This window comes from Hemitrygon akajei, unplaced genomic scaffold (assembly GCF_048418815.1).
Source record: "Hemitrygon akajei unplaced genomic scaffold, sHemAka1.3 Scf000045, whole genome shotgun sequence".
NCBI lineage: Eukaryota > Metazoa > Chordata > Chondrichthyes > Myliobatiformes > Dasyatidae > Hemitrygon > Hemitrygon akajei.
Genome location: NW_027331931.1, coordinates 7,510,364 through 7,581,790, shown reverse-complemented (window position 1 = coordinate 7,581,790; position 71,427 = coordinate 7,510,364). Strand labels below are relative to the sequence as shown.

Genomic DNA, 71,427 nt, shown 5'->3' with positions numbered 1-71,427 from the left:
TTCCTGAAGCGAGATGGGCAGATGAGGGATTAGGGCAGATGCACGACAGCGTGAGGAATTGACTGGTCTTGCACCTCGGTAGACGGATGAAAGGCCCAGACTGATTTCCAGGCGCCCCGCCCCATCCGGTAAAATACACGGCGCAGCGGCGACCTCTGCTGGCCAAGGCTGGGACTGCCGCCCGTGTTCACACGCTCCCTCTGAAAGAATCAAAATCAGGTTTATTATCACCGGCATGTTAACTTAGCAGCAGCAGTTCAATATAGAAGAAAATAATAATAATAAATAACTAGTTCAATTACAGTATACATATATCGAATAGATTAAAATCCTGCAAAAAAAACCCAGAAATACCATATATTTTTAAAAAGTGAGGCAGTGTCCAAGGGCTCAATGTCCATTTGGGAATCTGATGGCAGAGGGGAAGAAGCTGTTCCGGAATCGCTGAGTGTGTGCGTTCAGGCTTCTTTATCTCCTCTCTGATAGTAACACTGAGAAAGGAGCATGCCCTGGGTGCTGGGGGTCCTTAATAATGGACGCTGCCTTTCTGAGACACCGCTCCTTGAAGATGTCCTGGGTACTTTGTAGGCTAGTGTCCAAGATGGAGCTCTTCACTGCACTCACTGATTTACGACCCTCCGCTCCATCTCTGCCCGCCTCCTCCTCTCTATCGTTTCACCCCAAGTCCCTTAAATCCCACTTCCTCCGTCATCACTCACTTTTTTCAGACCCTCCCCTCCCTCTCCCTGCCCCCCCCACCCCCTCACCTCATCTCCCTCAAATCGCACCTCGTCCCTCCACTCCACTCACATTTCCGACTCTCCCATCCCTCGACGACCCCCTATTCCTCTCTATCCACCTTACCCCATCTTCCCCAAATCTCCTCCTCCCTCCACTGTACTCACTCATTTCTGACTCTGCCTTCCCTCTCCATCCCCCTCTTCCTCCCAATCCCTCTCAGCCCATCTCTCTCAAATCCCACCTCCTCCGTCTTCCCCCACTGTTTACTCATTTCCGACTCTTCCCTTTCTCTTCCTGTCACCCCTTCCTCTCTATCTCCCTCACCTCATCTCCCTCAAATCCCGCTCTCCTCATCCTTCCCCCAACTCCTTACTCACTTCGCACTCTCCGCTTCCCTCCCCCTGAAACCCCTCAGCGTCCCCATCTCCGTCACTCCGTTGAAGTATAACTTACGGAAGTTCAGAATTAAGTTAAATTAGCAGTACAAAAAAAAAGCGTGGATCTGTTCACGGGTTCAGAAATCGGACGGCGGAGGGGAAGAGGCTGTTCCTGAATCACCGAGTGTGTGCCTTCAGGCTTCTGTACCTCCTCCCTGATGGTAGCAATGATAAGAGGGCATGTCCTGTGAGATGGGGGTCCTTAATGAAGGGCGCCAGCTTTTAACGATGTCCCGGGCGCTGGAGAGAGTACCGCCCCCTGGTGGAGCGGGCTGGGTTGCAGCTCCCTGCGGCTTTTCCCGATCCTGTGCAGTGGAGCCCCCCTCCATTTCGGTCCGCGATGCTCTCCACCTTACCGGTTTTCCCCTTCCTGAAGCGAGATGGGCAGATGAGGGATTAGGGCAGATGCACGACAGCGTGAGGAATTGTCTGGTCTTGTACCTCGGTAGACGGATTAAAACCCAGACTGATTTCCAGGCGCCCCGCCCCATCCGGTAAAATACACGGCGCAGCGGCGACCTCTGCTGGCCAAGGCTGGGACTGCCGCCAGTGTTCACACGCTCCCTCTGTCAGAATCAGAATCAGGTTTATTATCACCGGCATGTTAACTTAGCAGCAGCCGTTCAATATAGAAGAAATAAATAATGATAAATAATCAATTCAATTGCAGTATACGCATATTGAATAGATTAATATCGTGCAAAACAACCGGAAACACTATATATTTTAAAAAGTGATGTAGTGTCCAAGGGCTCGAAGTCCATTTAGGAATCGGGTGGCAGAGGGGAAGAAGCTGTTCCTGAATCACTGAGTGTGTGCGGTCAGGCTTCGGTACCTCCTACCTGATGGTAACAGTGAGAAAAGGGCATACCCTGGGTGCTGGAGGGTCCTTAATAATGGACGCTGCCTTTCTGAGACACCACTCCCTGAAGATGTCCTGGGTACTTTGTAGGCTAGTACCCGAGATGGAGCTGAATAGATTTACAACCCTCTGCAGCTTTTTTTCCTGTGCAGTAGCCCCTCCACCCCAGACAGTGATGCAGACCGTCAGAATGCTCTCCACAGTTTATCTAAAGAAGTTTTGTGCATTTGTTGACATGCCAAATTTCTTCAAACTCTTTATAAAGTATAGCCACTGTCTTGCCTTCTTTAAAACTGCATCGATACGTTGGGACCAGGTTAGATCCTCCGAGATCTTGACACCCAGGAACTCGATGCTGCTCACGCTCTCCACTTCTGATCCCTCTATGAGGATTGGTATGTGTTCCTTCATCTTACCCTTCCTGAAGTCCACAATCAGCTCTTTCGTCTTACTGACGTTGAGTGCCAGGTTGTTGCTGCGGCACCACTCCACTAGTTGGCATATCTCACTCCTGTATGCCCTCTCGTCACCAGCTGAGATTCCACAAACAATAATTGTATTATCTGCAAATTTGTTGATGGTATTTGAGCTCTGCCTAGCCGCACAGTCAAGGGTATAGAGAGAGTAGAGCAGTGGGCTAAGCACACACCCCTGAGGTGCGCCAGTGTTGATCGACAGCGAGGAGGAGATGTTATCACCGATCCACACAGATTGTGAACGTCCGGTTAGGAAGTCGGGGATCCAATTGCAGAGGGATGTACAGAGGCCCAGGTTCTGCAACTTCTCCATCAGGATGGTGTTGAACACTGAGCTATAGACGACGAACCCGCCCTGTTGCTGTTGGAATGGGTTAAAAATTGTCCCACGTTCCTCTCCCAGTGGAAGGGAAATATAGAAATCGGAGGTGCGGAGGGCCTCGTGCCGGATCCCCTAAAGGTTAACTCGCAGGGTTGAGTCGGTGGCGGTGAAGGCAAATGGAATATGAACGTTCGTTTCCAGAGCACTGGAATATAAGGCAAGGGTGTGATCACAGACAAGGGAAACCCAGACACAGACATGTTGGAAATCCAAAGAAACACGCAGTCAAAATGCCGGAGGGACTCAGCAGGCCAGGCAGCATCCCTGGGAGAGAGGAGACAGTCGATGTCTTTGGTGCCGAGACCTTACATCGGGACTGCGTGGGGAGGGAGCTTTCAGAGTTAGAAGGTGTGGGGTGCGGTGAGGAAGAATTGGCAGGTGATTGGTGAACCCGGGAGAGGGTGAAGTAAAGAGCTGGGAAGTTGATTGGTGAAAGAAATACAGGGCTGGAGTTGGGCTGATCCGATTGGTGAAAGAAATACAGGGCTGGAGTTGGGGTGATCTGATTGGTGAAAGAAATACAGGGCTGGAGTTGGGGTGATCTGATTGGTGAAAGAAATACAGGGCTGGAGTTGGGGTGATCTGATTGGTGAAAGAGATTAAGGAGATGGTTAAGGAGAAATCTGCTTGGTGAAAGAGATAAAGGGCTGGAGAAGTGGGGATCTGATTGGTGAAAGAGATAAAGGGCAGGAGAAGGGGGGATCTGATTGGTGAAAGAGATAAAGGGCAGGAGAAGGGGGGATCTGATTGCTGAAAGAGATTAAGGAGATGGTTAAGGGGAAATCAGATTGGTGAAAGAGATAAAGGGCTGGAGAAGGGGGATCTGATTGGTGAAAGAGATAAAGGGCTGGAGAAGGGGGGATCTGATTTGTGAAAGAGATAAAGGGCTGGAGAAGGGGGATCTGATTGGTGAAAGAGATAAAGGGCTGGAGAAGGGGGATCTGATTGGTGAAAGAGATTAAGGAGCTGGTTCAGGGGAAATCAGATTGGTGAAAGAGATAAAGGGCTGGAGAAGGGGGATCTGATTGGTGAAAGAGATAAAGGGCAGGAAAAGGGGGGATCTGATTGCTGAAAGAGATTAAGGAGATGGTTAAGGGGAAATCAGATTGGTGAAAGAGATAAAGGGCTGGAGAAGGGGGATCTGATTGGTGAAAGAGATTAAGGAGCTGGTTCAAGGGAAATCAGATTGGTGAAAGAGATAAAGGGCAGGAGAAGGGGGGATCTGATTGGTGAAAGAGATTAAGGAGATGGTTAAGGGGAAATCAGATTGGTGAAAGAGATAAAGGGCTGGAGAAGGGGGATCTGATCGGCGAAAGAGATAAAGGACTGGAGAAGGGGGGATCTGATTGGTGAAAGAGATAAAGGGCTGGAGAAGGGGGGATCTGATTGGTGAAAGGTAAAGTGCTGGAGAAGGGGGGATCTGATTGGTGAAAGATAAAGGGCAGGAGAAGGGGGGATCTGATTGGTGAAAGAGATAAAGGGCAGGAGAAGGGGGGATCTGATTGGTGAAAGAGATTAAGGAGATGGTTAAGGGGAAATCAGATTGGTGAAAGAGATAAAGGGCTGGAGAAGGGGGATCTGATTGGCGAAATAGATAAAGGGCTGGAGAAGGGGGATCTGATTGGCGAAAGAAATACAGGTCTGGAGAAGGGGGGATCTGATTGGTGAAAGACATAAAGGGCAGGAGAAGGGGGGATCTGATTGGTGAAAGAAATACAGGGCTGGAGTTGGGGTGATCTGATTGGTGAAAGAGATAAAGGGCAGGAGAATGGGGGATCTGATTGCTGAAAGAGATTAAGGAGATGGTTAAGGGGAAATCAGATTGGTGAAAGAGATAAAGGGCAGGAGAAGGGGGGATCTGATTGGTGAAAGAGATACAGGACTGGAGAAGGGGGTGATCGGATTGGTGAAAGAGATTAAGGAGATGGTTAAGGGGAAATCTGCTTGGTGAAAGAGATAAAGGGCTGGAGAAGGGGGGATCTGATTGGTGAAAGAGATAAAGGGCAGGAGAAGGGGGGATCTGATTGGTGAAAGAGATAAAGGGCAGGAGAAGGGGGGATCTGATTGCTGAAAGAGATTAAGGAGATGGTTAAGGGGAAATCAGATTGGATAAAGGGCTGGAGAAGGGGGGATCTGATTGGTGAAAGAGATAAAGGGTTGGAGAAGGGGGGATCTGATTGGTGAAAGAGATAAAGGACTGGAGAAGGGGGGATCTGATTGGTGAAAGAGATAAAGGGCTGGAGAAGGGGGGATCTGATTGGTGAACGATAAAGGGCTGGAGAAGGGGGGATCTGATTGGTGAAAGATAAAGGGCTGGAGAAGGGGGGATCTGATTGGTGAAAGAGATAAAGGGCAGGAGAAGAGGGGATCTGATTGGTGAAAGAGATAAAGGGCTGGAGAAGGGGGATCTGATTGGTGAAAGAGATTAAGGAGATGGTTAAGGGGAAATCAGATTGGTGAAAGAGATAAAGGGCTGGAGAAGGGGGATCTGATTGGTGAAAGAGATTAAGGAGATGGTTAAGGGGAAATCAGATTGGTGAAAGAGATAAAGGGCTGGAGAAGGGGGATCTGATTGGTGAAAGAGATTAAAGAGATGGTTAAGGGGAAATCAGATTGGTGAAAGAGATAAAGGGTTGGAGAATGGGGGATCTGATTGGTGAAAGAGATAAAGGGCCGGAGAAGGGGGGATCTGATTGGTGAAAGAGATAAAGGGCAGGAGAAGGGGGGATCTGATTGGTGAAAGAGATAAAGGGCAGGAGAAGGGGGGATCTGATTGGTGAAAGAGATTAAGGAGATGGTTAAGGGGAAATCAGATTGGTGAAAGAGATAAAGGGCTGGAGAAGGGGGATCTGATTGGCGAAAGAAATACAGGTCTGGAGAAGGGGGGATCTGATTGCTGAAAGAGATTAAGGAGATGGTTAAGGGGAAATCAGATTGGTGAAAGAGATAAAGGACTGGAGAAGGGGGGATCTGATTGGTGAAAGAGATAAAGGACTGGAGAAGGAGGGATCTGATTGGTGAAAGAGATAAAGGAGCTGGTTCAAGGGAAATCAGATTGGTGAAAGAGATAAAGGGCAGGAGAAGGGGGGATCTGATTGGTGAAAGAGATTAAGGAGATGGTTAAGGGGAAATCAGATTGGTGAAAGAGATAAAGGGCTGGAGAAGGGGGATCTGATCGGCGAAAGAGATAAAGGACTGGAGAAGGGGGGATCTGATTGGTGAAAGAGATAAAGGGCTGGAGAAGGGGGGATCTGATTGGTGAAAGGTAAAGTGCTGGAGAAGGGGGGATCTGATTGGTGAAAGATAAAGGGCAGGAGAAGGGGGGATCTGATTGGTGAAAGAGATAAAGGGCAGGAGAAGGGGGGATCTGATTGGTGAAAGAGATTAAGGAGATGGTTAAGGGGAAATCAGATTGGTGAAAGAGATAAAGGGCTGGAGAAGGGGGATCTGATTGGCGAAATAGATAAAGGGCTGGAGAAGGGGGATCTGATTGGCGAAAGAAATACAGGTCTGGAGAAGGGGGGATCTGATTGGTGAAAGACATAAAGGGCAGGAGAAGGGGGGATCTGATTGGTGAAAGAAATACAGGGCTGGAGTTGGGGTGATCTGATTGGTGAAAGAGATAAAGGGCAGGAGAATGGGGGATCTGATTGCTGAAAGAGATTAAGGAGATGGTTAAGGGGAAATCAGATTGGTGAAAGAGATAAAGGGCAGGAGAAGGGGGGATCTGATTGGTGAAAGAGATACAGGACTGGAGAAGGGGGTGATCGGATTGGTGAAAGAGATTAAGGAGATGGTTAAGGGGAAATCTGCTTGGTGAAAGAGATAAAGGGCTGGAGAAGGGGGGATCTGATTGGTGAAAGAGATAAAGGGCAGGAGAAGGGGGGATCTGATTGGTGAAAGAGATAAAGGGCAGGAGAAGGGGGGATCTGATTGCTGAAAGAGATTAAGGAGATGGTTAAGGGGAAATCAGATTGGATAAAGGGCTGGAGAAGGGGGGATCTGATTGGTGAAAGAGATAAAGGGTTGGAGAAGGGGGGATCTGATTGGTGAAAGAGATAAAGGACTGGAGAAGGGGGGATCTGATTGGTGAAAGAGATAAAGGGCTGGAGAAGGGGGGATCTGATTGGTGAACGATAAAGGGCTGGAGAAGGGGGGATCTGATTGGTGAAAGATAAAGGGCTGGAGAAGGGGGGATCTGATTGGTGAAAGAGATAAAGGGCAGGAGAAGAGGGGATCTGATTGGTGAAAGAGATAAAGGGCTGGAGAAGGGGGATCTGATTGGTGAAAGAGATTAAGGAGATGGTTAAGGGGAAATCAGATTGGTGAAAGAGATAAAGGGCTGGAGAAGGGGGATCTGATTGGTGAAAGAGATTAAGGAGATGGTTAAGGGGAAATCAGATTGGTGAAAGAGATAAAGGGCTGGAGAAGGGGGATCTGATTGGTGAAAGAGATTAAAGAGATGGTTAAGGGGAAATCAGATTGGTGAAAGAGATAAAGGGTTGGAGAATGGGGGATCTGATTGGTGAAAGAGATAAAGGGCCGGAGAAGGGGGGATCTGATTGGTGAAAGAGATAAAGGGCAGGAGAAGGGGGGATCTGATTGGTGAAAGAGATAAAGGGCAGGAGAAGGGGGGATCTGATTGGTGAAAGAGATTAAGGAGATGGTTAAGGGGAAATCAGATTGGTGAAAGAGATAAAGGGCTGGAGAAGGGGGATCTGATTGGCGAAAGAAATACAGGTCTGGAGAAGGGGGGATCTGATTGCTGAAAGAGATTAAGGAGATGGTTAAGGGGAAATCAGATTGGTGAAAGAGATAAAGGACTGGAGAAGGGGGGATCTGATTGGTGAAAGAGATAAAGGACTGGAGAAGGAGGGATCTGATTGGTGAAAGAGATAAAGGGCTGGAGAAGGGGGGATCTGATTGGTGAAAGGTAAAGTGCTGGAGAAGGGGGGATCTGATTGGTGAAAGATAAAGGGATGGAGAAGGGGGGATCTGATTGGCGAAAGAAATACAGGACTGGAGAAGGGGGTGATCGGATTGGAGAAAGAGATTAAGGAGATGGTTAAGGGGAAATCTGATTGGTGAAAGAGATAAAGGGCTGGAGAAGGGGGGATCTGATTGGTGAAAGAGATAAAGGGCTGGAGAAGGGGGGATCTGATTGGTGAAAGAGATAAAGGGCTGGAGAATGGTGGATCTGATTGGTGAAAGAGATAAAGGGCAGGAGAAGGGGGGATCTGATTGGTGAAAGAGATAAAGGGCTGGAGAAGGGGGGATCTGATTGGTCGAAGAGATAAAGGGCAGGAGAAGGGGGAATCTGATTGGTGAAAGAGATAAAGGGCTGGAGAAGGGGGGGATCTGATTGGTGAAAGAAATAAAGGACTGGAGAAGGGGGTGATCTGATTGGTGAAAGAGATAAAGGGCTGGAGAAGGGGGATCTGATTGGTGAAAGAGATAAAGGGCTGGAGAAGGGGGGATCTGATTGGTGAAAGAGATTAAGGGCTGGAGAAGGGGGATCTGATTGATGAAAGTGATAAAGGGCAGGAGAAGCGGGATCTGATTGGTGAAAGAAATACAGGGCTGGAGTTGGGGTGATCTGATTGGTGAAAGTGATTAAGGAGCTGGTTAAGGGGAAATATGCTTGGTGAAAGAGATAAAGGGCTGGAGAAGGGGGGATCTGATTGGCGAAATTGATTAAGGGCTGGAGAAGGGGGGATCTGATTGGTGAAAGAGATAAAGGGCTGGAGAAGGGGGGATCTGATTGGTGAAAGAGATAAAGGGCTGGAGAAGGGGGGATCTGATTGATGAAAGAGATAAAGGACTGGAGAAGGGGGGATCTGATTGGCGAAATAGATAAAGGGCTGGAGAAGGGGGGATCTGATTGGCGAAATAGATAAAGGGCTGGAGAAGGGGGGATCTGATTGGCGAAAGAAATACAGGACTGGAGAAGGGGGTGATCTGATTGCTGAAAGAGATTAAGGAGATGGTTAAGGGGAAATCAGATTGGTGAAAGAGATAAAGGGTTGGAGAAGCGGGGATCTGATTGGTGAAAGAGATAAAGGACTGGAGAAGGGCGAATCTGATTGGCGAAATAGATAAAGGGCTGGAGAAGGGGGTGATCGGATTGGTGAAAGAGTTTAAGGAGATGGTTAAGGGGAAATCTGATTGGTGAAAGAGATAAAGGGCTGGAGAAGGGGGGATCTGATTGGTGAAAGAGATAAAGGGCTGGAGTAGGGGGGATCTGATTGGCGAAATAGATAAAGGGCTGGAGAAGGGGGTGATTGTATTGTTGAAAGAGTTTAAGGAGATGGTTAAGGGGAAATCTGATTGGTGAAAGAGATAAAGGGCTGGAGAAGGGGGGATCTGATTGGTGAAAGAGATAAAGGGCTGGAGAAGGGGGTGATCTGATTGGTGAAAGAGATTAAGGAGATGGTTAAGGGGGAATGTGATTGGTGAAGGAGATAAAGGGCTGGAGAAGGGGGGATCTGATTGGTGAAAGAGATAAAGGGCTGGAGAAGGGGGGATCTGATTGGTGAAAGGTAAAGTGCTGGAGAAGGGGGGATCTGATTGGTGAAAGATAAAGGGCTGGAGAAGGGGGGATCTGATTGGCGAAAGAAATACAGGACTGGAGAAGGGGGTGATCGGATTGGTGAAAGAGATTAAGGAGATTGTTAAGGGGAAATCTGATTGGTGAAAGAGATAAAGGGCTGGAGAAGGGGGGATCTGATTGGTGAAAGAGATAAAGGGCTGGAGAATGGGGGATCTGATTGGTGAAAGATATAAAGGGCAGGAGAAGGGGGGATCGGATTGGTGAAAGAGATAAAGGGCAGGAGAAGGGGGGATCTGATTGGTGAAAGAGATTAAGGAGATGGATAAGGGGGAATCTGATTGGTGAAAGAGATAAAGGGCTGGAGAAGGGGGGATCTGATTGGTGAAAGAAATACAGGACTGGAGAAGGGGGTGATCTGATTGGTGAAAGAGATAAAGGGCTGGAGAAGGGGGATCTGATTGGTGAAAGAGATAAAGGGCTGGAGAAGGGGGAATCTGATTGGCGAAAAAGAGATAAAGGGCTGGGGAAGGGGGGATCTGATTGGCGAAATAGATAAAGGGCTGGAGAAGGGGGTGATCGGATTGGTGAAAGAGTTTAAGGAGATGGTTAAGGGGAAATCTGATTGGTGAAAGAGATAAAGGGCTGGAGAAGGGGGGATCTGATTGGTGAAAGAGATAAAGGGCTGGAGAAGGGGGGATCTGATTGGTGAAAGAGATAAAGTGCTGGAGAAGGGGGGATCTGATTGGAGAAAGATAAAGGGCTGGAGAATGGGGGATCTGATTGGCGAAAGAAATACAGGACTGGAGAAAGGGGTGATCGGATTGGTGAAAGAGATTAAGGAGATGGTTAAGGGGAAATCTGATTGGTGAAAGAGATAAAGGGCTGGAGAAGGGGGGATCTGATTGGTGAAAGAGATAAAGGGCTGGAGAAGTGGGGATCTGATTGGTGAAAGAGATAAAGGGCTGGAGAATGGGGGATCTGATTTGTGAAAGAGATAAAGGGCAGGAGAAGGGGGGATCTGATTGGTGAAAGAGATAAAGGGCAGGAGAAGGGGGGATCTGATTGGTGAAAGAGATTAAGGAGATGGTTAAGGGGGAATCTGATTGGTGAAAGAGATAAAGGGCTGGAGAAGGGGGGATCTGATTGGTGAAAGAAATACAGGACTGGAGAAGGGGGTGATCTGATTGGTGAAAGAGATAAAGGGCTGGAGAAGGGGGATCTGATTGGTGAAAGAGACAAAGGGCTGGAGAAGGGGGAATCTGATTGGCGAAAGAAATACAGGGCTGGAGTTGGGGTGATCTGATTGGTGAAAGAGATTAAGGAGCTGGTTAAGGGGAAATCTGCTTGGTGAAAGAGATAAAGGGCTGGAGAAGGGGGGATCTGATTGATGAAAGAGACAAAGGACTGGAGAAGGGGGGATCTGATTGGCGAAATAGATAAAGGGCTGGAGAAGGGGGGATCTGATTGGCGAAATAGATAAAGTGCTGGAGAAGGGGGGATCTGATTGGCGAAAGAAATACAGGACTGGAGAAGGGGGTGATCTGATTGCTGAAAGAGATTAAGGAGATGGTTAAGGGGAAATCAGATTGGTGAAAGAGATAAAGGGTTGGAGAAGGGGGATCTGATTGGTGAAAGAGATAAAGGACAGGAGAAGGGGGGATCTGATTGGTGAAATAGATAAAGGGCTGGAGAAGGGGGGATCTGATTGGCGAAAGAAATACAGGACTGGAGAAGGGGATGATCTGATTGCTGAAAGAGATTAAGGAGATGGTTAAGGGGAAATCAGATTGGTGAAAGAGATAAAGGGTTGGAGAAGGGGGGATCTGATTGGTTAAAGAGATAAAGGGCTGGAGAAGGGGGAATCTGATTGGCGAAATAGATAAAGGGCTGGAGAAGGGGGTGATCGGATTGGTGAAAGAGTTTAAGGAGATGGTTAAGGGGAAATCTGTTTGGTGAAAGAGATAAAGGGCTGGAGAAGGGGGGATCTGATTGGTGAAAGAGATAAAGGGCTGGAGAAGGGGCGATCTGATTGGTGAAAGAGATAAAGGGTTGGAGAAGGGGGGATCTGATTGGTGAAAGAGATAAAGGACTGGAGAAGGGGGGATCTGATTGGTGAAATAGATAAAGGGCTGGAGAAGGGGGGATCTGATTGGTGAAAGAGATAAAGGGCAGGAGAAGGGGGGATCTGATTGGTGAAAGAGATTAAGGAGATGGTTAAGGGGGAATCTGATTGGTGAAAGAGATAAAGGGCTGGAGAAGGGGGGATCTGATTGGTGAAAGAAATACAGGACTCTAGAAGGGGGTGATATGATTGGTGAAAGAGATAAAGGGCTGGAGAAGGGGGATCTGGTTGGTGAAATAGATAAAGGGCTGGAGAAGGGGGGATCTGATTGGTGAAATAGATAAAGGGCTGGAGAAGGGGGGATCTGATTGGTGAAAGAGATAAAGGGCAGGAGAAGGGGGGATCTGATTGGTGAAAGAGATTAAGGAGATGGTTAAGGGGGAATCTGATTGGTGAAAGAGATAAAGGGCTGGAGAAGGGGGGATCTGATTGGTGAAAGAAATACAGGACTCTAGAAGGGGGTGATATGATTGGTGAAAGAGATAAAGGGCTGGAGAAGGGGGATCTGGTTGGTGAAAGAGATAATGGGCTGTAGAAGGGGGGATCTGATTGGTGAAAGAGATTAAGGAGATGGTTAAGGGGAATCTGATTGGTGAAAGCGATAAAGGGCTGGAGAAGGGGGGGTCTGATTGGCGAAATTGATAAAGGGCTGGAGAAGGGGGGATCTGATTGGTGAAAGAGATAAAGGGCTGGAGAAGGGGGGGATCTGATTGATGAAAGAGATAAAGGGCAGGAGAAGGGGGATCTGATTGGTGAAAGAGATTAAGGAGATGGTTAAGGGGGAATCTGATTGGTGAAAGAGATAAAGGGCTGGAGAAGGGGGTGATCTGATTGGTGAAAGAGATAAAGGGCTGGAGAAGGGGAGATCTGATTGGTGAAAAAGATTGTTAAGGGGGAATATGATTGGTTAAAGAGATAAAGGGCTGGAGAAGGGGGAATCTGATTGGCGAAAGAGATAAAGGGCTGGAGAAGGAGGTATCTGATTGGTGAAAGAGATGAAGGAGATGGTTAGGGGGGATCTGATTGGTGAAAGAGATGAAGGAGATGGTTAAGGGGGTTAAGATCCCCCGATCGGACACGCTGGAGGCAGGAATCATGTTCCCGCTCATGGGTGAGTCCAGATCCAGAGGCCACATTTTAAGAATAAGCGGTAGGACATTTAGAACAGAGATGCGGAAAAACTTTTTCACCCAGAGAGTGGTGGATATGTGGAATGCTCTGCCCCAGAAGGCAGTGCAGACCAAATCTCTGGATGCATTCAAGAGAGGGTAAGATAGAGCTCTTATAGATAGCGGGGTCAAGGGATATGGGGAGAGGGCAGGAACGGGGTACTGATTGTGGATGATCAGCCATGATCACAGTGAATGGCAGTGCTGGCTAGAAGGGCCGAATGGCCTACTCCTGCACCTACTGTCTATCGTCTAATCTTGTGAAAGAGGTACAAGGGCTGGAGAAGGGGTGATCTGATTGGTGAAAGAAATAAAAGGCTGGAGAAGGGGGGGATCTGATTGGTGAAAGAAATAAAAGGCTCGAGAAGAGGGGGGATCCGATTGGTGAAAGAAATAAAAGGCTGGAGAAGGGGGGGATCTGATTGGTGAAAGAAATAAAAGGCTGGAGAAGAGGGGGGATCTGATTGGTGAAAGAAATAAAAGGCTGGAGAAGAGGGGGGGGATCCGATTGGAGAGGACAGAAGAGCAAGGACGAACAGAAAGAGGGAGGAGCACCAGAGAGAGGTAACGGGGAGGTAAGAAGACAAGATGAGGCGGTGGTGGGGGGGGGGCAGGTGGGGGAGACTGGAAAGAGCAGTGGTGAAGGAGAGGAAGTAGGCAATTAACCGGCAGGGGGAATCGATGCTTATGCCACCAGAATGGAGAGGGGTCCAGAGGCGGTTCACGAGAATGATGCAGGGACTGAAAGGGTTAACGTATGAGGAGCGACTGGCGGCTCCGGGCCTGAACCTGCAGGTTAGAAGAATGAGGTGGTGGTGGGGGTCGGGTGGGGGGGGGGGGGGGAGGACACAGATAGAGTAGATGTAGAGAGGATGTTTCCTATAGTGGGGGAGTCTAGGAGCAGAGGACACACATAGAGTGGATGTGGAGAGGATGTTTCCTGTAGTGGGGGAGTCTAGGACCAGAGGACACAGATAGAGTGGATGTAGAGAGGATGTTTCCTATAGTGGGGGAGTCTAGGACCAGAGGACACACATAGAGTGGATGTAGAGAGGATGTTTCCTATAGTGGGGGAGTCTAGGACCAGAGGACACAGATAGAGTGGATGTGGAGAGGATGTTTCCTATAGTGGGGGAGTCTAGGACCAGAGGACACACATAGAGTGGATGTAGAGAGGATGATTCCTATAATGGGGGAGTCTGGGACCAGAGGACACAGATAGAGTAGATGTAGAGAGGATGATTCCTATAATGGGGGAGTCTAGGACCAGAGGGCACGGATAGAGTGGATGTGGAGAGGATGTTTCCTATAGTGGGGGAGTCTAGGACCAGAGGGCACAGATAGAGTGGATGTGGAGAGGGTGTTTCCTATCGTGGGGGAGTCTAGGACCAGAGGACACAGATAGAGTAGATGTAGAGAGGATGATTCCTATAATAGGGGAGTCTAGGACCAGAGGACACGGATAGAGTAGATGTAGAGAGGATGATTCCTATAATAGGGGAGTCTAGGACCAGAGGACACGGATAGAGTAGATGTAGAGAGGATGATTCCTATAATGGGGGAGTCTAGGACCAGAAGACACAGATAGAGTGGATGTGGAGAGGATGTTTCCTGTAGTGGGGGAGTCTAGGACCAGAGGACACAGATAGAGTGGATGGGGAGAGGATGTTTCCTGTAGTGGGGGAGTCTAGGACCAGAGGACACAGATAGAGTGGATGGGGAGAGGATTTTTCCTATAGTGGGGGAGTCTAGGACCAGAGGACACGGATAGAGTAGATGTAGAGAGGATGATTCCTATAATGGGGGAGTCTAGCACCAGAAGACACAGATAGAGTGGATGTGGAGAGGATGTTTCCTGTAGTGAGTGAGTCTAGGACCAGAGGACACAGATAGAGTGGATGTGGAGAGGATGTTTCCTGTAGTGGGGGAGTCTAGGACCAGAGGGCACAGATAGAGTGGATGTGGAGAGGATGTTTCCTGTAGTGGGGGAGTCTAGGACCAGAGGACACAGATAGAGTGGATGTGGAGAGGATGTTTCCTACAGTGGAAAGTACTGTGTTCATGGCAAGATCTTTAACAGCGTCGCTGAGCAGAGGGATCTTGCGATCCAAGTTCACAGCTCCTTGAAAGCGGCCACGCAGGTCGATGAGGCGGCTAAGGAGGCTTACGGGACGCTCGGTTTTGTTAGTCGAGGCTTTGAGTTCAAGAGTCAGCGGGTGATGTTGCAACTTAATTAAACTCTGGTCAGGCTACACCTGGAGAATTGTGGACAGTTCTGGCCGTCCCAGTACGGGGAGGATGTCGAGGCTTCGGAGAGGGGGCAGAAGAGTTTCACCAGGACGCTGCCTGGTTTAGAGGGCATGTGCTGTCACGAGAGGCTGGATAACGTGGGTTGTTTTCGCTGGAGGCCGAGGGGAGATCTGAGAGCAGTTTACCGGATTATGAGAGGCATAGATAGAGTGGACAGGGGGGTATCAGTTTCCCAGGGTTGACATGTCTCATACCAGAGGGCAGGCACTGAAAGTGACGGGGGGGGGGTTGATGTGAGGGGTAAGTTTTTTTTTTTACTCGGAAAGTGGTGGATGCCTGATCTGCCGGTAAATACATTAGGGGTTTTTAAGAGACATTTGGAGAGGCACGTGGAGATGAGGAAGGTGGAGGGATTGGTGTCGTTTTTGATTTGACTTTCAGCTTGGACGGTACAACATTGTGGGCCCAATGGCCTGTTCTTGATCTACGTTCTATGATCTATGACACGGGGAGGGGAGTACAAGATGGACTGAGGGAGGGTTTAACGGACAGTACACCGGTCAAAGACCCTCTTCTCCCTTCCTCCCCAACACCCCCACCCCCCGGCAGACTCTCTCCATGATGCCGATTCCGGCGAAGGCGGACACAACGTTCCTGGTGACGGAGCCGCTGTGCCAGATCCCGGGATTCCCGCCGTCCTACGCCAGCGCGCAGCTCCCGCCGGGGACCTACGTGATCCCCGGCCGAGAGGAGGAGGCGGCCGAGGCCGAGAGGGAGGCGACCAGGAGGAGACTGAGAAACCTAGCGGTGGGTGGCCGAGGGATCCGCCGCGGGGCCGAGCCGATATCGGGGCGGGGGGCGGCTAGGGAAGGGACACTCCCCACCGTTCACAGTCCGTGTCCCACCCTCGTACCCCGAGGTCTTCCCGCCCCTCGACACTCCCCACCGTTCACCGTACGTGTCCTACCCTCGTACGCCGAGGTCCCCCCCGTCCCTCGACACTCCCCACCGTTCACGGTCCGTGTCCCACCCTCGTACCCCGAGGTCCCCCCGCCCCTCGACACTCCCCACCGTTCACGGTCCGTGTCCCACCCTCGTACCCCGAGGTCCCCCCGTCCCTCGACACTCCCCCACCGTTCACGGTCCGTGTCCCACCCTCGTACGCCGAGGTCCCCCCGTCCCTCGACACTCCCCACCGTTCACAGTCCGTGTCCGATCCTCGTACGCCGAGGTCCCCCCGTCCCTCGACACTCCCCACCGTTCACGGTCCGTGTCCCACCCTCGTACGCCGAGGTCCCCCCGTCCCTCGACACTCCCCACCGTTCACAGTCCGTGTCCGACCCTCGTACGCCGAGGTCCCCCCGTCCCTCGACACTCCCCACCGTTCAAGGTCCGTGTCCTACCCTCGTACCCCGAGGTCACCCCGTCCCTCGACACTCACCACCGTTCACGGTGCGTGTCCCGACTTCGTACGCCGAGGTCCCCCCGTCCCTCGACACTCCCCACCGTTCACGGTCCGTGTCCCACCCTCGTACGCCGAGGTTCCCCCGTCCCTCGACACTCCCCACCGTTCACGGTCCGTGTCCCACCCTCGTACGCCGAGGTCCCCCCGTCCCTCGACACTCCGCACCGTTCACAGTCCGTGTCCCATCCTCGTACCCCGAGGTCCCCCCGTCCCTCGACACTCCCCGCCGTTCACGGTGCGTGTCCTACCCTCGTACCCCGAGGTCCCCCCGTCCCTCGACACTCCCCACCGTTCACGGTGCGTGTCCTACCCTCGTACGCCGAGGTCCCCCCGTCCCTCCACACTCCTCACCGTTCGCGGTGCGTGTCCTACCCTCGTACGCCGAGGTCCCCCCGTCCCTCGACACTCCCCACCGTTCACGGTGCATGTCCCCACCGTCGTACGCCGAGGTCCCCCCGTCCCTCCACACTCCCCACCGTTCACGGTGCGTGTCCTACCCTCATACGCCGAGGTCCCGCCCGTCCCTCGACACTCCCCACCGTTCACAGTCCGTGTCCCACCCTCGTACACCGAGGTCCCCCCGTCCCTCCACACTCCCCACCGTTCACGGTGCGTGTCCTACCCTCATACGCCGAGGTCCCGCCCGTCCCTCGACACTCCCCCACCGTTCACAGTCCATGTCCCACCCTCGTACACCGAGGTCCCCCCGTCCCTCCACACTCCCCACCGTTCACGGTGCGTGTCCTACCCTCATACGCCGAGGTCCCGCCCGTCCCTCGACACTCCCCACCGTTCACAGTCCGTGTCCCACCCTCGTACACCGAGGTCCCCCCGTCCCTCGACATTCCCCACCGTTCACGGTGCGTGTCCTACCCTCGTACCCCGAGGTCCCCCCGTCCCTCGACACTCCCCACCGTTCACAGTGTGTGTCCCACCCTCGTACGCGGAGGTACCCCGTCCCTCGACACTCCCCACCGTTCACGGTGCGTGTCCCACCCTCGTACGCGGAGGTACCCCGTCCCTCGACACTCCCCACCGTTCACGGTGCGTGTCCTGCCCTCGGACGCCGAGGTCCCCCTGTCCCTCGACACTCCCCACCGTTCACGGTGCGTGTCCTACCCTCGTACGCCGAGGTCCCCCCGTCCCTCGACACTCCCCACCGTTCACGGTGCGTGTCCCACCCTCGTACGCCGAGGTCCCCCCGTCCCTCGACACTCCCCACCGTTCACGGTGCGTGTCCCACCCTCGTACGCCGAGGTCCCCCGTCCCTCGACACTCCCCACCGTTCACGGTGCGTGTCCCACCCTCGTACGCCGAGGTCCCCCCGTCCCTCGACACTCCCCACCGTTCACGGTCCGTGTCCCACCCTCGTACGCCGAGGACCCCCCGTCCCTCGACACTCCCCACCGTTCACGGTGCGTGTCCCACCCTCGTACGCCGAGGTCCCCCTGTACTGAATACATGGAAAATGGATGAATATGGGCAATTTGTGGACATAAGTTGTGTTCTCCATTTGAAAACTATTTTAGCTTATTCGGCACTACTTTGTAGCTGAACGTCCTGTTTACTGCCTGTACTTTTTGTTGCTATCTGTCCCCAGCTCTCACCCCCTCACACCCGCACCTTGCCCCCTCTAACTCCCTGTCTCTCTCTGTCCCCACACATTCCCCATCCCTGCACCTCCCTGCCCTCTCTTCCACCTTCTCCCTCTCACCCACTCCCCCTCTTTCCCGCTTCATCTCTCTCTCTCCACACCTCCCTACTGTCCGCCCCCCATCCCTCACACTCCTCTCCCCCTCCCCCATCTCCGCCCGCCTCTCCTTCCGCCACTCCCTTCCCCCTCAAGCTCCCTCCTCCTCTCTCACCCCCTCCCCTTTAAATTCCCGCCACTCCTCTCTCCTCCCTCCCTCCCCTTCCTCTCACCCCTTCCCCCTCTCTTTCAGTACAGGAGAAGGGAGGTTCTACTGCAGTTGTACAGGGCCCTGGTGAGACCGCACCTAGAATATTGTGTGCAGTTTTGGTCCCCTAATCTGAGGAAAGACATTCTTGCCATAGAGGGAGTACAGAGAAGGTTCACCAGATTGATTCCTGGGATGGTAGGACTTTCATATGAAGAAAGACTGGATCGACTAGGCTTATACTCGCTGGAATTTAGAAGATTGAGGGGGGATCTTATTGAAACGTATAAAATTCTAAAGGGATTGAACAGGCTAGATGCAGGAAGATTGTTTCCGATGTTGGGGAAGTCCAGAACGAGGGGTCACAGTTTAAGGATAAAGGGGAAGCCTTTTAGGACCGAGATGAGGAGAAACTTCTTCACACAGAGAGTGGTGAATCTGTGGAATTCTCTGCTACAGGAAACAGTTGAGGCCAGTTCTTTGGCTATATTTAAGAGGGAGTTAGATATGGCCCTTGTGGCTAAAGGGATCAGAGGGTATGGAGAGAAAGCAGGTACAGGGTTCTGAGTTGGATGATCAGTCATGATCATACTGAATGGCGGTGCAGGCTCGAAGGGCCGAGTGGCCTACTCCTGCACCTATTTTCTATGTTTCTCATTTTCTATGTTTCCCCCGCAGTTCGGGCAAATGGCCTCGGGGATCTCGAGCGCTCTGCTGGGTCTGCTGATCCTGTTCATCGCCCGCTGGCAGCTGGGTTACGCCATGTTGGTCGGCACTCCCTGGTGGACGGGCGTCATTGTGAGTGCGGCCCCCCCACCCCCCCGCGGGCAGGGCCGGGTCAGCAAGGAGGGAGGCGGCCACGAGGGAGAGGGGCGGAGGGGGAGGCGACCGGCGATGGAGAGGGAGGGCTGAGGGAAACTAGGGGGAGAGGGGGCGGTGAGGTGGGAGTTGCACCTGCTCAGAATTGATCGCCTGACACGGTTTATTCAGTCCACAGTGGCCGGGATGTTAATCAAGGCTGTTCACAAGTGTCCAAACAAATCCACGGTGAGTTTGCAGTTCCCTGCCTCCGTATCCTTCCCCTCTCCCTCTCTCCCCTTCCCCGCCTCTATCTTTCTCTCCTTCGCCCTTCTCTCTCTCCCCTTCAGCCTTCTCTCTCTCTCTTCTTCCCACTCTCCCTCCACCCCTCTCTCTCCTCCCCTGCCTCTCTCTTTTCCCTCTCCCCTCTCTCCCCCTCTCTCTCCTTCTCCCTTCTCCTCCTTCAGTCTCTTTCCCCTCCACTCTCTCTCTTCTCCTCCTTCTCCCTCTCTCCTCTCTCTCCTTCCCCCCTCTCTTCTCCTCCAGTCTCTCTCCCCTCCCCTTTGCTCTCTCTCTCCTCCCCTTCTCACTCTCTCCTCCCCTCTCTCTTTTCCCTCTCTCCTCCCCTCTCTCCCCCTCTCTCTCCTTCTCCCTTCTCCTCCTTCAGTCTCTTTCCCCTCCACTCTCTCTCTTCTCCTCCTTCTCCCTCTCTCCTCCCCTCTCTCCTCTCTCTCCTTCCCCCCTCTCTCCTCCTCCAGTCTCTCTCCCCTCCCCTTCGCTCTCTCTCTCCTCCCCTTCTCACTCTCTCCTCCCCTCTCTCTTTTCCCTCTCTCCTCCCCCCTCTCCCCCTCTCTCTCCTCCCCTCTCCTCCTTCAGTCTCTTTCCCCTCCCCTTCGCTCTCTCTCTCTCCTCCTCCTTCTCTCTGTCTCCTCCCCTCTCCCTCCCCTCTCTCCCCTTCTCCCTCTCTCCCCTCTCTCTCCTTCCCTCTTCTCTCTCCTTCCACCTCTTTCTCTCCTTCCCCCACCCTCTCTCTCACTTCCCCTCTTTCTTCTCCCTTTCTTTATCCCCCATCGCGGTGTCTCTCACATTTCTCTTCCTCCTCTTCCTCTCTCTCTCACCCTCTCTCTCTCTTTCCCCTCCCTTTTCCCTGCGCTCCCTCTCCCGACTTCTTCATCTCTTCTCTACACCATCTCCCTCTGTCCACTCTTCTCTCTTCGCCCTCTCACGCTCCCCTTCTCTCCCTCTGATCCTTCCCGCCTCTCCTACATTTTCACTCCGTGTCACTCCCCCATCTCTTTTCCACTTTCCTTCCATCTCTGGGACTACCAACCCGTTCCCCTTTCTCCCTTACCACTGTCCCTCTGTCCATCTCCTCGCTTTTCTTTCTCTCTCTCTCTCTCTCTCTCTCTCTCTCTCTCTCTCTCTCTCTCTCTCTCTCTCTCTCTCTCTCTCTCTCTCTCTCTCTCTCTCTCTCTCTCTCTCTCTCTCTCTCTCTCTCTCACTCGCCCCTCTACATTCTGTCACGTACAAACGACCCTGTGAATGGAACAGAATACAGCCGGAGCCCGGTGTTGCTGTTAACAAATCACTATTTTAATCGTAACTTCCAAATATAGTAAGAAAGTAAACCAAGAGTTAGCAATATTATGCCTATATAGAGGTAAAAATAAAGTTCTCAAACTCATTCAAGCTCAGTTGGCAGGAGTCACAGTCCAAAATGGAGGGTAACGGGGTAGTGTGGGTTTAGTACTATTTTTTAAGGTTTATTTGGGTCGGCACAACATGGAGGGCTGAAGGGCCTGTACTGTGCTGTAGTGTTCTATTCAAAACAAGCCGCAGGGAAAATCATTAATTGTCCATCAGATAACTCCACCTCCCACACCATAGTAAACAAGTCTTTCTCACCCCCCACCTCCCTTCCAATTTCTCTCTCTCTCCCTGTTCCGATCTCCACTTCCTTTCTACTTTCTGGCTCTCTCTCTCTCTCCCCCTCCTTCCCTCTCTCTCTCCATCGCCCCGTATCTTATCTCTCTCCCCCACTCTCTTCCTACATCCCTCTCACCGGCTCTCGATCCACCCTCTCTCCTCCCTTTTCAATTCCTCTCCCACTCTCTCTCTCTGTCCCTCCTCCCGCACCGTTTCCACACACACACACTCTCTCTCCCCCCTCTCGCTGCTTTCCCTGTTCAGTTGGTCTCCCCCTCCCGTCACTTCCACTGTCCCTTTCAAACTTATCTCTCTCGCTCCTTGTCTCTCCCCTTCCATGTCTCTCTCCCTTTCTCTCTCTCTCTCCTCCTCTCCCCTCCTCTGCCTCTTCTCAATTTATCCTTTGCTCTTTCCTCCCACACTCCCTCTCTCTCTCTCCCTTTCTCTCTCTCTCCTCCTCCCCCCTCCTCTGCCTCTTCTCAATTTATCCTTTGCTATTTCCTCCCACACTCACGCTCTCTCTCTTTCTCTCTCTCTCTACGGCAGACGATCGCCTGCCTGGTTGCGAATGTGATCTGCGCCCTCGCCTGCACTCCCGCCGTCATCCTGTACTCGCTGAACGTCCGCATCTTCCCCTGCATCGGGTACTGCTACACCGGATGCCGGATGGTGAGTGTTCCGTCCGCCCCCCAACACACACACACACACAGACACACACACACACACACACACACACACACACACACACACACAGACACACACACACACACACACACACACACACACACACACACACAGACACACACACACATACACACACACACACACACACACACACACACACACACACACACACAGGAGAGCCAGCCCTCATCCACACACCCCCACCTCGCACCCACGGCCTTCCCCCTCTCCCGCGGTGCTACCTTGCTCCCCTCGCGGTAGCGCTCCCTCACTCCACGCAAAAGCCTCCTCCGAACCCTCCCTCCCCTCTGTTGTAGCGGCCCCTCTCTCCTCTCCTCACCCCTCCCTCCCTCGACCAATTCCTCCGGCAGCTCCTTCCACAGACGGACCACCCGTATCCCTCTAAACCTTTCCTATCCGTGTCCCTGTCCGAGTGTCGTTAATGTACCTGACTCGACCACTTCCTCCGGCAGCCTCTTCCACAGACGGACCACCCGTATCCCTCTAAACCTTTCCTATCCGTGTCCCTGTCCGAGTGTCGTTAATGTACCTACCTCGACGACTTCCTCCGGCAGCTCCTTCCACAGACGGCCCACCCGTATCCCTCTAAACCTTTCCTATCCGTGTCCCTGTCCGAGTGTCGTTAATGTACCTGCCTCGACCACTTCCTCCGGCAGCTCCTTCCACAGACGGACCACCCGTATCCCTCTAAACCTTTCCTATCCGTGTCCCTGTCCGAGTGTCGTTAATGGACCTGCCTCGACCACTTCCTCCGGCAGCTCCTTCCACAGACGGACCACCCGTATCCCTCTAAACCTTTCCTATCTGTGTCCCTGTCCGAGTGTCGTTAATGTACCTGCCTCGACCACTTCCTCCGGCGGCTCCTTCCATAGACGGACCACCCGTATCCCTCTAAACCTTTCCTATCCGTGTCCATGTCCGAGTGTCGTTAATGGACCTGCCTCGACCACTTCCTCTGGCAGCTCCTTCCACAGACGGACCACCCGTATCCCTCTAAACCTTTCCTATCCGTGTCCATGTCCGAGTGTCGTTAATGGACCTGCCTCGACCACTTCCTCCGGCAGCTCCTTCCACAGACGGACCACCCGTATCCCTCTAAACCTTTCCTATCCGTGTCCCTGTCTGAGTGTCGTTAATGTACCTGCCCAGACCACTTCCTCCGGCAGCTCCTTCCACAGACGGACCACCCGTATCCCTCTAAATCTTTCCTATCCATGTCCCTGTCTGAGTGTCGTTAATGTACCTGCCTCGATCACTTCCTCTGGCAGTTCCTTCCACAGACGGACCCACCCGTATCCCTCTAAACCTTTCCTATCCGTGTCCCTGTCCGAGTGTCGTTAATGTACCTGCCCCGACCACTTCCTCTGGCAGCTCCTTCCACAGACGGACCACCCTCTGTGTGAAAAATTTTCCCATCGGGTCCCCTATTAAATCTCTAAAACCTGTGCCCTATGATTCAAGATTCCCCCCTACGCTCCAGGGAATGAAGTCCCTACCTGCCCGACTCTCTCCATAACTCAGCCCCTCGAGTCCCGGCGACACCCTCGTAAATCCCCGTGAGCTCTCGTCTCCGGTACACGGTGCCCTGTCTGACAATTGCGGGCATGCCAAACGCCGCCTTCACCGCCCCGTCTGCCTGTGACCCGACTTCCAGGGAACCATAAATCTAGGAAAATCCAGGAATCTAGGAATAATGGTACATAGTTCCCTGAAGGTGGAATCTCATGTGGATAGGGTGGTGAAGAATGCTTTTGGTAGGCTGGCCTTTATAAATCAGAGCATTGAGTATAGGAGTTGGGATGTAATGTTAAAATTGTACAAGGCATTGGTGAGGCCAGAATTTGGAGTATTGTGTACAGTTCCGGTCACCGAATTATTGGAAAGATGTCAACAAAATAGAGAGAGTACAGAGGAGATTTACTAGAATGTCACCTGGGTTTCATCACCTAAGTTACAGGGAAAGGCTGAACAAGTTAGGTCTTTATTCTTTGGAGCGTAGAAGGTTGAGGGGGGACTTGATAGAGATATTTAAAATTATAGGGGGGTAGAGTTGACGTGGATTGGCTTTTTCCATTGAGAGTAGGGGAGATTCAGACAAGAGGACATGAGTTGAGAGTTAGGGGGCAAAAGTTTAGGGGCAACACGAGATGGAATTTCTTTACTCAGAGAGTGGTAGCAGCTTCCAGTAAAAGTGGTAGAGGCAGGTTCGATTTTGTCATTAAAAAAATGGACAGGAAAGGAATAGAGGGTTATGGATTGAGTGTAGGTCGGTGGGACTAGGTGAGAGTAAGCGTTCGGCACGGACTAGAAGAGCCGAGATGGCCTGTTTCCATGCATTAATTGTTATATGGTTATAAACCAAAACTTGGTGTGTTCCGTGAATCGAAGTCTAAAGTTCTCCGTCTCTCACCCCTCTCCCTCTTTCACCCCTCTCCGCCTCTCACCCTGTCCATGTATCACTCTGTCTGTCTCTGCCCCTCTCTGTTTTCCACCCTTCTCTGCCTTCCCTGTCCGACCTCTCTCATCTCCTGCCTCTCACCTCTCTCTCCCCCATCTGACTCTCATGTCTCTCCCTCGATCAACTGTCCTCTGCCACCTCTCTTCTTTCTCCCCCTTCCCTACCCCCATCTCTCTCCCACCCACCCCCTCTCTTCCTCACCCATTGCCCCCCTTCTCTTCCTCCCCGTCTGGGTCTCCCCACCTCCGCCTACCCCAATACCCACTCTCCCTCACCCCTCTCTCTTCCCCGGACAACTCCACCCATGCCCCTCCCTCCCTCTCTCTCTCTCCTCTCTGTCTCTCACCCCATTTCTCTTTGTCTCCCCCCCCCCACCCTCCACTCCTCTCTTTCCGTCTGGCTCTCTCCCCCCTCCCATGCTCCCTCCGCTCTGTCCCTCCGCCAAACACCGAATCTCGCAGAGGTTTGTCAGCGGGATCACGGTGATCTTGCTGGTCAACTGCCTGGTCTCGCTGGTGATGTCCGTCCTCACGGCCATCGCCAACTGCAGGGACCTCGAGTGCTGCGCCGCACAGCCTCCGGTGGTGAGTGGGATCTTCCTGTGCACGGGGGGTGCTGTGGGCGGCGAGGGATGGGGCATGGTGACAAGAGATGGGGGAGGTGAACAGCGTGGGGAGGGAACAAGAGAGTGGAGGGGTAGAGAGAGATGGGGGCAGAAAAGGAATAAAAGGGTGGGGAGAGGGGTGGAGAGAGGAGGATGGGTGGAGGGGGTGGAGACAGGAGGATAGGGTGGGGAGAGGGGAGGAGAGAGGAGGATAGGGTGGAGAGAGGATGATGGGGTGGGGAGAGGAGGATAGGGTGGAGGGGTGGAGAGAGGTTAGGGTGGGAAGGGTGGAGAGAGGAGGATAGGGTGGAGAGAGGAGGATAGGGTGGAGAGGGGTGGAGAGAGGATGATGGGGTGGGGAGAGGAGGATAGGGTGGAGAGGGGTGGAGAGAGGATGATGGGGTGGGGAGAGGAGGATAGGGTGGGAAGAGGGGTGGAGAGAGGAGGATAGGGTGGACGGGGTGGAGAGAGGAGGATAGGGTGAGGAGAGAGAGGTGGGGGAAGAGATAGAGAGAGAAGAGGGGACAGAGGGGACTGAGAGGGTCTCATCTCCTCTCCTCACTTTATCTTTCTTCCCTCATCGATCTGACCCCTCCCTCTCCCCCACCCTGCAGAAAATGGTGGTGATCCACGCCAACCAGCCCGCACCGCCAGACCTCGCCTCCGTCTTCTCCGGCAAGCCGGCGCCCACTCCTGCCTTTGACGGGCCCCAGTGACGACACGTCCCCCTACTCTACGGGACAGCCTGAAGGATTCGGGCCGAACGATCTGAGGCTCAGCCCGAAAGAAAAGTCAAAGCAGGACTTTCGAGACTGAGGAGGGGAGGGGAGGGTAACGGTGCTAGCCTCTTCCCGTAGTCATATTCCTCCCCCGTGGGAACCCCGCAGTTCCATCTCCCTTGTTACGAGCCGCCCTCTCCCACCCTCGGCTCCCGTCACTCCTGAAACACTCCGCTCTCTGTCCCCTCGCTCTCCCCTCTATCACCGCCCATTTCACCCTGGCTGGTGGCCATTTTGTGATGGTTACCATTGACAACCGCTCTCCCCGCATCATAGAATGGGGCAAACCCTTTTCCTCACCTTCCACTCACTTCCCTCCCTGTTTATTCAATCTCAACTCCTCATCCCTCCTCTCCTTCCCCTCGGTGCCCGCTCTCACATCTCTCCATTTAACCTTCTGCCGACTGCCATTGTGTGACAGTCAGACCCTCCTTCCCACTCCCTCACACTCACCATCTTGTCACCCTCCTTCCCATCCCATCACTCGCAAACCCCTTCCCTACCTCCCCTCGCTCTCCTCTCCCCGCCATCTCGACGCTCTGCATCGTATGCTGGTTGGGGCTGCCATGTTGCGATGCCAATCTTCACCTCTCCTCATCGCCCTCTTTCTCTCTCTCTGTTACCCAGTGAGTCACTCCCGTACTCACCCCGTCACTTCTGACACCCTTTCCCCTCTCTGGCCCCTTGCCCTTTCTCCCGCCATCCACCACATTTTGGTGAACATTTTCTGATGGGAAATTTCGCTCCCCCACCCAATCCCTTCTCCCCCGTCCGTTGAGTGAGTCACTCCCCTCTCCCTCGTTGAGACAATGAACTCCCCGACCCATCAGCCCTGACCGCGTCCCCGACCCCTGCTCCCCCTTTCTCCTTCCGACGCCCCACTTTTTTGCTGCTCGTCTTATTTGTGAAGGGAATGTCACCACCCATTCATCCCCCACTATTGAAAACGTCACTCCCCCACACCCCACATCCTGTCCAATCAGACCACTCCCTCCCGTCCCATCACTTCCCCTCTCTCCCCGTCCCATCACTCCCGCTCCCTTCCAGTCGTTTCACTCCTCCTCACCCCGTCGTTGTCTTCTCCACGTCGGCCACCAGTTTGTGACAGGGACTTTCGCCCCTCCCCTCTCCGTCCCCTATTGAGTTAGTGACTTCGCCACGCTCACCGTCTCCTCAGTCCACTCCTCGTCCTGTCACTCCTCTTCCTCCCAAACCCCTCACCCCTCCTCCCCAAAACCCACATGTATATGTGTATGTGCGAATATCTGAGATATATACATTAGTTTATTCAATGACAACATTATTAGAATTAGAACATATATACAATATGGAAGACGATATAAAACACAAATTAAAATACTGTTATAACAATCAATAACACACTCGATCCCGGGATTGTATCCATGGGCACCGCATGTTCCTTCGCCATCGATTCTGAGTGTGACAGTGGCCATTGTAAGTCAGTGTCTCACTCCATCCCTGGCGGCCACATTAACCAAGGATTCGCCCATTTTAAATCAGCGCGTCCCTCCCTCTCTTGTGCTCACTTCTACCAAAGCCGTCACTCCCTCCCCAGCGGCCATTTCAAGTGAAGCGTCGGACATCCCACCTCTCTCGGATATTGATAGCGGCTCCCTGACGCCCGCGAATTATATACAATATCCCGCAAATCGGTTTTTTTTTGAGAACGAGAGAGAGAGAGAATTGAATACTCTGCCATGGCAGAGTAAAAAAATATAAAACGTACTTCACCCCAGACTACACTAAAGTGTTCCCCTGCCTAATAGGGGTCAGGAATAATGACAGTGTTGCTCGCTGCACTGTCTGCAACATTGTGTTTTCTATTGCCCATGGGGGGTTAAATCACTGTTGAGGTGAGTTTAACGGGTGTCATTCGTTCATTAGCATAGCTAACGCTATTTAAACTAGCTGGCTGGCCGCTAAGGAGCTACTCTATTGCAGACATCCCACCTCACCCGGGAGTTCCGGGAGTCTCCCACAAATTGATGGTGTCTGCTTCCCTGAAATGAGATTTTGCAGGGTGGAATTAATTGAGTGATGGAATGGTGCAGACGGAGCTTCACTGTGTGTTTGGCATTGCAAATGTGTGATGGGACGGTGTGGAGGGAAATTCACTCTGTGTCTGACCCCGGGAGTGTGTGATGGGACGGTGTGGAGGGAGATTCACTGTGTCTGACCCCGGGGAGTGTGTGATGGGACAGTGTGGAGGGAAATTCACTCTGTGTCTGACCCCGGGAGTGTGTGATGGGACGGTACGGAGGGAGATTCACTCTGTGTCTGACCCCGGGAGTGTGTGATGGGACGGTGTGGAGGGAGATTCTCTGTGTCTGACCCAGGGAGTGTGTGATGGGACGGTGTGGAGGAAGATTCACTGTGTCTGACCCAGGGAGTGTGTGATGGGACGGTGTGGAGGGAGATTCACTCTGTGTCTGACCCCGGGAGTGTGTGATGGGACGGTACAGAGGGAGATTCACTCTGTGTCTGACCCCGGGAGTGTGTGATGGGATGGTGTGGAGGGAGATTCACACTGCGTCTGACCCCGGGAGTGTGTGATGGGACGGTGTGGAGGGAGATTCACTCTGTGTCTGACCCCGGGAGTGTGTGATGGGACGGTGTGGAGGGAGATTCACTCTGTGTCTGACCCCGGGAGTGTGTGATGGGACGGTATGGAGGGAGATTCACTCTGTGTCTTCCCGTTGAGTCAGTGACTTCGCCACGCTCACCGTCTCATCAGTCCACTCCTCGTCCCATCACTCCTCTTCCTCCCAAACCCCTCACCCCTCCTCCCCAAAACCCACATGTATATGTGTGTGTGCGAATATCTGAGATATATACATTAGTTTAATAAATGACAACATTATTAGAATTAAAACATATATACAATACCCAAGACGATATAAAGCACACATTAAAATACTGTTATTACAATCAATAACACACTCGATCCCGGGATTGTATCCATGGGCACCGCATGTTCCTTCACCATAGATTCTGTGTGCGACAGTGGCCATTGTAAGTCAGTGTCTCACTCCATCCCTGGCGGACACATTAACCAAGGATTCGCCCATTTTAAATCAGCGCATCCCTCCCTCTCTTGTGCTCACTTCTACCAAAGCCGTCACTCCCTCCCCAGCGGCCATTTCCAGTGAAGCGTCGGACAACCCACCTCTCCCGGGAGTTCCGGGAGTCTCCCGCATATTGATGGTGCCTGCTTCCCTGAAATGAGATTTTGCAGGGTGGGATTAATTGAGTGATGGAATGGTGCAGACGGAGCTTCACTGTGTGCTTGGCATTGCAAGTGTGTGATGGGACGGTGTGGAGGGAAATTCACTCTGTGTCAGGTCCTGGGCGTGAGTAAATTTACAAATGTAAATTAAACAATGTGTGAGCTGCTGACGTGCGGGAATAAATAAGCTGCTCCCGACTCACTCACAGTCACACACAATTAACTGACCGGCGACAACGAGTGACCGGTTGAATAATCAGTCCCGTTTCTCACCGTCACTCTGCATCGGGGAACCGATGATTATAAAATCACACTTCAGTCCACTGTGGCCGGGATGTTTATCAAGGCTGTTCACAAGTCTCCAAACAAATCCACGGTGAGTTTGCAGTTCCCTGTCTCCGTATCCCTCCCCCCCGTCCCAGCCTCTCTTTCTCTCCTTCGCCCTTCTCTCTCTCCCCTTCAGGCTTCTCTCTCTCTCTTCTTCCCACTCTCCCTCCACCCCTCTCTCTCCTCCCCTGCCTCTCTCTCTCTCTCTCTCTCTTTGTCAATTTAACATCATTATATCGGCCAGGCTGCCGAATGCACCGTCCTCAGCAAAGGGAGCAAAAGGATTCTCTCCCGGGATAATCCCCCCCCACCCCGGGACACCGGTGTCCCAGACTGAGCCCCGGACCCCCGGGCTCTACCTGTCCGGGTAATTCCCCGGGGTGTCACGTGGGGAGTCTCGAACACGCACATCCGGCGGAAGCTGCCCCGCCGGACAGCAGGCGGAAACACGTCACTGCGGGACCGCTGCGAGCGACGCACACAGCGCGAGGCCCGAGTTGGTTCCGTTAAAACCGTTGGGAATCAGCCCTGGCGCGCGGCCGTTAAAGGTAAGGGCGGGAGTTAAAGGGGAGGGCGGGGAGTCGGCCAAATGTCCCCATCCCGCGGGCGGGGATGTTCACACATTCAGATGTTCACACGATCACTCTCAGTCCGGGTCTGACTCCCCGCAGAGGTCTCAGTTCCTTCATCCCGGTCCGACTGAACCGATTCCCGTACAGCCTGAAACAGATGGGAGAATAAAGATGAAATAAACAGATTACACAACAGTGTCAGTAACAGGGACTGGGGTTAATGTTTCAACAACACTCACAGACAAATATCACCAGAAAACCCGCGGATCCGCTGATATTTTATCACATTGAACATTAACACAAACACTCACCAGATCCACTTCAGACTCGGGAGGGTCAGTATGAGGCGGCGGAGAGCGGGGACAGATCGGTCTGTGAATGAGTTTGATCTCAGGTTCAGCCCCGTCAGTGATGGGTTTGTACTGAGAGCGGAGACGAGATCCTCGGCACCAGAATCTGTGAGACCGACATTCCACAGCCTGGAGATGAGAGAGAGTGAGGGTGAAGGACACAGAGAGACAGGAGACGGTACAAATCCCCAGTGTTTATCAGTAACACCATTACTGATCACATTAATGTTCAGTGTCAGACACCCAGTGACTGTAAACACAATCTCCCACAGTCTGGTACTTGCATCAGTTTCTGTATTTTACACTCCGGGTTCCTCAGAGCCGCAGACACCAGTTTCACTCCTGAATCTCCCAGTTTATTACCACTCAGGTCCAGATCCGTCAGTGATGGGTTTGTACTGAGAGCGGAGGTGAGATCCTCGGCACCAGAATCTGTGAGACCGACCTTGTCAAGCCTGGAGATGAGAGAGAGTGAGGGTGAAGGACACAGAGAGACAGGAGACGGTACAAATCCCCAGTGTTTATCAGTAACACCATTACTGATCACATTAATGTTCAGTGTCAGACACCCAGTGACTGTAAACACAATCTCCCACATTCTGGTACTTACCGCAGTTTCTGTATTTTACACTCCGGGTTCCTCAGAGCCGCAGACACCAGTTTCACTCCTGAATCTCCCAGTTTATTACCACTCAGGTTCAGCTCCGTCAGTGATGGGTTTGTACTGAGAGCGGAGGCGAGATCCTCGGAACCAGAATCTGTGAGACCGACATACCCCAGCCTGGAGATGAGAGAGAGTGTGGGTGAAGGACACAGAGAGACAGGAAATGGTACAGATCCCCAGTGTTTATCAGTAACACCATTACTGATCACATTAATGTTCAGTGTCAGACACCCAGTGACTGTAAACACAATCTCCCACAGTCTGGTACTTACCGCAGTTTCTGTATTTTACACTCCGGGTTCCTCAGAGCCGCAGACACCAGTTTCACTCCTGAATCTCCCAGTTTATTATAACTCAGGTCCAGCTCCATCAGTGATGGGTTTGTACTGAGAGCGGAGCTGAGATCCTCGGCACCAGAATCTGTGAGATCGACATTGTTCAGCCGGGAGATGAGAGAGAGTGAGGGTGAAGGACACAGAGAGACAGGAGACGGTACAAATCCCCAGTGTTTATCAGTAACACAATTACTGATTTTTTTTCTTCAGCACGACTGCGCACGTCGGCCAGTGAGAACCGCGAGAAGAGTTTAAAAGGAAGACAGATTTACAGAGTGAGCGTCAGAGGAGCAGGAGACAGAGTAGGAAGGCTTTGGCTCAACGGGGCTTCGGCGATAAAGGGTCGAGGCGAGGTAGGTTATCTGTTTACAATACAGACAGAGAGTATGTGTGTGAGGCTGGTTTTCTGTGCTCGGTGTCAGATGTGGGAGATCCTGGAGACTCCCAGTCTCCTGGACGGCAACATCTGCACCCGGTGTGTCGAGCTGCAGCTCCTGAGGGACCGAGTTAGGGAACTGGAGATGCAGCTCGATGACCTTCGTCTGGTCAGGCAGAGTGAGGAGGTGATAGAGAGGAGTTACAGGCAGGTGGTCACACCGGGGCCACGGGAGACTGAAGAAGTGGGTCACAGTCAGGAGAGGGAAGGGCAAGAAGCAGGTACTAGAGAGTACCCCTGTGGCTGTACCCCTTGACAATAAATACTCCTGTTCGAGTACTGCCGGAGAGGGGTGGCCTATGGGTTGGGGAGCATCAGTGTCAGTGCCTCTGGCACAGAGTCTGGCCCTGTGGCTCAGGAGGGCAGGGAAAGGAAGAGGAAGGCAGCAGAGATAGGGGACTATAGTCAGGGGGTCAGACAGACGATTCTGTGGTGGCAGGAAGGAAACTCGGATGGTAGTTTGCCTCATAGGTGCCAGGGTCTGGGATGTTTCTGATCACGTCCAAGATATCCTGCGGTGAGAGAGAGAACAGCCAGAGGTCGTGGTACATATTGGTACCAGTGACATAGGTAGGAAAAGAGAAGAGGTCCTGAAAGTAGACTACAGGGAGTTAGGAAGGAAGTTGAGAAGCAGGACCTCAGAGGTAGTGATCTCGGAATTACTGCCTGTGCCACGTGACAGTGAGAATGAGATTAGGATGAGGTGGAGGATAAACGCATTGACTGAGGGATTGGAGCAGGAGGCAGGGATTCAGATTTCTGGATCATTAGGACCTCTTTTGGGGCAGGAGTGACCTGTACAAAAAGGATGGGTTGCACTTGAATCCCTGGAGGACCAATATCCTGGCAGGAAGGTTTGCTAAGGCTACTGGGGAGAGTTTAAACAAGAATTGCTGGGGGAAGGGAACCAAATTGATGTGATGGAGGAGAGGGAGGTTGGCTCACAAATAGAGAGAATTTGGAGACAGTGTGAAAGGGAGGATACGCAGGTGATAGAGAAGGGAAGCACTCAGTCCGATGGTTTTAGATGTGTCTATTTTAATGCAAGGAGTATGATGAATAAAATGGATGAGCTTAGAGCGTGGATCAGCTCTCGGAGATATGATGTGGTGGCCATTACAGAGACTAGGATGGTGCAGGGGCAGGAATGGTTACTTCGAGTGCCAGGATTTAATTGTTTCAGAAAGGACAGGGAGGGAGGCAAAAGAGGTGGGGACGTGGCATTGTTGATCAGAGATAGTGTCATGGCTACAGAAAAGGAGGACGTCGTGGAGGGGTTGTATACGGCGTCTCTGTGGGTGGAAGTTAGGAACAGGAAGGGGTCAATAACACTATTGGGTGTTTTTATATAGACCACCCAACAGTAACAGGGACATCGAGGAGCAGATATGGAGACAGATTCTGGAAAGGAGTTTTAATAACAGGGTTGTTGAGGTGTGAGATTTTAATTTCCCAAATATTGATTGGTATCTCCCTAGAGTGAGGGGATTAGATGGAGTGGAGTTTGTTAGGTGTGTTCAGGAAGGTTTTCTGACACAATATGTAGATAAGCCTACAAGAGGAGAGGTTGTACTTGATCTGCTATTGGGAAATGAACCTGGCCAGGTGTCAGGTCTCTCAGTGGGAGAGCATTTTGGAGATAGTGATCACAATTTTGTCTCTTTTACCACACCTTTAGAGAGGTATGGGTCAGTTAAGTTAGGGAAACCTTTAATTGGAGAAAGGGGAACTATGGGGCTATCAGGTTGGAACTTGTAAGCATGAATTGGAAACAGATGTTGTCAGAGAATAGTACCGAAGCAATGTAGAAAATGTTCAAGGGATATTTACATGGGGTTCTGAGAAGGTGCGTTCCAATGAGACATGGAAAGGATGGTAGGGGACAAGATCTGTGATGTACAAAGGCTGTTGTAAATCTAGTCAAGAAGAAAAGAAGAGCTTACAAAAGGTTCAAAAACGAGGTAGTGATATGAATCTGGAAGATTATAAGGCAAGCCGGAAGGAGCTTAAGAATGAAATCAGGAGAGCTAGAAGGGGCCATGAGAAGGCCTTGGCGGACAGGATTAAGGAAAACCCTAAAGCATTCTGCAAGTATGTGAAGAGCAAGAGGATAAGACGTGACAGAATAGGACGAATCAAGTGTGACAATGGAAAAGAGCGTATTGAACCGGAGGAAATAGCGGAGAAATTTAATGAACCATTTGCTTCAGTATTCATGACGGAAAAGCATCTTGGCAATTGTAGGGATGACTTGCAGTGGACTGAAAAGCTTGAGAATGTAGATATTAAGAAATATGTGGTGCAGCTTTTGGAAAGCATCAAGTTGGATAAGTCACTGCGACCGGAAAAGGTGTACACCAGGCGACTGTTGGAAGCGAGGGAAGAGATTGCTGAGCCTCTGGCGATGATCTTTGCATCATCAATGAGGACATGAGAGGTTCCGGAGGATTGGAGGGTTGCGAATCTCGTTCACTTATTCAAGAAAGGGAGTAGGGTTAGCCCAGGAAATTATAGACCAGTGGGTCTTACTTCAGTGGTTGGTAAGTTGATGGAGAAGATCCTGAGAGGTAGGATTTATGACCATCTGGAGAGGCAAAATATGATTAGGAATAGTCAGCATGGCTTTGTCAAAGGCAGCTTGTGCCTTACGAGTCTGAATGATTTTGTTGAGGATGTGACTAAACACATTGATGAAGGAAGGAAAAAGATGCAGTGTATATTGATTTCAGCAAGGCATTTGATAAGGTGCACCATGCAAGACTTATTGAGAAAGTAAGGAGGCATGGGATCCAAGGGGACATTGCTTTGTGGATCCAGAACTGGCTTGCCCAAAGAAGGCAAAGAGTGGTTGTAGACGGGTCATATTCTGCATGGAGGCCGGTGACCAGTGGAGTGCCTCAGGGATCTGTTCTGGGACCCCAAGTCTTTGTCATTTTTATAAATGACCTGGATGAGGAAGTGGAGGGTAGGGTTAGTAAATATGATGATGACACAAAGCTTGGGGGTGTTGTGGATAGTGTGGAGGGCTGTCAGAGTTTACAATGGGACATTGATAGGATGCAAAACTGGGCTGAGAAGTGGCAGATGGAGTTCAACCCAAATAAGTGTGAAGTGGTTTACTTTGCTAGGTCAAATATGATGGCAGAATATAGTATTAATGGGAAGACTCTTAGCAGTGTGGAGGATCAGAGGGATCTTGGGGTCCGAGTACATAGGACACTCAAAGATGCTATGCAGGTTGACTCTGTAGTTAAAAGGGCGTACAGTGTATTGGCCTTCATCAGTCGTGGGATTGAGTTTAAGAATCGAGAGGTAATGTTTAACAGTTGAGAGATTATGAGGGGGGATAGATCGAGTTGACGTGGATAGACTTTTTCCATTGAGAGTAGGGGAGATTCAAACAAAAGGACATGATTTCAGAGTTAGGGGGCAAAAGTTTAAGGGTAACACGGGGGGGAATTTCTTTACTCAGAGAGTGGTAGCTGTGTGGAGCGAGCTAACAGTAGAAGTGGTAGAGGCAGGTTCGGTATTGTCATTTAAAGTAAAATTGGATAGGTATATGGACAGGAAAGGAAAGGAGGATTATGGGCTTAGTGCCGGTCAGTTGGACTAGGTGAGAGTAAGCGTTCGGCACAGACTAGAAGGGCCGAGATGGCCTGTTTCCGTGCTGTAATTGTTATGTGGTTATATGTTGCAGCTATACAGGACCCTGGTCAGACCCTACTTGGAATACTGTGCTCAATTCTGGTCGTCTCACTATAGTAAGGACATGGAAACCATAGAAACGGTGCAGAGGAGATTTACAAGGATGTTGCCTGGATTGTGGTGCATGCCTTATGAGAATAGGTTGAGTGAACTCGGCCTTTTCTCTTGGAGAGACGGAGGATGAGAGGTGATTTGGTAGAGATGTACATGATAATGAGAGGCATTGATCATGCAGATAGTCAGAGGCTTTTCCCCAGGGCTGAAATGGTTAGCACGAGAGGGCATAGTTTTAAGGTGATTGGAAGTAGGTACAGAGGAGAGGTCAGGGGTAAGTTTTTTTACACAGAGAGTGGTGAGTGCGTGGAATGGGCTGCTGGCAGCGGTGGTGGAGGCGGAAACGATCGGATCTTTAAACTCCAGGAAGGCTACATGGAGCTTAGAAACATGGAGGGCTATGGGTAAAACCGAGGTAATTCTAAAGTAGAAACATGTTCGGCACAGCGTTGTGGGCCGAAGGGCCTGTATTGTGCTGTAGGTTTTCTATGTTTCTTTGTTTCTACTGATCACATTAATGTTCAGTGTCAGACACCCAGTGACTGTAAACACAATCTCCCTCAGTCTGGTTCTTACCACAGTTTCTGTATTTTACACTCCGGGTTCCTCAGAGCCGCAGACACCAGTTTCACTCCTGAATCTCCCAGGTCATTCTTCCCAAGTCTAAACACAAACAGACAGATTGATGAACAAAGTGATTCAAACCGTGGGTCTGGGGGAATTTCTCTCACTTGGATATTTCAGGAAACATTAAACCCTTCAGTAAATCACTGATCAGAGTTCCCATCACTATCAACGTCCCTCCCTGCCCAGCACCAGCGTATTCACCAAATGTCGGTAATTTCGTCTGTCGGTGTGACTCTGTAAACTCCACATATTCTGTCCCATTCCCCGATGGCTAAACAAAATGTTCCTGACAGAAAAGCAGAAATGTCAATGGGACACAGTGAAATAGACCCACCCGAGCTAAAGGGATGGGGAAGAGAGATCCCACAAGAAGAGTGGGGGATGGGAACAGAGGCCCCACACGAGAAAGGGTGATGGTGAATAGAGATCCCATAGGATGAAGGGGGATGTGGGAGAGAGATCCCACAGGAGGAAGGGGGAGGGGGAAGAGAGATCCCACAGGAGTTCGGATGGACGAGAGATCTGAAAGTAGGAAGGGGGATGGGGAAGAGAGATACCACAGGAGGAAGGGGGATGTGATAGAGAGATCCCACAGGTGGAAGGGGGAAGGGGAAGTGATAGATCCCTGAAGAGGAAGGAAGATGTGGAAGGGACATCCACAAGAAGGGTGGGGTATGACAACAGAAGCCCCACAGAAGAAAGGTGGATGGGGAATAGAGATCCCACAGGAGGAAAGGGGATGGGGAAGTGAGATCCCGCAAGAGGAAGGGGGGCGGGGAAGAGAGATCCCACAGGAAGAAGGGGGTGGGGAAGGGAGGTCCCATTGGAGGAAGGGGAGAGAAGAGAGAGGGATTAAACAGGATGAAGGGGGAAGGGGTTGAGAGATCGGCCAGGAGGAGTGATATGGAAGAGATGTCCCGCAGGAGGAGGAATGTGTGTGAAAGAGAGATCCCACAGGATGAAGGGAGATGGGGATTAGGGAAACCACAGGAGGAAGGGGGATGGGGAAGAGAGATCCCATAGGAGGAAGGGGGACGGGGAAGAGAGATCCCACAGGAGGAAGGGGGATGAGGAAAGAAGATCCCACAGCAGGATGTTGATGGGGAGCAGAGAGTGCACAGGTGGAAGGAGATGGGCAATAGAGATCCCACAGAAGTAAGGGGATTGGGGAAGATATATCCCTAGGAAGAAAGATGGTGGGGAGGAGATATCCCACAGTTGGAAGGAGAATGGGGAAGAGAGATCTGACAGGAGGATGTGGGATGGGGAAGAGAGATACATGTGGAGGGACAAGACAGATCCCACAGGAAGAGGGGGCATTATGATAACCCACAGGAGGAAGTGGGATGGGGAAGAGCAATCCCTCGGAAGGAAGGGGGGGTGGTGACAATAGATCCCACAGAAGGAATGGGAATGGGGAATACAGATCCTATAGGATGATCAGGCATGGGGACGAGAGATGAGACAGGAGGAAGTGGGTGGGGAAGCGAGATCATACAGGAGGTTGGGGGATGAGTAGGAGAGATCCCATAGGAGGAAGAGTGATGGGGAAAATAAATGCCACGGGAGGAAGGGGGACGGGGAAGAGAGATACCATCCGATGTAGGGGATTGGGAAGAGAGATCCCACAGAACGAAGGGGGATGGTGAAGAGAGATCCCACAAGAGGATGGGGAATGGGGAAGAGAGATGTATAGGAGGAAGGGAAATGGCGAAGCAATATCCCGTAAGAAATGGAGGGATGGAAACAGAGCCCCCATGGTGGTCAGGTGGATGGGGAAGAGAGATCCCACTGTAGGAAATGGGATATTGAAGAGAGATCCCACAGGAAGAAAGGGGTGGGGAGTTTAAATCCCACAGGAGGAAGGGAGTTGGGGAAGACAGATCCAACAGATGGAAGTGGGAAGGGAACAGAGGCCCCAGAGGGTGAAAGGGGATGCGGAAGAGATATCCCACAGGAGCATGAGGGGTGGAGAAGAGAGATTCCACTGTAGGAATGGGGATGGGGAAGAGAGATTCATCAGGAGGAAGGGAGCTGGTGATGAGAGATCCCACAGGAGGAAGGTGTATAGGGAACAGAGAGCCCACAGGAGGAAGGGAGATGGGTAGAGAGATCTCACAGCAGGAAGAGGGATGGGGAAGGGAGATCCCACAGGCGTCATGGGAGTTTTTGAAGAGAGATCCCACAAGCAGGATGATGCATGTGGAAGAGAGATCCCACAAGAGGAAGGGGGATGGGGAAGAGAGATCCCACAGGAGGAAGGGGGATGGGGTAGAGAGATCCCACAGGAGGAAGGGGATATAGAGAGAGATTAAACAGGATGAAGCGGGAAGGGGTTGAGAGATTGGCCAGGAGGAGGAGGGATGTGGAAGAGAGTTCCGACAGGAGGATGTGGGATTGGGAAGAGAAATCTCACAGGAGGAAGGGGGTTGGGGAAGTGAAATTCCACAGGACAATGGGGCATGCCAAAGAGAGATCTGACAGGAAGAAGTCGATGGGGGAGAGAGATCCCACAGGAGGAAGGTGTATGGAGAAGAGAGATCCCACGGCAGGAAGGGGGATGGGGATGAGAGATCCCACAGCAGGATGGAATGGGGAAGGGAGATCCCACAGAAGGAAGGGGGATGGTGAAGAGGGATCCCACAGAAGGAAGGGGGATGGGGATGAGAGATCCCACAGAAGGAAGGGGGATGGGGATGAGAGATCCCACAGGAGGAATGTGGATGCTGAGGAGAGATCCAACAGTTGGAAGGAAGGTGGAGTGGGAACAGAGAGCCCATAGGATGAAAGAGGGATGGGAAAGTGAGATCTCACAGGTGGATTGCTACCCGTGCCACGTGCTAGTGAGGCTAGAAATAGGAAGATAATGCAGCTAAATACGTGGCTGAGGGGATGGTGCATGAGGGTGGGGTTCATGTTTCTGGACAATTGGGCTTTCTTCCAGGGGAAGTATGACCAGTTCGAATTGGACAGTTTGCACCTGAACTGGAGGGGACTAACATCCTTGCCGGTAGGTTAGCAAGTTCTGCTCCGGGGGTTTTAAACTAGATTGCAGGGGCAGGGGAACCAGAGTGTTAGAGCAGATAGTGAGCTGGAGGAAGATAAGGGTCATGTGAGGACTGCTTGTATAGACAGATATCAAAGGTTTGTACGTGATAGAAATGTTCTCAGGTACATCTATTTTGATGCAAGGAGTATTGTAGGTAAGGCAGATGAGTTTAGGGCATGGATTGGCACGATAATGATATCGACATTATTGCTATTAGTAAGACTTGGTTTGCAAGAGGGACAGGACTGGCAGCTTCATGTTCTGGGTTTCCGTTGTTTCAGAGGTGATAGGGCGGAGGGATGAAAGGGGGAGAAGTGGCATTACTAGTCAGGGAGAATATCACAGCTGTGCGTGGACGGGACTGCCCAGAGGGCTCGTCTATAGAGGCCATATGGGTGGAGCTGAGGAACGGGAAAGGTGTGACCACACGAATAGGGTTGTATTATAGACCGCCCAATAGGCAGAGAGAATTGGAGGAGCAAATCTGTAGAGAGATGGCAGACCAATGTAAGAAACAGAAAGTTGTAATCGTAGGGGATTTTAACTTTCCACATATTGACGGGGACGCCCACTCTGAGAAAGGGTTAGATGGCGTGGAGTTTGTCAAACGTGTTCAGGAAAGTTTTCTGAATCAATATATTGAGGTACCAACGAGAGAGGGTGCAGTACCTGATACCCTATTAGGGAACCAGACAGGTCAGGTGACAGAAGTATGTGTAAGCAAACATTTTGGGTCCAGTGACCATAATGTCATTAATTTCAAGATAATTATGGATAAGGATAGCACTCTCCACCAGTTAAGGTTCTGAATTGGAGAAGGACCAATTTTGTGGAAAAGAGAGAGGATATGGGAAGAGTGGATTGGGTTAAGTTGTTTTCTGGCAAGGATGTGTTTAGTAAGTGGAACGCCTTCAAGGGTGAAATTTTGAGAGTGCAGAGTTTGCATGTTCCTGCCAGGATTAAAGGCAAAGTGAACAGGCATAGGGAACCTTGGTTTACAAGGGATATTGGTGATCTGGTTAAGTAGGTGTTTAGCAGGTATAGGCAACAAGGGACAAATGAGGTACTTGAAGAGTATAGAAAATGTAAGGGAATACTAAGGAAGGAAATCAGGAAGGCAAAAAGAAGACATGAGGTTGCTTTGGCAGATAATGTGAAGGTAAACCCAAAGGGTTTCTACAAGTATATTGAGAGTAAAAGGATAGTAAAGAACAAAATTGGTCCCCTAGAAGATCAGAGTGGTCGTCTATGTGCGGAGCCTCACGAGATGGGGGAATTCTTAAACAGTTTTTTGCGTCATTGTTTACTCAGGAAACTGGCATAGCGGATATGGAATTAAGGCAAACAAACAGTACTGTTATGGAACATATAGAGATTAATGAGGAGGAGCTCCTTGCTGCCTTATAAAGGTAGATAAATCTCTGGGCCTGACATGATATTTTCTCTGACCTCGAGAGAGACTAGTGTAGAAATTGCAGGGGCCCTGGCAGAAATATTTAAAATGTCCTCAGCCACGGGTGCAGTGCCGGAGGATTGGAGGGTAGCTGATGTTGTTCCGTTGTTTGAAAAAGGCTCCAAAAGTACACCAGGTAATTACAGGCCAGTGAGCCTGTCAGTAGTAGGTAAATTATTGGAAGGTGTTCTGAGAGATCGGATATACAAGGATTTGGACAGCCAAGGGCTGATTAAAGATAGTCAACATGGCTTTGTATGTGGTAGATCATGTTTAATGAATCTTGTAGTGTTTTTCGAGGAGGTTACCAAGAATGCATATGAAGGAAAGGCTATGGATGTTGTCTACATTGACTTTTGTAAGGCCTTTGACAAGGTCCCACATAAGAGGTTAGTTCTAAGGGTCTAGACACTAGGTATCCATGGAGATGTTGTAAACTGGATTTGAATTGGCTGGGTGGGAGAAGACAGAGAGTGGTAGTGGATGATTGCTTCTCAGACGGAGGCCTGTGACTAGTGGTGTGTCTCAGGGATCTGTGCTGGGACCATTGTTGTTTGTTGTCTATATCAATGATCTAGATGATAATGTGATAAATTGGATCAGCAGGTTTGTGGATGACACTAAGATAGAGGCGTTGTGGACAGCGAGGAAGGCTTTCAAAGTTTGCAGAGGGATCTGGACCAACTGGAAAAATGGGCCAGAAAATGGCAGATGGAATTTAATGCAGACAAGTGTGAGGTGTTCCATTTTGGAAGGACAAATCAAGGTACGACAAACACAATAAACGGTAGGGCACTGAAGAGTGTGGAGGAACAGAGGGATCTGGGTTTTAGATACGTAAGTCCCTGAAAGTGGCGTCACAGGTAGACAGTGTTGTAAAGAAGGCTTTTGGCATCCTGGCATTCATAAATCAAAGTACTGAGTATAGGAGTTGGAATATTATGGTGAGGTTGTATAAGACATTGGTGAGGCCAAAGTTGGAGTATTGTGTGCAGTTCTGATCACCTAACTATAGGAAGGATATCAGTAAGTTTGAAAAACTGCAGAGAAGATTTACTAGGATGTTGCTTGGTCTTCAGGAGTTGAGTTACAAGGAAAGATTGAACAGGTTAGGACTTTATTCCTTGGAGCATAGAAGAATGAGGGGAGATTTGATAGAGGTTTACAAAATTATGAGGGTATAGACAGAGTAAATTTGAATAGGCTCTTTCCACATAGATTAGGAGAGATAAATATGAGAAGACATGGCTTCAGCGTGAAAGGGGAAAGGTTCAGGGGGAGCATTAGGAGGAACTTCTTCACTCAGAGGGTGGTGAGAGTGTGGAATGAGCTGCCATCTGATGTGGAAAATGTGGACTCACTCTTAAGCTTTAAGAATAAATTGGATAGATACATGGATGGGAGAGGTCTGGAGGGTTATGGACTGGGTGCAGGTCAATGGGACAAGCGGAATAAGGTTTTGGTACAGACCAGAAGGAACGAATGGCTTGTTTTCTGTGCTGTAGTGTTCTATGATTTTATGATTCTATGGGGAGGAGAGTTCCCACAGGCGAAGGTGGGATGGGGATGGGGAAGAGAGATCCCAAAGGAGGAAGGGGGATGGGGAAGAGAAATCCCACAGGAGGAAGAGGGATGGGGAAGAGAGATCCCACAGGAGGAGGGGGATATAGAGAGAGATTAAACAGGATGAAGGGGGAACGGGTTGAGAGATCGGCCAGGAGGAGGAGGGATGTGAAAGAGAGTTCCCACAGGAGGATGTGGGATTGGGAAGAGAAATCTCACAGGAGGAAGGGGGATGGGAAAGAGAAATTCCACAGGACAATGGGGCATGCCAAAGAGAGATCCGACAGGAAGAAGTCCATGGGGGAGAGAGATCCCACAGGAGGAAAGGGTATGGGGAAGTGAGTTTCAACAGCAGGAAGGGATGAGGAAGAGAAATCCATAGAAGGAAGGGGGATGTGGAAGAGCGATCTCATAGGTGAAAGGGAGATGGGGAAGAGAGATCCCACAGGAGGAAGAGGGATGGGGAGGAGAGATCCCACAGGAGGAAGAGGGATGGGGAGGAGAGCTCTCACAGGAAGGGGGGTGTGTGGAAAAGACATCCCACAGGCGGATGAGGAAAGAGTAATAGAGGGCCCACAGGAGGAATGGGGATGGGGGCGAGATTCCAAAGAATGGAAGGGGGATTGGGATGAGGGGTCCCACGGGAGGATTCCAAGGGTAAATGATAATCCTACAAGACGAGAGGATGCAGAAATTTTTTGTACATGTGTGTTGGGTCTGAACAGAGCCCCAGAGGAGATTTGCCCTCACTCTTTGCGTATCTGGAAGTGAGCAAAGTCACACATGGGGAAGGGCAGGGGAGGACAATCTCACAATGGTATTTCTTTCCTTCTCACTGGGACAGTCTGCTGACGGTCTCCTGTCCCTCACTGGGAAGGGGGTGTGAATCTCTGACCCAACTGCTGCATTCAGTGTCGGTCTGGGTGTCAGTAACAGTGAGAAGGAACATTGTCAATGGACGTGTCACAGGCAGTGAGAAACACGGCCATTCCTGTGATTTACTACCATTAAACCAATGGCCATTGTTCACTGATCTGATGAAGTCTCCAACATCCCTTCACAAAGAACCACAGAACCCTCCCGTCCTTGGGGAATTACTGATCGATCCCCTGTGCATTTGTCACAATTCTTCACAATCTGATTTACTACAAATTTACCGAAATCCCTTTACATTGAAACAACACAATGGAACAGTTTCACAGTTCTGAGTGAGAGATAAATCAAGTTACCTCAGCTCCTGGCACTTGTGCAGCCCGGGTCCCAGCCGCTGGATTCCTTCACACTGAATGTGGCATTTCTCCAGGTTGAGGTGTTTTATTGTATCACAGAGTCCGATGACATGAGACAGGACCGCGCAGTCAATCGGGGTCAGTGTTATGTAACTGAATGAAAGTGTTACCACTGATCCCAGTGCGGCCTGAGCCAGTCCACGATTCTGAGACTCAAACAGGTAGTGCAATGTGTTCAGGAGTCTCCTTTTACCAGCTTCACTCCTTGTGTTTCCACTCCGGCGTTTAACCTCCTCCTTCACCCAGTCAATCACCCGGCAGGTTGTTTCATGAAGAAATGGACCCAGAAACTCCTCCAGGCCCCGAGCTGTCATTGGGTTGGAGAGACCAGCAACGAAACGGAGAAATACCTCAAATCGCCCATCTGTCATGCTGTGGACTTCAGTGAGAAATTTCAGGATATCCCCGGGATGTGGATTCAGGAATTGTGCGACTGCAGCTACAAACTCTTGGATGGTGAGGTGTGGGAATGTGTACACCACACACCGGGCTGAATTCTCTCTCTCCAAAAGTTCCATCAGGAACCCGGACAGGAACTGGGAAGTCTGCAGATTGTAGTTGATCAAATCTCCATCTGTAAACGCAATCTTCCTCTCGAACACTCCTCTGAAGGCCATCTGACCAACCCTGAGTAACACATCACGGGGGCTCTCAATCTCACGGCCATGGTTTTTCAGGATGTTGTAAATATAGTAGGAGTACAGTTGGGTGATGGTCTTGGGAACTCGCTGCGGGTCCCTGACTCTTTGTGTGAAGAAGGGTCCCAGTGCCAGAGCGAGGATCCAGCAGTAGGAGGGGTTGTAGCTCATGGTGTACAGGATCTCGTGCTCCTTCACGTGTTTGAAAACAGCTTCCGCCACTGTCTGATCTTCAAAATACCTGATGAAATATTCCTTCCGTTCCTCACCAACAAATCCCAGGATTTCAGCCCAGACACTGATGTCTGCCTTTTCCAATAAATGTAACGCAGTGGGACGGGTGGTCACCAGCACTGAACACCCTGGGAGCAGCTTGCCCTGGATTAAACTGTACACAATGTCAGAAACCTCACACCACCACTCGGGATCTGGGCACTGGTGCTTGGGTTCTGTGTCTCTCCGACTGTCAGCAAAATCGATTTTGTGCTTGAATTCATCCAAACCATCGAATACGAACAGCAGTCCCTCTGTCTGTTTCCAGATCTCTCCCAGGATATTCCCAAAGTAGGGGTAATGATGCAGAATCAGTTCTTTCAGGTTTATTCTGCAGTTAATGGTGTTTAAATCCCGGAATTTGAAACTGAAGATAAACTGGAATTGTTGGTATATCTTCCCCGTGGCCCAGTCGTAAACAATCTTTTGTACCATTGTTGTTTTCCCGATCCCCGGGACTCCGGCCACTGCTGCGGACATCCCGGATTTGTTTCCAAAGAAATATCTTTCCAATTTTTGAAGAAAGCTCTTCTTGAATAACTGATCAGTCCGGATTTTTTCCAGCTTACCACGGAGATTTTTTTCTCTCCACTCCTCGTGGTCTCTGCCTCTTGCCAGCAGCTCATGTTCCACCAGTGTCCGATCTCGAACAGTAGAAATGATCGTGAGCTCAGCGTATCGATCAACCAGCTGGAAAACCTTCACCTTCTCCCTCATCAGGATCGTGTTCACTCTCAGTGTTTCAGTCTGTGTCCGCAGAGTCTCCATGTGTTTCCTTCGAACATCTTATGACGGACAGAAATAGGTTGTCAATGCCTGATCTGATGAACATGGAGCTCACGAATATTTTCTTTAATAAAAAAACTACTCGTTAAAAACACTGTTTGTGTGAAATCGGGTGATCAGAGATTAGAGTGTCTGAAAATGAACAATTTCCCAGAAACAGTTCTGATCTGATTCAGATTCGTTGTTAAAGTCTCCACATTCCCCTCTGTTGGTAGTTTGCAGATGCCCCGGTGTTCCAGCGAGCACCAAGTGCAAACGTGATTCTGGAGAGGAGAGTGTTGTGTGGAGCGGGTGGTTTCACTGCTTTCACTGCTCAGCTTCTGCTGAACTGTGCAACCCTGCAGAGGGTAACAGTGGGGGGGGGGCATTTACTTGCTCTAATAACTGTTACTTCTCTCACAATGGACCCCATGTTCTTGACACTCCTTTAGGATTAAGCTGTCAGTACTGAGCCACAGAAAAGGAACAAAATTTCTGTTTCCTTTTCCTGGCTGAGCCAGTCGTGATGTAACACACCCCGCACTGGTCTACAGTCTCTTATTCTCCGAGGAGCCGGTACATGAACTCAGGCAATTCCCCGATGATGTGCGGAAGAGCAGGAAGCTGAAGAGGATGGCAGCGGTAATAGGGAACTCTAAAGTCAGGAGGGCAGGTAGGCGATTCTGTGGACACCGATGGTACTTTGCCTCTCAGGTGCCATTGTCCGAAATGTTTCTGGACGCGTCCACAATATCCTGAGAAGGGAGGTTGAGCAGCCAGAAGTTGTGACAAACATTGGTAACAACGACATAGGAAAAGCAAAGGGAGGAGGTCTGGAAAACAGAACACAGGGGGTTAGGAAAAAAGCTGAGGAACAGGACCTCAAAAGTAGTGATCTCAGGATTGCTGCCTGTGCCACCCGAAAGTGGCAATAGGAATAGAATGAGGTGGCAGAGAAATGTGTGGCGGAGCATTTGGAGCAGGGGGCAGTGATTCAGATTTCTGGATAATTGAGACCACTTCCGGGGCAGGTAGGACCTGTACAAAAGGCACGGGTTGCACGTGAATCCGATGAGGACCAATATTCTTACGGACAGATTTACTGGAGCTGTTGGGAGTGTTTTAACCTAAAATGGCCGGGGGACTGGAACTAGGACGATAAAGCTGTGGATGAACCAGCAGGTTTACAAGTAGATGATGGGTTTAACATGAATGTAAGGAAGGACAAGCCAATGACTGGGTTCAAATACAGACAGAGCAAACTGTTAAATTGTACCACATCGACAACATTCAAAAGGGGGGAGATGCAGGTCTAAACACATTGTATTTAGAATAAGGTGGACGAACTCTTGGCGCAGTTAGACATTGGTTGGTATGATGTTGTGGGCATCAATGAGTCGTGGCTGAAAGAAGTCCATAGCTGGAAGCTTAACGTTAAAGGACAAACGTCTTGTCGAAAGGACAGGCAGGAAGGCATAGTCGGTGGTGGTGTGGCTGTGTTGGTTCAAGATGGAATCACATCTGTAGAAAGAGGTTACATAGGGTTAGAGAATGTTGAATCTTTGTGGGTGGAGATAAGAAGCTACAGGGGTTAAAAAAAGCTTTATGGGAATCTTATATTGGCCTGCAAATAGTAGCGAAGGTGTGGGGTTGAGATTGCAAAGGGAGCTGGGAAAGGCGTGTCATCAAGATGATGACATATTTCAATATGCACGGGGAATTAGAAAATCCAAAAAATTTCAGGAGTCGGATCACAAGAGAGGGAATTTATTGAATACCTACTAGAGAGCGTTTTAGAGCAGCTTGTGCTTGAGACTACTCAGGAAAATTCTGTCTTTGATTGGGTGTTATGTAATAGCTCGGATCTTATAAGGGAGCTTAATGCAAAAGAACACTGAAATGGTAGTGATCATAATATGAGTGAATTCATACTGCAGATTGAGAGGGAGAAGCATAACTTATGTTATCAGTATCGCTATGGAATAAAGCGAATTACAGAGGCACGAGAGAGAAGCTTACCCAGGTAGATTGGAGAAGGATACTAGTGGAGATAACGGCACAGCAGAGATGTTTGAAACTTCGGGGAATAGGTCTCAAGTTGCAGGATAGATCCGTCCCACGGAGGAAGAAGTTCTCAAGTGTCACGTGCAGGCAACCATGGGTGACAAAGGAAGTTAAGGATTGCATAAAAGCCAAGGAAAGGGCATGCAAGATAACAAAAGTGAGGGAAAGTTGGATGAATAGAAAACTTTTAAAATCCAACAAAACGCAACTAAAAAAGCGATAAGAAGGGAAAAGATGAAACATGAGGGCAGAAAAGCCAATAATATAAAACAGGATAATAAACACTTTTTTCAGTTATATGAAGAGTAAAAGGGAGGTGAGAGTTGATACTGGAACACTGGAAAATGATGTCGGTGAGATAGTAATGGTGGACAAACAAATGGCAGAATAACTTAATGTGTGCTTTGCATATATCTTCACTGTGGAAGATGCTAGCAGCATGAAGTGGTCTGCGAGTGAGAGGCAGTAGGAGTGAGTGCCATTGCTATTTCAAAAGAAAAAAGTTCTCGGCATACTGAAAGCTCTTCAGGTGCAAAGTCAGCTGGGCCAGAAAGACTACATCCCAGAGATCTGAGAGAGGTTGCTGAAGGGATGACGGTTGGATTGGTCATGATCTTTGAAGAATCACTTGATTCGGGCATGGTCCCGGAGGACTGGAAGATTGCAATTGTCACTCTAGTCTTTAAGAAGGGGGGAAGGCAAAGGAAGGAAAATTATAGGCCAGTTAGCCAAACCTCAGCAACTGGGAAAGAGTTGGAGTCTCTTACTAAGGTTGAGGTTTCGAGGTACTTTGAGACTAATGACAAAATAAGTCAGCAATGTTTCTGTTAGATTTTACGGTGGAAGTAAGAAGCAGGCTGGACAAAGGAGAGTCAGTGGATGCCATTTACTTGAATTTTCAGAAAGCATTTGATAAGGTGCCGCACACGAACCTGATTAACCAGATAAAAATATATGACGTCACAGGAAAGATACTGGCCCGTGTAGTGGAATGGCTGACAGGCAGCAGACAGTGAGTGGGAATAAAAGGGGCCTTTTTCTGATTGACTGCCAGTGACTGCTGGTGTTCCTCAGGGATCATTATTGGGACCGCTGCTTTTCAGATTGTTTGTCAATTATTTAGATGATGGAATAAATGTATTTGTGGCAAAGTTTGTGGATGATACAAAGATAGGTGGAGAGGTAGGTACAGCGATTGCAACAGGACAGAGGCCGACGGGAATGTCTGTTTATCAAACTCACAGAGGCCTCCGGGTACAGATCCCGAGATCGGGATGGTGCCGGGTGTTGTGGCAAATGCAAATTGCTTCCTGTTCTCCAGCCACAGCAACAAAAACCTGTCTCCCAGACTCTGACAGTCTCTAAACAGGCCTCTAAAGAGACGTATTCAGACTCTCAGAGTGAAATAACAGCAAAAACCTGTCTCCCAGACTCTGACAGTCTCTAAACAGGCCTCTAAAGAGACGTATTCAGACTCACAGTGTGAAATAACAACAAAAACCTGTCTCCCAGACTCTTACCATCTCTAAACAGGCCTCTAAAGACACGTATTCAGACACTCAGAGTGAAATAACAACAAAAACCTGTCTCCCAGACTCTGACAGTCTCTAAACAGGCCTCTAAAGAGACGTATTCAGACTCTCAGTGTGAAATAACAACAAAAACCTGTCTCCCAGACTCTGACCGTCTCTAAACAGGCCTCTAAAGAGACGTATTCAGACTCTCAGTGTAAAATAACAACAAAAACCTGTCTCCCAGACTCTGACAGTCTCGAAACAGGCCTCTAAAGAGACGTATTCAGACTCTCAGAGTCAAATAAAGACTTTAAGGTTTCCGTTCCATCGCTTACCTTCCAGATGCGGGGGCACTTCAGATATACCCCGCTCGGTGTCCATGTAGGCGAATTGGCCGTCACCTGTTGAAACAGATTAACCTGCATGAAGTCTGTTCTGTGTAATACTGTAAATTCATCAGCATTTACATCTGTAACACAGTGTATTGTTCACCGTACCTCGTTCCCGTATTTCATTCAATATTCTGCTCAGCTTCGGTAAATGGTGATGTAGTTTCACAAAGGATTCCCACATCACCCTCCGGGCCCCGGAGCCCTTCTCCATCACCAGATCCAGGAGGAGTTTGGAAGCGCCCGCTCGGTTTCCCTTCTCCGCGAGCTCAGTCACGCTCTGTAATGAACAATGGGGAATATATTGAGGAGCGGAGGGATGGGTAGAAATCTACCCTGGACATGGACTGACCCAGCACATTCTGCTCGCCACAGATCACTAACAGCCATTGAAGTGTTTGTTGCAGGAGAGAGATTTTAAAAGAAGTTAGCATGGCCTGTGATGACTTTCTGAACGCCACAGATTGCGGGGTACTTATCCACTTGGCAAGGTTTAAAAGGAGCAGACATAGTGTGAGTGAGCCAGAGATAGAGTAGGTTATTGAGGCTTTGTGTCAGAGAGGGTTCAGTGAGGAGAGGCGGAGGATTTAGGTAGATCTTGGGTAATATTTCCCTTCTCTGTTTCACTGTTAGAACAGTGGGAATGCCAGGCAGCACAGTGGGATGCTTTTCCTACAGGGTGCGGCAAGTCAGGGAGACCTCCAGTGTCCCCGATAACTGCACCTTCGGGAATTTCATCCAGCTGCAGCTTCTTACAGACCGTGCTGAAGAATTGGAGCTGGAGCTGGATAAACCCGGGATCACTCGGGAGACTGAGAGGTTGACTGACAGACTTTACAGGGAGGGAGCTATACCCAAGGCACAGAACACAGGAAACTGGGTGACTGTCAAGAGGGGGAAGGGAACAGGCAGCCACTACAGGAAACTCCTTGTAACTGGTATACGGATTTCTGTTTCGGGGTATGGTCTCACAGAGGAAAGCCACGGTGATTATGCCTCTGGCTTTGAGTTTGTCTTTGTGACTCAGAAGGGATGAGAATTGCTGATCTGCACTGACAGGGGGAGTTCAATGGTCAGGAGAACAGACTGGAGATTCTATTTACGAGAACAGGATTTTTGGATGGTGTCTTGCCAAGGTCAGTAATATCTCGTATCGACTCTGAAAGTTTCTTAAGGGCAGGATGAGCAGGTCTTGGTCCACGTTGGTACCAATGACAAGAGTAGGAAGTGTGATGAGATCCTGCAAAGTGATACAGATCCAAAATTTCTTGAAAGTGTTGTCGAAGGTAGATGACGTTGTAAAGCTTTTTGGACATGGGGCTTCATAAATCAAAATATTGAATACAGAAGTTGGGATATTATGTCGAAGTTGATGTTGCAGAGGCTAATTTGAAGCAATGTGTACATCTACCTCCCGGAATGATATCAATAAGATTGAACGAATGCAGAATAAAATACAGATTGTTACCAGGAGTTGAGGATCTGAGATATAGAGAAAGTGTGAATAGGTTAGGACATTACTCCATAGAGTGTAGGAGGACCATGAGAAATGTGACAGAGGTATACACGTTTATAAAAGGTATACAGAGAGTTAGTGCGAAAATGTGTTTATTACTGAGGTTGGGTGGGACTGGAATTAGAGATCATAGGGTAATGATGACAGGTGAAAGGCAATATGAGAGGGAACTTGTTCACTCAGAGGTTGCTGAAGAGCGCGGAACGTGCTGCCATCTTAGTTAGTCGATGTACATTCGAGTTGATTATTTAAGATCAGTTTGGATAAGTTTATTCAATGGGGGAGTTATGGATGTCTCCAGTCCGGGTTCAGATCAATTGGACTAAGCAGATAATAGGTCGGTGTGGACTAGATGGGCAGAAGGGCCTGTTGCTGTACTGTTGGGTTTGATGACTATGACTAGGTGAAACTATGGCCGGGTCACTGTTGATTTTCGCCAGGGTAATCCCTGGTGAACCGCAGCAGCTTCACCCTTCACTGCCAGGCTCCATGAGGGGTCCAGTGCCAGTCAACAGCTGGAAACTGGCAGTGAGGAGCAGCCAGCAAACTCAGGACTATTGTGCGTGTGTGACAGACCAAAGCCGACAGCTGGGAACTGGCAGTGAGGAGCAGCCAGCAAACTCAGGACTATTGTGCATGTGTGACAGACCAAAGCCGACAGCTGGGAACTGGCAGTGAGGAGCAGCCAGCAAACTCAGGCCTATTGTGCGTGTGTGACAGACCAAAGCCGACTGGTGGTAATGTTGAGTAAGAAGTTTGGACTGAAATTGTCAGCTGCCTCACGTGGAATATAGTGTTTGGTATGGTGTCTGGCTCTTCACTAATACTCATTCTGGGTGGTAATAGGTGAACGCACTCCAGTAGCACGAGGACCATTGGAAAGCTGTTTCTTTGTAATTCTATGTTAGCTGTAGATGTTTGGAATATTTTCAGTGGCACTAACGTTGCACTTCCCATGTTAACAGTATATGCTGTGGTAATTACAAACTCAAATTGGAAGTCACAAGGAACAGAAGGTAACAGAAACATGAGGCATGTTGGGATATTGATCAAAATAAGAGTCCGCAGTTCAAATGAGAGACGAGTCAGTGTTGCCTGAGTTGAAAATAGGGTTGAAGGTAGACTGAGAATGAGCTGAGAAATAAGTCACTATATATTTGATTTGTGGGAAACCTGTGGGTCATGAGAAGAACACAGATTGGTGAATGACCACTAAGGTCGAACACAGGGAACATGATGTGATGTCAGACTGAGTGGTGTAGAGCGGTTCTCTGTCCACTTGCAATGTCCGTCAAGTGTCACATCACTAAATTCACCTCTCAATCATTGCCTGTATCCTAATCTGTCTATAAATGAATGTGATCAGAAAACTGGAGAGAGGCTTGTATTGGTTAATAAAAGTTCCAGGTTTTCGCAGATGAAAACACTTTTCTTGATGTTGACCACAAGCATTACAGGATTTTCACTGCCCAGAGGTGTCGTTACACCGGTTCTGTTGGTCTGTGATTCATTCGGTAGAATCTACACTCAGTGTATGTCCATTCCACTTACGTGATACTCTGGCCCAGTGAAGTGATCCTCGCCCATTAACATGAAACCGACTCCCTCCACACCCTCCTCAATCGCCTGCTCCAGACGCTCCATGTAGAATCTCGTCAACTGGAACAGTTGGTGATCCTCACAATTTGACAGGAAGGCGGAGATGGCGGAGTTCAGATCTGTAGTCGGTCAGAGAACATAAAATAATAGATGTACCATGCGTTTGCAGACACAATGCCAATTTAAACCAATCCCATCTTCAGGAACATGATCAATATCCCTCCGTTCCAGGCCTGCTCATGAGTTCAAACGCCTCTCAGATGATGCTGAGTATCTGTTTCCAGTCCCTCCCTCGGCAGCTCATTCCAGACACCGATCACTCTCTGTGAAAAACATGCATCCTAAATCCCCTTTAAAGTTTACCATCTAAACAAACCTGTTACCTCAGGTTTTTGTGGTGAAACTCGTCTGCACCCTCTATAGACCCTCCACATCATTCTCGATTTGTGCACAATACTGAAATTGTCTCTTAACCAACGTGTATCCAGTTACAGTCTAACTTTAACAAATACCTCAACTCATTGTTAGCACACTACCATTTGTGTTGCCAGCTTCAGGGAGCTGTGCATACCCATCACAAGACCCCACAGTACATCAATCTTATTATCAGTCCCAACATTCACTGTGCACATTGCTCACGAATTTGACCTCTCAAAATGCAACTTCTCACATTTGCCTGAATTATCTGTACTTGGTGACTCTCTGTTCCTATTTCTAACTGGATGCTGAACGCTTTGACAACAGTCCCAAATTTATTCAACTCCTCCAACTCTGTAAATCAACGAATAAGTCCACCCAGTATATCATATGATTAACCTATTTGATTCACACACACGACGCATGGCGAAACAGTGATCCTTGCTAACACGACTGGTCACCGACCTTCAGCCTGAACAACGCTCCTCTAGTGCTGACTCCATTTTATGTACCCAGGACGACTTTGAAATCAATTTACAGATTCTCAGTCCGAAACGTTGAAGGTTATTTTTTCTCTGTAGGTGCTTCCTGACCTGCTGAGTTCCTCCAGCATTTTGTACGGTGCCCTCTCCACTTATTATTTTGTTTTACTTTAATCCCATTCGCCAAGGAAATTTCATTGCTTCAGTAGCCCCCCCCCCACACCCACCAGATTCCCTCAGTACAATTTCTCTTGTTCACTGTCTCCTGCACCCAGCCCGTCCTCCCTCAATATAACGTTCTTTAACTCGGCCACAGAAAACAGACACCGGAAACTCCCCTTACCTCCATTGTGCAAGAACCTGTTAATCTGGGGAGAATTCACCATTGCCCTTCCAAACAGAAAACAACTTCTGTTTCTCTCAACGGCTGTCGGAGGCATTTCCCACATCAGGTCGTACCAAATGCTGACGGAAATTCTGTCTGTTCCCTCGACTGTTACATTGCCCGCTGTTGTATTCCTGTCTGAGTGTTACCCACTCCTACCTTATTCAGGGGCTCCTTCTCCTTTCACTCAGGTGAAGATTTGTGTGGTGAGGGGAGTGATTCGACCATTCCCCTTGTTAGGTCCCTGCGCTGGAGCTGGTGAATTGTTCCAGTGCTCATGGATGCTTTACCAGTTGGAACAATGACCCCGTTTGATGGTACTTTCTCTCTGCCCCTTTATCGCCCAAGTTTATCCCTCTGAATTATTGATGATTTGACTTCACGTGTACCATGATGACAGAGTTTTAATGAGAAAGAGGCCAGTGAGCATACCTGTGTCCATTCTGACTCTGTCGTTGGTTGATTACCGTCTGCTTGTCTGACGTCCGGGTGGAAGAATGCCCCACCTGCTGGCAATGACCTGAATTACACAAATAAAAAAGTATGATTCAGTTACTCTGTCCTTCAAATTTAAAACACTTTTGTAAGGTCACTGCTCACTCTCCGACATTCCAGGGAGTAAATGGAGATTGGTACAAAGACCTCCAACTGAACACAAATTTCAAGAAGATAGCAAGGAAATATAAGGAAACTTAATTAAAGGAGCGATGCAGTGAAGCTGAAGAAGCCAACAGAATTGGAAAAAAAGAAGAGATCTGTTGCAGAAGATTAGAGAAATTAAAGGAACATTTCATGTAAAATGAGCATAGGAAAAGACAAAGAAGGGAAGGACCTTACAGAAGCAAAGGACATCAAAGGGAAATGGCAGGAACACACAGAAGAATTGCAGAAAGATCCAACAGCGAAGACACCTGCAATGACTCCCTCATCGATCTAGAACCAGACATTCAGGAAAGTGAAGTCGAATGGGCGATAGAAAACATTGTCAATAATAAGGCTGCAGGATGTGACAGGATTTCAGTAAAATTGTTGAAAATTCTAAAAGGTGATGCTGTAAAAGTGTTGCATGCAATTTTCCAGCAGATCTGGGAAAATATAAACAACAATGACTTTCAGGCTGGATTAAGATCCGTTTTTGTCCCAATACCCAAGAACGGAAATGTAAAGTATTGTTCAAATTACCGAAAGTTTTCACGTGCTAAAAAGGTAATGCTGAAGATCATGCAAGCAAGACCCGAGCAATATATGGAACACGAACTGCCAGATGGAAGCTGCTTTTAAAAGAGGCAGAAGCACCAGAGACCAAATTGCTAAACTACGCTGGATAATGGAGAAATCGCAAGTATTTCAGAAAAGTATTTATCTATGTTTTATTGACTACTCTAAAGCCTTCAGCAGTGTGGTCCATAATAAACTATGGCAAATCCTTAAAGAAATGGGAATACCTGGACATCTGTTCTGCCTTATGAGAAACTTGTACAAAGATCAAGAAGCAACAGTTAGAACGACACAGAACAACAAACTGGTTCAAGATTTGGAAAGGAGTATGACCAGGATGCATACTGTCACCCTGTTTGTTTATTTTTTTCAATTTATTTATTTATTAAATTTTTAGAAAATTACAAACAATAAATGTGATGATAAAATAGTAAGAAAAAGAAAAATAATATTAATCCTCCCCCTCCACTTAACCCTCCCCCCTCCCCTTAACCCTTATCTAAAGAAAGAAAAAAAAGAAAGAAGAGAAAGATTGCCTGGATATCGGAGGATCCCCACATGCTCCATGGAGTTCAAAATAATTTTAATATTTATTTTTACTTTCCCCAATTACTTTATGATTTTATCTTCAAAGGACCTATGTATTTAATCCTATCTTTCGTAGGTATGGGAGCCAAATTTTCAAAAATATATCATATTCATTTCTTAGATTATATGTAATTTTTTTCAAGTGGAATACAACTATATATTTCATTATGCCAACGATCCATAGTTAAATATAAATCAGATTTCCAAGTAACTGCGATAACTTTTTTGGCTACTGCCAATGCAATTTTTATAATTTTTTTCTGATACTTATTCAATTTAAGTTTCAGTATTGTCCCTTCATTATCTCCTAATAAAAATAATATTGGACTATGTGGGAGTTGTACTCCAGTAACTTGTTCCAATAAAAGTCTCAGATTTATCCAAAATGGTTGAATTTTAAAACAAGACCAAGTAAAATGTAAAAAAAGTACCAATTTCCTGATTACATCGAAAACATTGGTCAGACATATTTGAATTTAATCTATTTATTTTCTGTGGTGTTATATATAATTGATGTAAAAAATTATATTGTATTAATCTAAGTCGAACATTTATTGTATTTATCATACTATCAGAACATAATCTTGACCAACTTTTTCCATCAATTTTAACATTCAAATCAGATTCCCATTTTTGTCTTGATTTATGAATTCCTGATTTAGTTGTCTGTTTTTGAATCAAATTGTACATACAAGATGTAAATTTTTTAATTTTTCCTTTTTGAATTAATATTTCTATTTCACTAGGTATTGGCATCAACATTGTTTGACCCAGCTTTTCTCGTAAATAAGCCTTTAATTGAAAATAACAGAAAAGAGTGTTGTTTTCTCATAAATAAGCCTTTAATTGAAAATAACAGAAAAGAGTGTTGTTTGATATTTTATATTTATTTTTTAATTGATCAGACAACATCAATATACCTCCTTCAAAATAATCACCTATATATTTCATCCCCTTTTGGAACCAATTATATAAATGTTTATTATCCATTGTAAAAGGAATAAGCCTATTTTGAATTAAAGTTCTTTTTGCTTTATAAAGATAAAGATTTCTTTATCTCATCGTCCATATTTACCTTATTCCATAAATCAATCAAGTGTCTTAATATAGGAGATTCTTTTTTTTCCTGTATCCATTTGGATTCCCATTTATATATAAAATCTTTTGGTATGTTTTCTCCTATCTTATCTAATTCTATTCTAATCCATGCCGGGTTTTTTTTTTCATCAAAAAAGATGCAATAAATTAAGTTGGTTTGCTTTATAATAATTCTTAAAATTTGGAAGTTGTAACCCTCCTAAATCAAATTTACATGTCAATTTTTCCAATGATATTCTTGACATCTTTCCTTTCCAAAGAAATTTCCTTACATATTTATTCAGTTCTTGAAAAAACTTCTGAGGTAATTGTATTGGTAAAGTTTGGAATAAATATTGCAATCTAGGAAATATATTCATTTTTATAGCATTAACTCATCCTATTAATGTTATTGGTAACATCGCCCATTTATCAAGATCCTCTTTTATTTTATTTAATAATGGCAAATAATTTTGTTTATATATATTTTTTTTTACATCATTATCAACTCTAATACCTAAATATTTTATCCCATTTATTGACCATTGAAATTGAGTTACTAATCGACATTGATTATAATTTCCTTTGGTAAGGGGTAAAATTTCACTTTTATCCCAATTTACTTTATACCCTGATACCTTTCCATATTCTTCCAATCTGAAATATAATCTTTGCAAAGATTGCAATGGATTTGTTAAATAAATCAAAACATCATCAGCAAATAAATTAATCTTATATTCTTCTTGATTAACTCTAAAGCCCCCAATGTCTGAATCTGTTCTGATTAATTCAGCTAATGGTTCTGTTGCCAATACAAATAAAGCAGGTGATAATGGACAGCCTTGTCTAGCTGACATCGTTAAGCAAAATAGTGTTGAAATCTGACCATTTGTAACTACTTTAGCTTGAGGATTAGTATTTAAGGTTTTAATCCATTGTATAAAGGGTTTTCCTAACTCATATTTTTCCAATACCTGAAATAAAAAATCCCATTCCAATCTATCAGGTGCTTTTTCTGCATCCAAAGCAACTGCCACACTCATTTCCTCTGTTTTTTGTGCCAAATGAATTATACGAAGTAACCGGGTTATATTATCCATTGATTGTCTGTTTTTAATAAAACCTGTTTGATCCATATGTATTAATTTTGGTAAATATTTAGATATTCTATAGATAAAATGTTTGCTATTATTTTATAATCTGTATTCAACAAAGAAATAGGCCTATATGATGTTGGTTTTAAAGGATCTCTCTTTTTTTGGCAATACACTTATGATCACTATTAAAAAAGATTGTGGGAGTTTATGCATTCTTTCCACTTGATATATTAATTCCATAAAAGGAGGAATTAATAAATCTTTAATTTTTTAAAAAATTCAGGAGGAAAACTATCTTCTCCTGGGGATTTATTACTCTGAAGTGATCCTAAAGCTTCTTCAACCTCTTTTAATGTAAAGGGCATATCTAATCCTTTCTGTTCTTCCAAATTTAATTTTGGAAGGGTTATTTGTGATAACAATTTATCTATCTCAGCAATCTTATTTTGTGATTCGATTGATGTAGTTCAGTATAAAAAATTTTTAAAGTTTCATTAATTTCTAAAGGTTTATAAGTAACCTTATTTACACTTGTTCTAATTGGATTTATTGTTTTAGAAGCCTGTTCTGTTTTCAACTGCCAAGCAAGAATCTTATGTGATCTTTCACCTAATTCGTAATATTTCTGTTTAGTTCTCATAATTACTTTTTCTGTACGATATGTCTGGAGTGTATTATATTGTAGTTTTTTATTAACAAGTTGTCTTCATTTTTCTTCTGTCATAGTCATATATCTTTCTTGAGATTCTTTTTCTAACTTTATGATATCTTTTTCCAATTGATCTATTTCTGCCATGTATTCCTTCTTAATTTTAGATGTATAACTTATAATCTGACCCCTTAAATATGCTTTCATCGCTTCCCATAATAATTTTATCCTCAATTGAATGTAAATCTGTATCAAAAAAAATTGAATTTGTTTTTTCATAAAATCACAAAAATCTTTACGTTTTAATAAAATGGAATTAAATCTCCATCTATAGATCGATTCCTCCTTGTCCGTCATTATCATTGTCATTATCAAGGGGGAATGATCTGACAGTATTCCTGCTTTATATTCCACACTTTTCACTCTATCCTGAATATTTTTTGATAATAAAAAAAATCAATCCTTGAGTAAGTTTTATGTCTATTTGAATAAAATGAATAATCTCTTTCTCTTGGATTAATTTTTCTCCATATATCAATCAGGATTAAATCTTTCATTAATGATAAAGTTAGTTTTATTACTTTTGATTTTGTAGCAACTTTAGTTGACCTATCCAAAACTGGATCTAAACAAAAATTAAAGTCTCCACCTATTAATATTTTATCATGTGCATCAGCCAAGTTCAAAAAACCTTCTTGTATGAATTTTGCATCATTTTCATTTGGTGCATAAATGTTCATAAAAGTCCATAATTCTGAAAAAATTTGACAATGTATAATCACATATCTCCCCACAGAATCAATTACTACATTTTGTATTTTAATTGGTAAAGTTTTATTAACCAAAATTGCAATTCCTCTCGATTTTGAATTAAATGAAGCTGCAATGACATTTCCAACCCAATCTCTCTTTAATTTCTTATGTTCTGTTTCTGTTAAATGTGTTTCTTGTAAAAAAGCTGTATCTCCTTTCATTTTCTTAATATATGTTAAAACTCTTTTTCTTTTCACAGGTCCGTTAAGTCCATTAGCATTAAAACTTAAAAAAATAAGTAAATTAATCATTCATAATACCTTGGGAACTCTTTGAAATTCTCCATGTTTCTATGAGTCTCTCCCCAACCATCCAGGCAAAAAAGAAACATAGAAAAAAGGTAACTAATATATAAGGGGAAAAAAACCCATTAATGTTGCGAATAAAAAATAACACAACATTACCCCCCCATTTAACGGGTCATGGCAATTGCCATGATTGTACACGTGAAACTCGCAGCCATCGATCAGGAGCTCCTCCAGCTTCCCCGCAAAAAAAAAAGAAAATATATTAGTGAAGAAAAAAAAGAAAATAATTAATGTCTCTACTCCCAATTAATACTCCTCAACTATTTTTGTTTTCCTTATAAATGTCCGTCAAGTCCAACCTTATTTCAGTCTTCATCATTAGTCCACTTCATTTCTATAATTCTTTAGTCCTCTTCGTGGATATCAGGTAATTCTTGTACAAATTTCTCCTTTTTCCGGTAGTCAACGAAAAATCTTCTTTCTTCGTTATCCAGGAAAATGATCAATTTTGCTGGGTAGCTCAATAAAAATTTATAGCCCTTTTCCCATAAAGATTTTTTCACTTGATTAGATTCCTTCCGCCTCTTCAGAAGATCGTAACTTATGTCTGGATTAAAAAAAAACTCTTTTCCCTTCTATTATCAATGGCCCATTTCTCTTTTTCGCACCTTGAGTAGCTGCCTTCAAGATCATTTCTTTATCTTGGTACCTTAAACATTTTATCAAAATTGATCTTGGATTTTGATCTTGTTGAGGTCTTGGTCTTAAAGCTCTGTGTGCTCTTTCAATTTCAATTACTTGGCTTCCTTCTTTCATTTCCAAAATTTTCGGAATCCATTCTTGAAAGAATTTTATTGGATTTTCTCCCTCTGTTCCTTCCATAAGACCAACAATTTTAATATTATTTCGTCTACTAGAGTTTTCAAGCGCATCTATTTTTTCCAACATCCGTTTTCTTTCTATTGTCCAGGCAAGATTATTGTCTTCTATCTTATCTATTCTTTCAGTGTTTTCTTCCATTTTTACTTCCATCTCTTTAACTTTATTATCCATCTTCTCTTGTTTTTCCACCACATTATCAAGTGTATTCTGCATCCTTCTTATATCTGTTCTTATAGCTTTTAATTCATTCATCATATATATCAGGATATATCTTATGTCCCCTTTAATCTCCTCCTTCTTTTCCTCTTCTTCATCCTCTGTATTTCCCAAAGAGTCTGATTCCACTTCCGATTCACTTCCAATTTTTCACTTCCAGCCGTAGTCGGGATTTGTAGTTTTGAGAATATCTGTTCATGCATGCTTGTCTCTTCGCGCATGCGTTGTTCTTGCCGTTTCTTCTCAGAGACCGCCGGCATTGCTGCAACTTCCTGTCCCGCATCATCAGAAGCGCCATGCACTTCGCCGGGAGGAGATCCAACTTGAGTCCGAGGCTTCGCCGAGACGGTTAAGCCTTTTCCCCCGCCGATTTGCGCAGTCTTCGAAGTAGTAACTTTCTTCTGTTTCGGTTTAGAAGCAATATCCAAAAATAATCCTGAGTTGCTTATAAACAGTTTCTAGTAGGTATTTATTAACTTTTCTTCATTTAAACCCTATTTCATTACTTTTTATGAGGGAGCTGGATTCCCAACGTTTCGACCCTACGTCATGACGTGACGCCCCCTCACCCTGCTTATTTAATCTATATGCTGAACATATGAGGAATGCTGGTCGAGAGGACTCAAAATGTTGCAGTGAAAATTACCAGACAGAATATTAATAAATTCAGATATGCATGTGATACTATTCTAATGGCTGAAAGTGAGGAGGATCTGAAGAAGCTTCTAATGAAAGTGAAAGAAGAAAGTGGAAAGCTGGCTTCTTGCTCAATATTAAGAAAATATTAAGAAAAACAGCCAGTCCTATTAACTGTGGTAATAAATGGAAAGGAAATGGAAGCAGAGACGGATTTTTTCTTCCCTGGTTCAAAGCTTTTTATAGATGGTAAATGTGATAGCCTTTTCAAATTTATTGGGTAGGAGAGCTATTTTGTTGCATTGGAAGGATCCTAATCCACCTACTGCTTTTTTCAGGCTCTCCTCCATTATGTTTTGTTTAAACTTGGAGAAAATTAGAAGTCGGACGTTCGATACATCTTTCAAATTTGACCAAACCTGGCCACCTTTTATTCAATATTTTCATACAATCTAATTTATTTTCTTTTCTTGCTCCCTCCGTGAAGTTTCAGATTTGACTAGAAGGACGTTTTCTTCTTTTTTTTGTAATCTTGTCCTCAAATGGACTGCCCAGTCCTTTTTTTTGTTTTAGGTTAGTTTAGTGTTTTTTTTTCTCTTCTATAAATAGAACATTTCCAGTCTTTTTTGTATGAATTGTCAAGAGGAGTTATGGTTCTCTGTTTTTATATTCTTGCTTCCTGCTATAATTCTCAACCTACTTAGCAATCCAGAACATGAATATACCCAACGATAGCCTCCACCACTGTTTGTGGGACAAATTCCACAGATCAAACAACCTTTGGCTGAAGTAATGTCTCTCATCTGTTTTAAAGTGATTATTCTGAGGCAGCACTCTCAGATCCCAGACTCTCCGTCTAATCCAGACACCTTCCCCACTCCCACTGCATCCAGACTTGTTGTTACTCAGTTGGTAAATAATCACCCCCACCCTAACTTCAACCCCCCCCCCCCACCAACCCTAGATTTTGTGGCAGGGGGTTGATTTACTTTTCTGCTAGTTTGGCACACCATTGTGGCCGAAGGGCCTGTTCCTGTGATGTACTGTTCCATGTTCTGTTCTATCTTCAACATCTTGTTTTTCTGTTTGAGTATCTGCCCGCTGGGAGATAGACAGGTGACAGTGAGGGGGAATTTCCAAATGTGAATTGAATTCTGAAACCCCGGTCTATGTCTACTGGTGCAAACACAAAACAGTGTATTTAATCACAGCCTCTCCCTGTGAGGGATGGAATAGGAACTCATTCTCTGCTTTGCTTCCAAAGAGACTTCAGAACCAAACATCTGAGCACAGAACAGAAATACTCGCTCAACAGCTCATAAACCCGGACAACTTGATTCCCTGATTCATTTTATCTGGGTCAAGACATGTGTGGTATCCCAGGATGCAACCTCAGAGGGTCACAGCCCTCACCGAGAGCCTCGTACATCTTTTCCACATCTCACACTGGTGTTCCCGCATCTCACACTGAAAGATTCATGCTACCAATATCCAGCCCCCGGAGACGTCTGCTTCATTGCGGAACATCCAGCTGCATCTGTAAAAGCACCAACGTAGAACGAAGCCCAAACACTGACAGTTCCATATTCCTAGAGCCCCCATCCCAAGATTGTATCTCAAGCACCAGCTCTCCCAGGGCTCTTTGCTGCCGGTAATATGCGGCAGTGTCTCAGCTAATCCCTGTTCAAAAACTTACACTCCCACACCAACCCATGACAGAACTGGAGCCCGATGATCCTCTTTCTAGACAGGGATTAGCTGTAAAACATGGGCCTTGGATCACAAAGAGGGTGCTGATACATTTTAGCTTGTTCCCACATTATTTTATTGTTGAGTGCGGTGTAGCCCAGGTCAATTAGCAGCCACTTTCCCCGTCGTGTAACGGGAACAAAATGTTTTAAATATAAAATTGAAAATATAGCACTGGAAACTCAGTGCAGGAGATTTCATTTTGTTTCTTTTGATGCAGAAACGATGACTAACTGCAAGATGTTTGACCCCCAGAACAGAATCGCATAAATACAATCCCTACAATTTTCTTCATTCCATCCTGGACAGTAAATGCTGAAAACATCCTCGTATCTGAGGCCACTCTCTCTCCGCTGAGAGTCAGCAACCAGAGAGCGATAAACGTGTTCAACACTCTCTGCAGCTCTGGTGAGCTGTTGCCTTGGTGACGGAGGAAGTGCCTCGCAAAGATAACTGAGCGGGGAAATAACAAACTCAGTGTGACACGTTCTCGGTTTCATTGTGACAAAGATGAACTGAACATTCATCCATTTTGTAATGGTGATACTGAAATTCCAGCGGTTGTTTTTACCCCTTGGAGGTGCATTCAGTAAATCTCAATGTGGTTCCAGCTCTACAGAGCTCTCAGCAGTGCAGACGCTGGTCCAAAATAAATCGCAGTGTTGTATACGACCTATAAGTTAGATATAATATAAATTAGATATGGCCCTAGTGGCTAAAGGGATGGAGAGAAAGCAAGTACAGGGTTCTGAGTTGGATGATCAGCCATGATCATACTGAATGGCGATGCAGGCTCAAAGGGCCGAAGGGCCTACTCCTGCACCTATAAGCGCACAGTGAGAACTGCCAAGTGCATCATTGGAGCCTCCCTGCCCTCTATTGTGGACCTGTACTTTTCCAGGTTGAAGAAGAGGGCGGGGAACATCATAAAGGACTCCTCCCATCCTGCGCACGGACTGTTTGATCTGCTTCCATCTGGTAGCCACTTCAGATCCCTCCAGACTAAGACTAATAGGCATTGGAGAAGTTTTTTCCCTACTGCGGTCACTTTGCTGAACAGTTAACTGCCGGTTAACAGTCAGCTAACTATTACTTGGATTGCACTACCTGTATGTATAATCTATATTTTCATTTATATTTATCATTATTATTATTGTTATGAGCAGAGAGACAACATCTGACAGAAGTAAATTCCTTGTATGTGCATAGGTACTTGGCGATTAAAGTCTGATTCTGATTCTGATTCTGATTTTCTATGCTTTCTACGACCTGTCTGCAATAAATGTCGATTATGTGTAGAAGTTTCAATTGAGATTCACAGAGCCATTACAGCACAGACACAGGGTTGTTAAAGTCCATTCAGTCCGTGCCATGTTCGGTGTGGTTCCGTCCCCCTGCACCCAGACCATAGCCCTCGATACCTCCCTCATCCATGTACCTCCCCAAACATCTCTGAAATACCACAATCGGACCTTCATCTCTTACATCTGCTGGGAACTTGTTCCGCATTCGCTCCACCCTCTGAGTGAAGTAGTTCTCCCTCAGATTACCCTTAAATGTGTCACTTTTTGCCCTGAATCCATGATTTTACCCAACCTGAGGGGGAAATGACTAACTGCATTCACCCTATTTATACCATCATAGATTTCTATATTTCAAGCAGGGCTTCCCCACCTAGGGTCCTGGACCCTTCCTCTAAATGTAGGGGCAAATGGCATAGAAAAGTTGGAATCCTGCTAGGATACCCCATCATTCCCCTGTATTCCAGGTAATCGAGTTCTAACCTGTTCAACCTATCACTATAATTATTTCCTGAAATACTAGCAATGTCCGTGTAATTTTCCCTGCACTCTTTCACGCTTATCGACATCTTTCCTCCAAGTAGCTGGCCAGAACTGCACTCAATTCTGTTTTTTTTTTTTTTTTTTTTTTGGATTCCCGGTGTCTTTTACAACTTTAGCATTAATGTCCAGGCCCCTCTTCATAATAGCCTGCGTTATAATGGTCAATATGTCCTAAACTCTCTTTACAACGCTGGTGTTACTTTAAAGGAATTGTAGATCTGTAACACCCACGGCAGGACAATCGGGCTCAAAACAGTTATTTTCACCAAACAGTAAGCCTGATTAACAGCTCTACTCACTAACCCACCCTCCGCACCCCACCCATTACTGGTTTAACATTTCCTGACAGTTCTAGGCACTCCTCTGCTTAAAGTCACTTTATGGACAGACAATCAATGTGATTCTCCGTAGGTCCAGGCTTTCCTGTGCCTAATGTCACTTTACGGACATAGAATCAATGTCAGTCTCATATATCCAGACAATCCTGTGCCTAACGTCACTTTATGGACATACAATCAATCTCACAGACCAGAGTATTATGCAATATTGCAAAGGGAGAATGGCTGAATCAAAAAATGCAATGAAGTGGAAGGCCATATTAACAACAGCAAAGAAATGCACCAGAAAATTTAAGGAAATTACTGGTATTAAGAAAACCTCCTCTACAGGATGCCTAGAATCAGCAGATGGACCCATCCTAACGGATAAAGTATGTGAGAGGTGGATTCAGTATGTAGAGCAGCTTTTTGAGATAATAGAGGGAACCCCCATATATTAAACACCCTAATTCTGGCCCTCTTATTACCGAAGAAGAAATAACTAAAGCAATGAAAAGCATGAAACAAGGTAAAACCACTGGACCTGATGGAATTTCAGTGGAAATGATACAAGCCCTAGAAGATCTGGGAGTAGATATTCTTTTTGAAGAGTATAATGGCATTTATGAGTCTGGTGTATTGCCTGGCGATCTCTTGAAATCAGTATTTATAACTCTGCCTAAAATTCCTGGAACTATTGACTGCGAAAATTATAGAACAATCAGTCTTATGAGTCACATAACAAAGATTTTGTTGAGAATTGTTCTGAGTCAAATTAAAAACAATTTAAGTCCAGAAAATTCTGAACTGTAATATGGATTTATTGAGGATAGAGGAACGAGGAATGCAATTTTCATATTACTAATGCTTTCAGAAAGGGCAATTGAATATCAAAATGATGTATTTTTATGTTTTATTGATTTCACTAAAGCATTCGACAAAGTGCAACATGAAAAATTATTTCAACTTCTCATTTAACTAAACATTGACGGAAGGGACAAATAACCGCTTCAAAATTCATATTGTAATCAATCGGTGGCGGTAAAAGATGATGATAATATAAGCAGTTGGACTAAAATTCAAAGGGAAGTTAGACAGAGATGCGTTGCTTCACAGAAATTATTTAATATCTATACTGAAATGATTCTCAGAGAAACAGAAGACCTAGATGGGATAAAAATTGGAGATGTTTCCATCAACAATATAAGATATGCAGACGATACCACTCTAATAGCAAGTGCTGCAGAAGACCTACAAATTCTCCTGGACAAAGTAGTACAAACAAGTGCAGATTTTGGTCTAACCATTAACTGTAAAAAAATAAGTATGTGGTAATATCAAAAGAGCAGGATACACCCAACTGCAAGTTGCCCGTCAGTAACAAAAGAGATTGAACAAAAGACCAGCGTTAATTACCTTGGTAGCTTTATATCACAAGATGCTAGAAGTAAAGTAGAAATAAAAAGAGTTGCCATTACCAAAACCAACTTCTAAAAAATGAAACCCATTTTTACCAACAGTCACATTTCTATGACAACAAGCCTCAGGCTACTAAAATGTTACATCTGGTCAATCTTGCTGTGTGCTTCCGAAATGTGGACTATAACATCAGAACTCCAAAGAAACATAGAAGCAACAGAAATGTGTTTTTTAGAAGAATGTTGAAAATATCACATAGAGACAGGGTAGCTAACGAGACAGTACTCCAATGTACCCACACCAAAAGATCTTTAATGAGAACATTAAATGAGAGGGAACTTCAATTCCCGGGGCATGTCATCAGAAAGGGAGAAATAGGATGTCTTACAATGCAAGGCCGTATGCCTGGGAAAAGCGGAAGAGGAAGGCAAAGAAGAACATATATGGACAGCGTGAAAGAACTAACAGATCTAAGTGTGCGAGATATCATTGACGCTGTGAGGGATCATTGGATGTGGAGAGCCATGATCGCCCAAGCGTGTAACGCGCAAGTCACATGCAGAAGAAGAATCAATGTCAGTCTCTCATGTCCAGACACCCCTTTGATTAATGTCACTTTATGGACATACAATCAATCTTTTTAAACTGTCATACTTCATGTATTGTGTTTTGTTTATTATTGTGGTCTCCATCATTTTGGTTTTTTCTTCTGTCCTGAGTAACAATTATTTTGTTCTCCTTTACACTTGTGACTGGAATGACATTAAACAATCTTGAATCTTGAAACCTGGGTAAAATACCACGACCAATCACATTATCTATGTTCCCTCTTGATTTCATGAACTCCTATAATGTCACCCTCATTCTCCTCTGCAATGAAGATCCAGCTCGGCCAAAAGCTTCCTATGACTCGGCCCTGTAGTCCAGGCAACATCTTCAGCAATCTCTTCTGCACCCTCTCCAGCTTGATAATATATTTACTACAGTAGGGTGAACACTACGGGACATAATACTCTGTGTAGCCATGTAAATTCAGATACAAATCAATGGCATGAATAATAAGTTACAGAGGTCTCAACACTGACACTCACATCCCACTCGTCACAGGCCTCCATTCGCTTGAACCATCTGCATTCAACCCCTCTCCTTCTTGTTCTCGAGTCCGGTGTGAATCCACCTCGCCAGCTCCCTGTGAATCCCACGTGACCGAACCTCCCCGATCAGCTACCATGCGGAAACTTGTTACAGACTTTACCAAAGTTCAGATGAACAACATCACTGCCCAACTTCACCTAACGCCCTAGTTCATTCTTTTTTTAAAAAACTTTTTTTATTGAGTTTTCAAATGATTACAGAAAGGAAAAAATATATACCCTTCCCCCTCCCCTTAGCCCCTCCCCCTAACATCCCTATAGAAAAAAAAAGAAAAAAAATGTAAGAAAGAGTGCCTGGATATCGGAAGATCCCCACATGCTCCACGGAGTTCGTAATAACTTTAGTATATATGTTTCTTTCTTCCCCCAAATACCCAATTATTTTATCTTCGGAGCACCTATATATTTAATCCTGTCTTTTGTAAACAAGGGCGCCAAATTTTCAAAAATGTTTCATATTTATCTCTTAAATTATAAGTAATTTTTTCAAGTGGAATACAGCTGGAAATTTCATTCTTCCAACGATCTATACTTAAGTATGAATCCGAGTTCCAAGTAACTGCAATAGCCTTTTTGGCTACTGCCAGTGCAATTTTTATGAATTCTTTCTGATATTTATTCAATTTGGGTTTCGGTTTTATACCGTCAATATCGCCGAATAAAAATAATATCGGGTTATGTGCAAGTTTTGTTCCAATAATTTGTTCCAGTAAAACTCTTAAATTTGTCCAAAAAGGTTGAATTTTAGAACAAGTACAAGTAGAATGTAAAAAAAGTACCAATTTCTTGGTTACATCGGAAACACTGATCAGATAAAATTGGGTTTAATTTATTTATTTTTGTGGTGTAATATATAATTGATGTAAAAAATTATATTGCACTAATCTTAACCGGACATTTATTGTATTTGTCATACTATCAAAACATAGTCTTGAAGAAGTTGTTTCTTCAATTTTAATATTCAAGTCACTTTCTCATTTTTGTCTTGACTTACGGACTCCTTGTTTAATTGCCTGTTTTTGAATCAAGCTATACATACAAGAAATAATTTTTTTAGTTTTTCCTTTTTGTATTAAAGTTTCTATTTCATTAGATTTCGGCAATTACATTGTTTGATCTAATTTTTCTCTTAAATAAGCCCTTAGTTGGAAGTAACAAAAAAGAGTGTTGTTTGATACTTCATATTTATTCTTTAATTGATCAAATGACATTAATATACCTCCTTCAAAACAATCTCCTATATATCTAATCCCTTTTTGAAACCAATTATATAAAAGTTGATTATCCATTGTAAAAGGAATAAGTCTATTTTGAATTAAAGATCTCTTTGCTAATAAAGATTTCTTTGTCTCATCATCAACATTTATCTTATTCCATAAGTCAATCAAATGTTTTAATATAGGAGATTCTTTCTTTTCCCGTATCCATTTAGATTCCCATTTATATATAAAATCTTCTGGTGTATTTTCTCCTATTTTATCTAGTTCTATTCTAATCCATGCCGGTCTATCTTTCTCAAAAAAAGATGCAATGGGCCCTAGTTCATTCTTAACTAATCTCCAAAATACTTGACAGATATGATATCCTATTGGACAGTGTAGACGGTGATTTCCCCATAACCAATGCCCGACCGCCCGGGATTTCAGCTTCACTGCAGACTGAGAAAATTACGATCACAGCTGCAGAATTACCAACCTGGACTGAAGCCCGTATATTGCCAGTTCCATATCATCAGAGACACCAACCCAATATTATCACCCATACAAAGACGCCTTGGTGCCGACAATTTGCCGTGGAGTTCCTGCCATTTCTGATTCACAAACTAAAGTGGAATTGGAAGCTAATGACCCTCTGCCGGGGCCGGTGCTCAGGCCGGTTTCCCGGTCTGAAAAGAGGTTACACTTCAGCCTAACCCCAGCAGCGAAACCGAGCACATTTGATCACAATCTTCCTGCTGTGTGGGATCTTGCCCAGCACAGCTGGCTGCCATGTTTCCTGCAGTGTAGCAGGAACGAAATGTAAAATTATAAAGTAGAAAATGCTGGGAGCTCAGTACATCAGACTACATCTCTGAAAGGACAAATGGTGGAAGACCCAGTTCCAGAACCGAGACTGTCCAAGATGCTGCCGATCTGCTGAGCGTCTCCAGTATTTTCTCCTCCTTACTTTAAATTTCCCGCAACTGTAGTATTTTCTCCCTCTTCATTTTAATGCACAGATAGTAACTGATTGCCACCCTGAACTGTAAATGCCACCCCACCCCTAACAATTTGTTAATTCTGAATTCATACTGACCCTGGTGTAGTGCATCCCATACAGCCAATGCTCACAGCATCCTTTCCTCCCACTATCACTCTGTTACATTTGTTCCCGAGGCCACTGTCTCTACGCTGAGAGGCGGTGACCACAGAGCGATAAAAACTGCAACACTTGCTGCAGCTCTGACGGGCCGTTACCCTGGAAACAGAGAAAATGGCTCACCGAAAATAACCGAGAAAGGAAATAACAAACTGAACATCAGATGCTATGAGTCCCATTATGACAAAGATTAACACTGCAGCCATTTTGTAACGGTGAATCAAAAATTGAAATGGTTGCTTTTACCCTGCCACGTGTTGTGTCCAACTAAACCTTTGGTATTCCTAGCGAACAATAACTAACTAACTAATTAACTAACTAGCTAACTAACTAAATAAATAAACAAACAAACAAATAAATAAAGAGAAAGGTGCAAATACAAAACTTCACAAGGAAGACAAAGTTTAGAAGAGAGATTGCTGAAATATATCATTGCGGCATTGGGATACAGGCTGAGCAAACATGAACAAGACTTAACTCTCGCATTAATAGGGCCAGACATCGGGAAACACTGTCAGCATTTCGGCAAGTCGTAGCAATGGAAAGAAGATGGAATTTAACTTCCTAGTCCCCCAAGAGGACGTGAGAGATCTGGATCTCACTGTCCTGTCTGAAAGGGGAAAGATGAAACTACTCATACACGTGGAGGAGTCTCCCGAGGGTGCGATTACTCTGCTTAACCCTCGAGTCTGCAAGAACACAACAGGCTGAACGGCCGCTTCCAGTGTGCTGGAAATATGTAAAACAATTATCGACCCCAGGCGTCGATCCAGGTGAAGTTTGGATCCGATACCGGGCCGGGTGATGGAGGTAAAGTTCACCAGGTACGTCTTAATGGATGGGTTCAGTCTCGGCATCACCAACTCATCCCGTTCCTGGGACCAGAACACCAGGGGCTGAGCGGCGGCTCATCTCAGGCGGTTCGGTGTGAAGGTCCCATAACCCGGACCGACCATGACAGGTTGTGTCCAGGAAGCGGGACGAGGCCGCCAGTTCGAGGAAGTTAACGGGACTCTCTGCACAACATCAGGTTTCCCTCCCCTGGGATCGGCTTCAGTACTCACCGATGGGAAATCGTCGGTCGCGTTCACCCCGAGTGACCCGCCACAATATTGACCGATGGGAACTTGATCAATTTGCCCCGCAGACAGCGATCAGTCCACCGGCTCCACGCCAACGATCCACTTCAACAGAGAACGGAAATAAAACCCCGCCCATCCGGAGACTGTGAGAGCGGGGGCGGGGCCTCGGAAGCGTAAACAGCGGATGCTGCTGATCTGCGTTTGAAATGGGAGCGAGAAACTTGTCGGGTGGAGGGTCTCCCGTCTGAACCGATGACTCTGCTCCTCGCCCCTCACACACTGCCCGACTCACCGCATTTTAACCATACCTATAACGCATTTTACACGTTATTTCATATTTACACCAGCTACATTTTTTATTTTGCCATCGGTACCTTTGGCGTCCCCATCGCTCCACCTCTCGGATCTCGGAGTTACGGGTTCGATTCCCATCCCGATCCGATACAAAAGTCAGACCCGAAAAGGTTTCATTCAAATCACTTCTATCTTTATAAGTAATAATATTATTCACATTCCTCCAGCCTCACTGGACAGGATCACTGAAACATCAAGTGAGAAACAGCAGGAGAAAGCCATTCAGCCCCTCTAACCATCAACAAGATGGAACCTGCTCTCCCATTTCAGCCACATGTTTCTGCCCGATCCTCATTTCCTCAATCCCCTCGGTCCAAACACATCTGCCGCCCTCTGTTTTAAGTGAAGACGATCAGTGAAACTTCGTCGTCCTCCAGGAATCAGTGTGGTA

General features: G+C 47.0%; 2 protein-coding genes across 2 annotated transcripts; one reads left to right on the top strand and one right to left on the bottom strand.

The window, feature by feature from the left end:
• The first annotated feature begins 15,531 nt into the window (after window positions 1-15,531).
• Window positions 15,532-25,913, top strand: LOC140720666 (uncharacterized). The gene is made up of 6 exons (XM_073035519.1): window positions 15,532-15,796; window positions 19,031-19,150; window positions 19,343-19,399; window positions 21,623-21,745; window positions 24,701-24,823; window positions 25,458-25,913. The coding sequence occupies exons 1-6, from the start codon at window positions 15,608-15,610 to the stop codon at window positions 25,557-25,559; spliced, it is 714 nt and encodes a 237-aa protein (XP_072891620.1). The 5' UTR covers window positions 15,532-15,607; the 3' UTR covers window positions 25,560-25,913.
• Window positions 25,914-26,888: 975 nt separating this feature from the next.
• LOC140720667 (NACHT, LRR and PYD domains-containing protein 3-like) lies at window positions 26,889-70,785 on the bottom strand. Its single transcript, XM_073035520.1, has 11 exons — window positions 70,665-70,785; window positions 53,768-53,855; window positions 52,004-52,170; window positions 49,045-49,216; window positions 48,883-48,948; window positions 43,234-44,989; window positions 35,889-35,975; window positions 30,729-30,899; window positions 30,403-30,573; window positions 30,080-30,247; window positions 26,889-29,916 (listed from the first exon to the last, which is right to left on the bottom strand). The coding sequence occupies exons 2-11, from the start codon at window positions 53,775-53,777 to the stop codon at window positions 29,829-29,831; spliced, it is 2,856 nt and encodes a 951-aa protein (XP_072891621.1). The 5' UTR covers window positions 53,778-53,855; window positions 70,665-70,785; the 3' UTR covers window positions 26,889-29,828.
• Between the last annotated feature and the right edge of the window lie 642 nt (window positions 70,786-71,427).

Bases quoted from the DNA above. Each gene is read 5' to 3' on its own strand.
- LOC140720666 (XM_073035519.1), top strand. From the start codon at position 15,608: ATGATGCCGATTCCGGCGAAGGCGGACACAACGTTCCTGGTGACGGAG. The intron at 15,797-19,030 runs GTGGGTGGCCGA...TTTCCCCCGCAG, and splicing joins GGAGACTGAGAAACCTAGCG to TTCGGGCAAATGGCCTCGGG. The intron at 24,824-25,457 runs GTGAGTGGGATC...CCCACCCTGCAG, and splicing joins GCGCCGCACAGCCTCCGGTG to AAAATGGTGGTGATCCACGC.
- LOC140720667 (XM_073035520.1), bottom strand. The intron at 49,217-52,003 runs GTAAGTGGAATG...TGTTCATTACAG, and splicing joins TCACTGGGCCAGAGTATCAC to AGCGTGACTGAGCTCGCGGA. The intron at 30,900-35,888 runs GTAAGAACCAGA...TCTCATCTCCAG, and splicing joins TGTAAAATACAGAAACTGTG to GCTGGGGTATGTCGGTCTCA.